This window comes from Triticum aestivum, chromosome 5D (genome assembly GCF_018294505.1).
Source record: "Triticum aestivum cultivar Chinese Spring chromosome 5D, IWGSC CS RefSeq v2.1, whole genome shotgun sequence".
NCBI classification, from domain to species: Eukaryota; Viridiplantae; Streptophyta; class Magnoliopsida; order Poales; family Poaceae; genus Triticum; species Triticum aestivum.
The window spans coordinates 559,285,750-559,357,838 of NC_057808.1; the positions used below are offsets into that span (position 1 = coordinate 559,285,750).

The 72,089-nt window shown below is 44.3% G+C and overlaps 1 protein-coding gene, 2 long non-coding RNA genes and 1 pseudogene across 6 annotated transcripts; 1 reads left to right on the forward strand and 3 right to left on the reverse strand.

Annotated features, from left to right (window-relative positions):
• Nucleotides 1-15,168: 15,168 nt before the first annotated feature.
• On the reverse strand, nucleotides 15,169-24,255 carry LOC123123876 (putative disease resistance protein RGA3; annotated as a pseudogene).
• Nucleotides 24,256-35,996: 11,741 nt separating this feature from the next.
• Nucleotides 35,997-45,811, reverse strand: LOC123123877 (disease resistance protein RGA5). Its single transcript, XM_044544516.1, has 3 exons — nucleotides 44,851-45,811; nucleotides 36,425-38,465; nucleotides 35,997-36,309 (listed from the first exon to the last, which is right to left on the reverse strand). Exons 1-2 carry the CDS (start codon nucleotides 45,672-45,674, stop codon nucleotides 36,464-36,466), a joined length of 2,826 nt encoding a protein of 941 aa, XP_044400451.1. The 5' UTR covers nucleotides 45,675-45,811; the 3' UTR covers nucleotides 35,997-36,309; nucleotides 36,425-36,463.
• Nucleotides 39,228-42,143, forward strand: LOC123123878 (uncharacterized). Its single transcript, XR_006460878.1, has 2 exons — nucleotides 39,228-39,846; nucleotides 41,353-42,143. It is a non-coding gene; the product is annotated as an uncharacterized lncRNA (long non-coding RNA).
• Nucleotides 45,812-49,528: 3,717 nt separating the features above from the next.
• LOC123123879 (uncharacterized) lies at nucleotides 49,529-54,723 on the reverse strand. Of its 4 annotated transcripts, none has more exons than XR_006460882.1 (10): nucleotides 54,347-54,723; nucleotides 53,881-54,061; nucleotides 53,635-53,788; nucleotides 53,088-53,330; nucleotides 52,660-52,794; nucleotides 52,471-52,569; nucleotides 52,109-52,268; nucleotides 51,936-52,014; nucleotides 50,737-50,868; nucleotides 49,529-50,090 (listed from the first exon to the last, which is right to left on the reverse strand). It is a non-coding gene; the product is annotated as an uncharacterized lncRNA (long non-coding RNA). The 4 variants fall into 4 exon arrangements; XR_006460880.1 differs by lacking the exon at nucleotides 49,529-50,090 and adding an exon at nucleotides 50,361-50,657 and having other exon boundaries at nucleotides 54,369-54,723; XR_006460879.1 differs by lacking the exon at nucleotides 49,529-50,090 and adding an exon at nucleotides 50,361-50,657.
• Between the last annotated feature and the right edge of the window lie 17,366 nt (nucleotides 54,724-72,089).

Genomic DNA, 72,089 nt, shown 5'->3' on the forward strand with positions numbered 1-72,089 from the left:
ATAGTTGCAGGTGGAGTCACATAGAGTCCGGGAGTAGCAACGCTGCTCATGGCGTAACTCATATCCAATCAAATGTGCATGAAGGTTCGACGCATGGATGAATCCAATGTGGTGGAGAATATTCGCCTAGGTCGAGTTTTGTTTGAGTTGTGTCGAATATTTTGTATAAAGTACTCTCTCCGTCCGGTGAAAAGTGCGCATATAGAAATTGTAGGAGAAATTATAGAGTAAAGTAAAAAATGCATTGGAAAGGTGCAAGCCACCATCTCTTTCGTCTTTAATTACCCAACCCCCAATGAGCTAAGTGCATGTAGAAATTAAGAAGACCATGTGTAAAATGTTATTGGCCTTGATTAACGTGTGATGAGAGAGAAATACTTTTTTCTACTTTAAAGTTCATTTATAGAAGTACAATCTTTTGTGGACAAAATTTAAAACCAAATGTACACTCTTCACCGGACGGAGGAAGTGGGTTACAATTAGGCTCTGAAATCTGTAGATAGGATATGGAGTCATGGCCTAACAGGACACTTCTATTTTAGGTCTCTGATATATGTGGGCATAGGCACATGATGTAATATATGACAACATAATAGCACAAACACGTAGGAGAGCCACGGCGTGTGCCAGCGCCCGGACGATCGAGGTGCGGAGGAAGGAGCGCCATAGTCAGGCTCCGGGATGTATTAACAAATCTTGATGTCGTTGTGATCGCTTGATACTAGCACGTCGGATTAGTTCACACGATTAAACCGTATTGTTTGCGAGATGGACCCCTCCCTATGGCACACCTTGTCAAGATGATGTTTAAAAATCTGCCATCAAAAAAGACGGTTCTGCATTAGTGCCGGACATGTGGAGCTAGCAGCAACATGAAGAGGACTAAGCAAAAGAAAAAAAACTTTGGCACGGCTAACAACGGAAAACGCATGAACGATCATGTGCGCATGTGCATCCGCATGGAAGGAGTCAAGCCAATGTTTTGGTGTGAGCGTACCAAGAAAGCTATGGTGTTACTCCCTCCTTTCATCTATATAGAGCGTAATGCGTTTTCTTAGACTACCTTTAACTATTGATAAGATTAATAGTATGTGAGATTTATAATTTGAAAATTGTATCATTGGAAACTTCTTTCATATACGGATTTAACGATATGCTTTGTGTAACTCGCATGTTATATATTTTTAGTCTATCATTTGGTCAAGCCTCGAAAAACGCATTTGACCATATATATGGATAGAGGGAGTATTATATTTAAAGACATGGAGAGCATTGGTATGTAGTGTAGTAAACTTGGTCAAACTTTATGAAATTTGACTTCAGTCGACTCTAATATGCAGAGTAAAAAAAACGGAGGGAGTACTAGTACTTAATTCACGTTAGATGGGCATACTAGGCTAGTAATTGTGAGGTTTTGTTGACCAACCAGGTTAGTAATCACGATAGATCCATGATGATATTTTACGAGCAAGCATGTCCATCCATGAAGCAAAGTGAGGCACGGCGGTAAGCAAATAATAATAACAACTTTGTCTCAGCCTTTGGTCCTATCTCGTACGCATGTGTTTGTTTGCACAACATCCATGTCAGTCTTTATATCTTTAACACAGAAATATATTCGTAGCTGATGTGATATGGATGGTGACAACTTTGAGTTTTGGTGATACAAAACAAACAAGAGAGGCTACTGACTCAAAATCATATCTATTCCAATAATGCACTTGTAAATAATTATTATGAATAAATTTACCCGCCTAAAATGGCCAAGGGTATAGAGATGGGAGTACAGCCGGGCAGACGATGATAGGGCGGTCATTGATCAAAGCTGAGCTGTTTACTTGTGTCCGGTTGACAGAGAGATTAACTGTGGATTTGTAAGTCTCCATCGAAGTCATGACTATTATTATTGTTGGCTGAGATGGGAATACTTGTATGCCGTTGCCATTAGTATTATTGCAGCAATATTGCGTTCACCCACGGCCCGCTGCCGCCGGAGACAAGTGCACAACTGCACAAGAAAAGTCTAGGCACTTTCCCCCGTTCCCAGTGGAGACAAAAAGCTTACCGCCCGATGTCTTTTGGGAGATTAGCGTGAAACCGGCACCCGACAGCGACGCCGGGAACCCGGAACATGGGTTCTTAAATCACCAGAAGAGCTAAGCGCGGAAGTGATGGCGACGACGACGTATGTCGTCGACCGCGAGAGGGGAGCCCGGGCGCGGGCCGTTCCACCCGTCATGAACCCGCGGCGGCAGCAAGTCGTGCTGCTCCTGGGCACCCTCACGGCAAGCTTCTCCTGCTCGGCGGTGCTGGGGCCGCCGGGCAAGCTCTGGCTCGACAACCGCCGCTGGTTCACTGGCAGCCCGTTCGACGTCACGCATCCCCGGAGATACGTGGTGTTCTTTTATTGCAGTGCCATCGCCTTTGTCGCGTCGCTGGTGGTCATTCTCCTCCATCTCCTCCCGGCGAACCTAATCAGCAGCAACCTGCAGCGAATCAAGTGGTACGCACTGCGGGTCGCCATGACCCTGAGCCTGCTTGCTCTGTATGGCAGAACCTATCTCCGCGTGTGGACCTCCATCTACATATTCTCTGCCTGCATCATCGCATTGATACTTTACATTGCTACTCAAATCCTTGTATTCTCTTCAAAGCTTGTGGAGATTGTGCTCAGCTGTATGCAAGAAACACCGCAAAAGTGCCCGAAATTGCTTCGCTCGGAGAAAAAGAAGTACTACCAGCTGAAGGTGGAGCAGATAAATCGCCAGCACCAAAACATAGTGCTCGGGCAAGGCAGTGGCGATGCCTATCAGATTCTGAAGAGATCTCAAATGCATCTCCTTCTGCTCGGGGCTCTGACGGCGAGTGTGACGTATCAAGCTGGACTGAACGGCGACTTTTGCCAGCAGTACTTCAACGGCGACCATATGCCGGACAAAAGATACCTGGTGTTCTTCTTTGGCAACACCTCCACCTTTGTTGTGTCTCTGGCTATCTTCCCCATCCTTATTTTGAGTAAGGTATTCAGCACCCAGGAAATCAAGTATTACAGCGCGTTGCAGGTCTGCGTGACCCTGGAACTGCTTGGCCTTATTGGATCTTATGTCGCTAGGGAGTGTTTGACAAAAAAACTATCAGTTTAGGGGTTCGCGTCCCACAGAACTACCACTTTTTTAAAAGTGGCCGAAAACTATCAAAAAAACATAAAAACCTGACTAAAAACTACCAGGTTGACTGAATGGTGGTTTTGACCGTTTTAACAGCGATTCTGACGTGAGTGGCCCACTTGCCAGGCGGGCGGCCCGCCTAATGGCTAACGGCGTGCGCGGGGCCGTTAGAGCCGCTCGTCGGTCGCACCTGGTCGGGACCAGGTCATAACCTGGCCGACCGGGCCGCTCGTCCCCACCAGCTCTCTCACTCTCCCCGAGCTCACTCCACTCCTCTCTGCTCTCCTCTGCTTCTGTTTCTTCTTCTCGCGCTCCGGCGACGCCGCGACCATGCCGTCGTGGCCGAACAGCAACGAGACGTCGGACGACGATGACGAGTACATGAGCGAGTTCAGCAGCATGCAGATGGAGTACTTTGTAAGTCAGCTCAGTCTATCCTCTCCCTCTCCTGTCTGTTCTGTTCTAGGGTTAGGGTTAGGGTTTGAAGATATTTGAGATTTTTCTATTTAAGTTGATATATGTGAGTTGTTCTTGATATAGATATGCTTTTGCATTTGCAGCAAACTCCTGACACTGTGATAGACCCTAGTTTCTGTGAGCTTGTGACTGAATCTGACAGAAGGTGCATCCTGCACAGGCAGAGGGCGGGCAAGTTTGTGGCATTTGAAGGCACTGACACTGGCAGGAGATTCATAGGATGTGCTACTGAGGTAATGGACCAAGTTGGTGTGGATTTGATTAGCTTGAATTTCTGCTATGTAGTGGAAACAGACTGTTTAGTTGCTGTTTTTCTGAATTTTCCTTAAGTCTGGAAACATTGGTATGTCTGAATACTGTACTTGTAGTAAAGAGCACTGGAAACATATGAAACATATTGATGTATTGTATTTTTAGTATAGAACTAACTAGCTAGTGTAGCTTATATCATTATTGTTTATGATTTGTTATTCTGAATTTGCTTGTTCACTGTAAATTTAAATTGATTTTCAGGATGGTGTGAACTGTGGTGTTCTGGAGTGGGTAGATGCCCCCTGGCCTGTAATTCTGCAAAGGTGCTTAAGCAAGCTCTGGGATATGTATCATGAGCAGAACCTTGGTAGAGCCCAGGATAATGAGGCTCATGGGATAGAGGTTGAAAAACTGCAGAAGGAGCTTGATTCTCTGGCCAATCAGTATAGCCAGCTGGTGGATGATGTGTCCAAGTTGTTTGATTTTCAGGATGGAATCAAATCTCATGACATGGATTGCACAAGCCAGGCAATCAATGAACTGAAGGAGAAGAAGAAGCAACTTGAGGAGCAGGCAAAGATTGAGCTTCAAATGGAGAAGCTTAAGATCAAGAAAGAACAAAGGTGCATCCTTCAGAGTCAAGCTGATATAATCCAAAACACAAGGAAGGCCATGAAGGAGCTACAGGTGGAGAAAGATCTCCTTAAAGAAGAGAAGAAGAAGCTGGAGTATGTCATTGCTGAGCTCCTTAAGGTTGGTCATGGGTGCAAGGAAAAGCTGGACAAGATAAAGGAAGTTGTGATGGAGGAGTGAAGTGGCAGCTCTGGATGGTAAGTATATATGAGGCCTATATATATAATTGGCCTAGGAATGATCAGTCTGATGCAAATATGCCCTGATCTACCTATGAACTACCTTTGAACTACCTAAGAACTGTAATGGGTTCAGATCATTTTGGTTGGTGTGGGGGTGGTGTTTGCCCTGATCTGTACTGCCCAAATATTATCCTGATGCTGAGAACTGGTGCTAAGTTAAGTTAAGAACTAAATTATCTAAGTCTGATGTAGTTTATTTGTGTGTGTTGTATCATAAGTTCTTGCTGAGATCTGTTTACTTCATAAATTGCTTCATCACAGGTTCAGACAAATTCAGAGAAGTTTGGAAGACATCTAGTCTCCCATAGATAGCATTTAGTCTTACATAGATAGGACATGGACACTGAAATTGTTCAAAGACACTTAAACTGACAGAACTGAATCTCACATAGATCTGGCGATAACTGTTGTAACTGAATCTGAAACTTACAGTTTCAGATTGTTAGGCCCCTGCCCTGCTATGCGACCTGACCGTCGCACCTCTTGCTTGACTTGAGTGGTAGGTGGCAGCTCTGGCACCTCCTCTTCGTCTCCATCGATGACGATGATGGGAGGAGGACGTCGGCGAGCCAGCAGTGCTGGTGGGGCGATGATCTGTAGGTCCTCGTCGTCGTTGCCCATAGTAGTTGGAGTTGTAGCTTGTGCTGGAGGGATATAGCGGTGGGCTGCCCACCGTTCCCTCTGCCCAGCATCGCCGGAGTCCGCCTCCTTCATTGCCCACAGCAAAATGTCGATGGGCATGATACCCTTACCTGGGGTTGCATAGCGCTGGTCCATGCGCTGCTTCTCCTTAGTCGTCGCCTTCTTCCTCACCTCTTCTGATGCATCCACGAGCCCTTGTGCGCTGCTGTATCTCATGGCAATCTTCATGTAGTCGAGGAAGAGGTCTTCGTCACCGCGAGCCGACCCAAAAAGCATGGCAACCCAGCCCTTGTCGGTGGGGAAGGGGTTCAGCCATGGGTCTGGCGTAGAGGAAGAACCAGCCATGGATGTAGGTGGAGTGAGGTTTTCGAGAGAGAGGTAGAGTGAGCAGAGATAGAGTGAGTTGTTGGGCTACTTAAATGTTGGAGTGGAGGAAGTGCGGTGGAGTGTGACTGTGGGGAAGTGGTAGATTGAGTGATGAGAAATGGTGGTAGTTCTGTTGCAATTAAAGTCTTTGTTGAAACCCAGCAACTTGGAACTTGTGTGCTCAAATAGTGGAGTAGTTGATGGCAAAGTATTTCAAAAATTAGAGTGACCAAAAAATCACATTTCAGCAAAGCCCAAGTATAGAAACATTCATATAAATGCAGATAGATGGATTCAGGCATAAGTTTAGGCTTAAAAATATTGTGCCATGGATACATTTCTTAGAAAATAAGCATAGTCTTTATCATAGATTTTCCAACAATCCAAACATAGATAGTTCAGAAAATAAGCATAGTCTTTAACATAGATTCAGGCAGCCACATTGCATCGTCTTCATCACGGTTGGTGCATCTCCTGAACTGCATCCTTCACTGCAATCATAAAGTTCAGAAAGTTCAGAACAAGACAAGATTCAAAGCAAGACTAAGAACAAGATTCAGGGCAATATTGAGCACAAGACAAGCAGATTCAGAAACACCACAATTTAGTCAGAAACTACCGCGTTGAACTAATCCCAATCTTGTCTTCCTTCTGCTGCAGCCAGGATCTGAGTCCATCTCTTCCTTGTTGCTTGGAATCGATGGAAAGATGCCCTGTCTCTGGCCCACCAGATGATTAGTTCATCTGTGATGTTGGTTCCTTCTGGGAACACCTCCTTGAACTGCTTCACGTCATTCTGGTTGCGTTCCGCCATAATCATGGCAGCAATCATCTGGCGTCGCTCCTGTGCCTGTGCTCGACGGTTGGCCCTCCTTTCAGCCCTAGCAACCTCGTCTTGTTCATCAACTACCTCTCCTAACTGTGGATCCATCAATGGCGGCTAGGTTTGGTCAAGGGGAATGAGGCGCAGGGATCCAGTGGTTTCTGGTGGCCTCTCTTATGTAGACAGTGTGGCAGGCTTGGTGGGTTAGTTAGGTCCAACACGGAAGCCCACCATCAGGCCCACATTACACCACAAATTTGATAGAAGTACAGTCAGGTTCGGTCAGGTTCACACAAATTCAGACATACTCATGCAGAAAAGTACAAACATGTTCAAAACAAAGTGAAACAGGTTCTAAACTAATTCAAACAGGTTCAAAGAGATAAGTTCTACCTTTTTATAGTGTCAGTTACCACTGGCATACAAATAACCCCTCAATCTGCTGCTTGCAAACCTCTTCCTTTTGTTACCAGCCAAAACATCTGAAGTTGCAGCAACAGATCTTGGTGCACTGAATCCCTTGCCTCTCCCTCCACCTGCAGGCCTACCCCTTTTAGCTGTTGTAGTAGGAGCTGGTGCAGATGCAGCAGGAGCTGGTGCTCTTGCATGTGGTGCTGATGCAGCAGGAGCTGGTGCTCTTGCACTAGGGGCTGGTGCTCTTGGATTTTGTACTGGAGCAGATGGAGCAGGTGCATAGACTGCCCTGTTTTCCTACATTAAAGGTCCAACTTAACTTAGATTAGACTATGTAAAAGGACACATTGCTCTGATGCTTGATAATTACCTGGTGTTTGTTTTTCCTCATTTGCAGTTTAGGCCTAAGAGTCTTATTGCAACTTGTATACTTGTGTCCTTCCAACCCACAATTTCCACATGTAATTGTTCCCATCCTACTGGTGTCTCTTGGGGCAGGAACTTCAAACTCTCCTTTCCTCCTTGCAGTTTGTTTTCTGCCTGCCTTTTCTTTGAACACAAGAGGTTCAATGTCTGGAGTGTTTGTGTGAGGCCAGAAATCTGGACCAGGAACAGGGTATATAATTTCTTTGTATGTCTCCAAATAAAGTGGCTTCTTGAAAAGGTCATTGACATAGTCCTCAGGATGCAGCTTTTGCTTTGTCAGTACATATATGCCATGACTGCAAGGTACACCAGTCATGTTCCATCTCTTGCAGTCACATGTATACCCTTCCATGTCCACACAATACTGTTTTTCTTTGCTAGTAACTTGCCAAATTGTTGGACCAGCTCTGTCAGCCTGACAATACTTGGCATACTGCTTGTTCTCTTCTAGAATCTCTGAGTAGGTTGGTGTGATTGTCCACCTGCTAATCTGTAACTTCTCCCTAGTTTGTTGCCTCTTGATCATTTGCTTGGTCCTAATCCCTTCAAACATTGTCCTTATTGGTTTGGCCCTAACATCCAGTATCATCTTGTTGAAGACTTCACTTAGATTGTTCACAACTAAATCTGTTTTGCAAGTATGATCCATAGCAAACCTAGCCCAAGTAGAGACCTCAATTTTTTGAGCCATTTCCAAGCATCCTCGGACTGTGCTTTCAGCTCTGCCATGCCTAGTTCATGCCCATGTTTAGTGTAGGAGTAGCTAGCCTTGTCAATACACTTCTTTAGTTCCTGGCCTCTAAATCCAGCAGATTGAAAATTTGCATATATGTGCCTAAGACAATACCTTTGAGGTGAATCAGGGAATACCTCATTTATTGCCTTAAGCAAGCCCTGCACATTCACAAATTATTAATACAATTGAAAAAAAATGAAATAATTAAAAAAAGTAATAACATAAATTGCTCAATGGAATTCTTCCCAACCTTTTGCCTGTCAGACATGATAGTGTATGTTCCAAATTTGTTGCCACTGCCAATGCAACATCTCAATTGAGTTAAAACCAATTCCAACTTTCACCATCTTCCTTGTCAACCACACCAAAAGCTATAGGATAAATATTGTTGTTTCCATCCCTTCCTGTGGCTGCAAGAATTTGCTGTCCAGTGGTTAACTTGATGAAGCATCCATCAAGACCTATAAATGGTCTGCAACCATTAAGGAAACCTTCCTTTGAAGCTGCTAAACAATAGAACATATACTTGAATCTAGGAGTAGGTGCTGGGTTCTCTGGATCTTCAAATGTTGTTACTATACACCTGCTACCTGGGTTTGTGTCAAGAACTGCTTGAAGATAATCCCTGAGCCTCAAGTACTGCTGCTTGTGGTCACCTTGAACTACATCAACAGCCTTCCTCCTTGCCCTATATGCCACACTTCTTGATACATCCACTGCAAACTTAGTCTTGTTCTTCTTAATTAATGCATCCACAGGAGATCTAATGTCTTCTCTCAATGCTGCCTCTACTGACCTTGACATCCACTTAGTAGTAACCTTTGTGGACTCTGCACATGCTCCACAAGTGTGCAACATATCACACTTCTTGATGCAGAATGTTTTTTCATGAGCTAACTTAGAGGCACATATATAAAAATCACATCCCTGGGCAGCTCTCTCTGAGCACCAAACAATAATCCTATCTGGGGCATTTCTGTGGTATTGAAAATTTCTTAAAGTCCTAATGTGAAAATCCCTCAGTGCATCTCTGAACTCATACATAGTGGTGAAGCACAAGCCCTTACAGAACTGTTCTACTGGTCCTTGAAGTTTGTGATCATACCATATCCTGTCTTTCAACTTCTTATTCCTTCTCTTCCTACCACTTGGTAGTTTATAGGATCCTTCAGGCTCATCTTCTTCATCACTGATGCCATAATCACCAGGGAAACATTTTTCATCTGCTTCAGGGAACCAATCTGCTTTCTCCATTTTCTCAACCTCATGGTGGGATCTACTAGTTGGACCAGGTTTTCTCACTACCTTCAGTTTCAATACCACTGCTGTATCTTGTTTTGCAGCTTCATCTTAAGAGGAATACTCTGACTGAAAATCCACATTGTTCCCATCTGAACCTGAATTTGCAGCTTCATCATCAGAAACAAATTCAGACACATCAGTGTCACCTTCAAAATGGTTAAGGTCAGCCTCTCTCTGCACCATGCTTTTCTTCAGCTCTTCCTTTCTGTCCATGCTTATATCCACCACCTTAGTGCAACTTTGTTGAGTGTTAATGCAATGTTCAGCAAAATAACTATCTCTGTTTCATGATTTCATCTGCATTACATTCCTCAAGAGCTCCCACTACTCTTATGTTCAGAAACTTTTCATTATGAGAGTGTGCCAACATCTGCTGCACATCATCTTCACAGCATATTTTATCTAAACCTTCTAATCCTTTCTCCTCATCAAATACATAGTACATATAATCATCAGCCACAAAGCCCTCACTCCCAATAAGAGAAAGCATTGTCAAATATGATATGTCTGACTGGTATAAATTTCGAACCACAGATTCTCTGGCATTGAAATGGAACCAAATTGACCACTTTGGGTCATCAATTCTGAAAATTATAAAATGAAATACCTTTATTAACTGAAAACAGGATAACTGAACCTCACTAGGCAAAATATTGAGTTTCTGTCAAACTGCTTTTTTCAGTTTCTTACACAACAAAGTATGCACAATACTAACAATTTCCAAGGTCACCATAACTGAATCTAACCATGCAAAAAACTAGCCTAATTTACTGAATCTCTGAATCTCACAACCATGCAAAAAACTATGCCGTACCTGCCGCCGCCCGCAGAACGAGGAAGCTTCCGCCGACCTTGAGCTCTGCTTCTTGTCGTCGACGGTGGTCGCGCTGGCGCCGACCAATCCAACCTCTGCTGCACGCCGCCAGCGGAAGGATTAGATTCGGACTGAGAAGGCTGCTACGCCGTGCTGCCGCCCGGAGGTATGCCTGAATCGCCGCCGGAGTTTGCATCCACAGCCGCCATGGCTGGCGACGGCTAGGGCTAGGGAGGAGCTCGGGGAGAGTGAGAGAGCTGGTGGGGACGAGCAGCCCGGTCGGCCACGTTATGACCTGGTCCCGACCAGGTGCGACCGACGAGCGGCTCTAACGGCCTCGCGCGCGCGCCGTTAGCCGTTAGGCAGGCCGCCCGCCTGTCAAGTGGGCCACTCACGTCAGAATCGTTGTTAAAACGGTCAAAACCACCATTCAATCAACCTGGTAGTTTTTAGTCACGTTTTTTCATTTTTTTGGTAGTTTTCGGCCACTTTTAAAAAGTGGTAGTTCTGTGGGACGCAAACCCCTAAACTGGTAGTTTTTTGTCAAACACTCATTTTTGTGACAAGTGATTCCAGTCGAAGGGAGTTGTTTTTTCTGTATTACACTTTATGAAAAATTGCTCAAATTTTCAACTGTACTTACTTCACGATAGATGGTACAGTAAGCTAGTCACTGCGAGGTTTGACGTTTTGTTGACCTACCTAATCAGTAATCATGATGGGTCCATAATGATATTCTAGTTGGCATGTCTGCTCAGAAAGCAAACTGAGACACGGTGTTAAGCGAATAAATTAAGAACAACTTACCACAGACTTTGATCTTACTCCCTCCATCCCATAATATAAAAGTATTTTTGAGAAAATACACTGGAGCTCCTGAGTGCTCCACACCCTATATGAAAATTGAACGTAAAAAATACCAAAAAAATTCAAAAAACTCTGAAATTTGGGGATATCAAATATGGGTTCTCAATCTACTCTCCTGTTAAATTTCGTGAAAAAGACTAGGAAACGTATCCGCGGCAAAGAAAATACTATCCGAACAAAAATCCATCCAAATAGATTTTTTTATACATAGAATTTTTTTATCTTTTTTGCCATGAATACGTTTCCTGGTATTTTTTCACGAAGTTTTACACGGGAGTAGATCGGGTACCCAGGTTTGATAACCCAAAATCTCAGATTTTTTTTCAAACTTGGTATTTTTTTTACTTTAATGTTCGTATACGGGTGTGGAGCACCCGCCTACCCGATCAACTCGTGTGGAATTTTCGTGAAAAATGCCAAGAAATGTATTCCTGGGAAAAAAGAAAAAAATCCTATGTGTAGAAAAAAATTGTCTGGATGGATTTTTGTTCAGATAGTATTTCCTTTGCCATAGATACGTTTCCTCGTATTTTTCACGAAATTTAACACGAAGTAGATTGAGAACCCATGTTTGATATCCCCAAATTTCAGATTTTTTTTTGAATGTTTTTGGTATTTTTTATGTTTAATATTCATATAGGGGAGTGGAGCACTCAGGAGCTCCTATGTATTTTCCCAAAAATGCTTTTATATTATGGGACGGTGGGAGTAAGATCAAAGTCTGTGGTAAGTTGTTCTTAATTTATTCACTTAACACCGTGTCTCGGTTTGCTTGCTGAGCAGGCATGCCAACTAGAATATTATTATGGACCCATGGTGATTAGGTAAGTCAACAAAACGTCAAAACCTTGCAGTGACTAGCTTACCGTGCCCATCGGAAAATACACAGGAACTCTTGGGGTGCTCCACACTCCAATACGAATATTAAATATAAAAGATACCAAAAAAATAAAAAAACTGAAATTTAGGGATATCAAATCTGGGTTCCCAATCTACAGCCGTGTGAAGATTCGTGAACAAATACCAGGAAACATATCCGTGGTGAAGGAGATATTGTCCCAACAAAAAACCATCCAAATAATTTTTTCTATACATAGGATTTTTTTGTCTTTTTTGCCATTAATACATTTCCTGGTGTTTTTTCATGAAATTTCACACGGAAGTAGATTGGGCACCCAAGTTTGATATCCTAAGATCCTTTGTTTTTCAAATTTCTCTGTATTTGTTTGAACTTAATGTTCATATAGGGGGTGTAGCGCCCATGTGCTCGGGTGCTCCACTCCCCTACACGAACATTAAATTCAAAATACTGAGAAATTTGGAAAAAAATCTGAGATTTTGGGATACCAAATTTGGATTCCCGATCTACTTCTGTGTTGAAATTTCATGAAAAAATACTAGGAAATGTATTCGTGGCAAAAAAGACAAAAACTAGTATGTATAGAAAAAAAAACTGTTTGATGGATTTTTGTTCGGACAGTATTTCCTTTGCCACGGATATGTTTCCTGTTATTTTACACGAAATTTCACGTGGAAGTAGATTGAGAATCCAGGTTTGATATCCCCAAATTTCAGATTTTTATATTTTTTTGGTATTTTTTACGATTAATATTCGTATAGGGGTGTGGAGCACCTAGGAGCTCCTGCGGATTTGTAGCACCCGGGTGCTCCACACACCAATACGAACATTAAATTCAAAAAAAATACCGAGAAATCTGGGAAAAAATCTGAGATTTTGGGATATCAAACTTGGGGTCCTGATTTACTTTTGTGTGAAATTTCGAGAAAAAATACCAGGAAACATATTCGTGGCAAAAAAGACAAAAAATTTCTATGTATAGAAAAAAAACTGTTTGGATGGCTTTTTGTTCCAACATTATTTCCTTCGCCACGGATACGTTTCCTGGTATTTTTTCATGAAATTTCACGCGGGAGTAGATTGAGAACCCAAGTTTGATATCCCCAAATTTCAGATTTGTTTGAATTTTTTATGATTAATATTCGTATAGGGGTGTGGAGCACCCAGGAGCTCATGTGTATTTTTCTTGACACTATATTACTGTAAAAAACGCTTTTATTTCCTCCATTCCTAAACGTAAGTTTTTTTTAAAGATTTCAATAAGAACTACATATGAACATATATAGACACATTTTAAAATGTCGATCACTCATTTTGTTACATATGTAGTCCGCAGTAAAATATTTAAAAAGACTTATATCTAAGAACTGAGGCAGTATATTACAGGACAAATGGAGTATCTCTTACACCTGTGTATGTTTGCTATGGAGCCGGCCGGCCGGCCGGAAAGAGACAGGAAACAACTGGGTGGAACGTGCTCAGTAGTTATTTGGAAGCATTTGTTGGGCTCACCTAAACGATCGATAGCCGGCATGTGCATGCATCAGGAGGCAACTCGTGCTACATGCGTGTCTTAAAGTGAATTAATTAAGAACAGTATCATGTCAGGAGTACCCTAGTACTCCCTCCGTCCAACAATATAAGACGTTAGCCTTTTTCTATTAACCACGATCTGAATTACTGATATAAATTTTCACAAAAAAAAATACTGATATATACATAAGACATTCTGTTGATGTTGTTTGTGTGGATTCTTGGTGGCTTTCGTAAATTCTGCATCTTATCGAGGATGTTAAACATGTGATATTAAGGGTGCTGTCAGGAGCCGAGCCAGCGAACCAGGATGCTTTATTTTTCTGCTATTCTTTAATCGATTTTAATCTTGACTATATTTATTTTTTGAAAATTCATGATGTTTTTTTCAAAAATGTTAAATTTCAAATTCACAAGCATTTGTAAATTTGTGCATTTTTTTATCCGTGAATATTTGTTCGAATTGACGAATATTTGAAAAATTGGTGATATTTTTAAAATTCAGGAACATTTTCTCAATTCATGCACATTTATTAAAATTTACGAATATTTTCTTAATTCATGAACATTTTCCGTATTCAATAGTAACATATTTCGAGTTCATGAACAATTTTTAAAGTTCATGAACATTTTTTGATTTCACCGAATGTTTTAAAATTCACAAAAAAGCCAACCTATTTTTTCCCTGGGACAAGGACCTGTAGCAGAAGAAAAAAATCAAGCACAAAAAACAACAGCCAACAGTGAGCGACGAACCAGCGAACGGGCGAGCTGCTGGGCCGTGGCCAGGCGGCGCCCCCCTGTGCGCTATAGCAGCACGTCGGCGCGGCCCATACAAAAAAAGCACGTCGGCGCTGACGAGGAGGTCCCAAGATTATTGGTGGTGGTTTGGGGATGGCCGTTGCAGTTCAGAAAAACGAGTTCCACAGCAGCACCACCAGTTACTCGCCATCTGCAGCTTTCGTCCAACCAAATGGTAATTCATCTTCAGTTCCATATACAGTATGATGCAGCAGCAATCATGCTTTCAGGACATGTAAACCTGATCATTCCCAGCATCATTTTACATACATATAAATCAGAATAAACGAAAGCAATTCAACTTGCTAAGAAACACACAGGTACCAAGCAGCAAATAAGCAAGCAAGCGAGAATCAGCATTACATTTCCATCATCAGGAAATATTCAGCAGAAATAATAATAATTCAGAATTCAAATAGACATTACAGGAATGTAAAACCGACACAAAATACAAGTTTTCCAACAAAAATACAATCCGTTGAATCCCAATGCAAACAGTTCTTAATCACCAAAGGTAAACAACAGAGACAATCAGCCGCAATGAATGTAGCAAGTAGCAATTGAGGCCACCCTCTTTCTGCTTCTAGTCTTGAAGCGCAAGAGGTAGTAGCACCAGACCTTTTTCAGTATGACAATATTTCCAGGCAAGGTAGCTAGCCAGCCACACATCATCCTGGGTCGGTAAAACTAAAATGGTACAACATGTGAATTTCACAAGCATTTGTATTTTTATTGAAGGTCAATACAAAAACTAGGCAGATATTCGAAGTTCGCACAAATTAATGGCATTCGAATTGTGTGCTGCGTACGAAGCAGTTACGAGAATGAGCACAGTGCCTCGCTTGGCCTGTCCGAGTGGAAGGTGCGCACGCGCGCAAACACAGGACAGGACAGCCCCACGCCCTGAGAAAGAAGCAAGAGCATAGCAGAGCAGACAAAACAGAGCAGTAAAGCAGAGCAGACATTCAAGTTCCATAACAGTAATTATTTTGGGGGGACACAACAGTAATTGTTGACAAGCACTAGCAGAGGAGAACAACATTAGGCAGGTACTTCAGAGCTCTTCCACCATTGAAATATACTCCTTGAAACTGCTCCTTGGACTGCTTCCTTGAGCTCTCTTCCTCATTTTATTGTGAAATTAATTCTTGTGCAGAATTCAGCAAGTGCAGAACAGTGATGTAAGCCCGCACACATGATTGACCAAGTCAGGTGAATGTCGGCTGGATGTTATGGCACAATGAAAATTGCCCGCTCGAAGAGATTTTTTTTGTTAGCAAAGGAACACTTTCAAGGTAATTGGTTGAAACAGAGAAGAGAACTAATGGGAAGTTGTATTCAGTCATTTCAAGTCTGTTGTACAACCAACCATGAAGGGCAAGCCCCTTTAATTAATTCTTCAATGCAAGTTCAATTTCTAAATGTTGACAAGGTTAGCTACAGCCAAGGATGCACCTTACAAGAAAATAACTATATATGTTTCTGCCCTTGAAAAACTGTATATAAAGACAAACATAAAAGCGCAAATGCATGTTATAATCCATCCAGGCCGCTTACCTCCTCTGCAGCTCCTGGGACCAACAGGACAACCTCCAACACAAGTATGGAGTACGGAGTAGAGCACCATGCATGTAACCACCAGGAGCACAGATGACAAATTTTGTGCAAATTTCGTTGGTGACGATGACCTCGAGCTCTGCATGAGACCAGCAATTTTGTACAACAAATCAACTGTATTCGACAGTTGGAATGTGACAAATCTTGTGGGCATCCTCCCCTTGGCAGCTCGCAATCAGACCTGGACATTCAACAATTCTGAGTAGCTTCAAAGCAGAGAGATTCCGTATGCTTTCAGGCAAACATGTCAGGTTGGGGCAAATGCTGATTAAAATTTCTTCTAGAGAAGTCAACTGTCCCAACCATCCCGGTAATGTCCCCAGGCCTTTGCACATTTTCAACCTCAGCTTTTTAAGAGCGATGAGGTTCTTCATGCTTTCAGGAAAATATGTCAGGTTGCGGCAGTCGCCAATTGAAATTTCTTCTAGAGAAGTCATTTGTCCCAAGGATCCCGGTAATGTTTCCAGGCCTTTGCACTCTGTCAACGTCAATTTTCTTAGAGCGGTGAGGTTCTTCAGGCTTTCAGGCAAAGATGACAGGTTGGGGCAATCGCTGATTTCAATTCCTTCTAGAGAAGTCAACTGTCCCAACGATCCTGGTAATATCTTCAGGCCTTTGCACCCTATCAACTTTAGTTTTTTAAGAGCGGTGAGGTTCTTCATGCTTTCAGGCAAAGATGTCAGGTTGGGGCAACCACCGATTCCAATTTCTTCTAAATAACCGAGGTGGCCCAACCATACCGGGAGTGTGTCCAGCTCATTCAACAATACCAAATTTAGTTCAGTGAGAGAGGTGAAGCATTGTATGACCTTTGGCAAAGTCTTCAAGCCAGTGATAGATTTTACCTGAAATATCTCAAGGGTAGGAAAGTGTTGAAGTCTATCCCACTTGTCTTGAGAGTAACGACAGCTCTTTAGAGCCATCTCAGAAGGATGAATGGAAGATGAGAGCTTTCCAAATCCTCGCTCTGGCAAAACTGGCTCGCTGTTGCTCAAAAACCACTTCTTACTTCTTGGGGGATATGGTAGGAACTTCAACTTTGGGCAGTCTGTTGCATTCAAATGATGCAAATTAGGTATTAGAAACTCTTCGTTTTCTTTACATGACTCCGTTGTCCACCATTCCACCAAATTCTCCATCGACGCCAATAGCAGTACTCTTAGTTTCATACAAGGTCCGCTCTCTCCATAGAATTCCTTACCAATTTTCCTAATGTTGGGAATGTTCAGCAGAAACAACCTTGTTAAATTTGGTAGTGCCCCTAATGGAGGAAGAAAATCACATGCTTCCAAACCATTCAGAGTCAGTTCACTGAGAAAAGGGATGTAGGATGAGATGTGAAGCATCCAATTAGGGAATTCCTTGCTCGTATACCCACATAGCCAAAAGTTATCAAGAGTCCGAGGAGGTACGAGACTGTCCAGCACAGATTTACCTCCTTCATTTCCAAAGTGAAGCTTCAGTACTCTAATATTTGATTTATCACGCAGTTTGACTCTGTCTGCATCTTCTGGACGCCTGACATTCTGAAGGTCTTTAATTATCAGCTCTGAACAAGTTAGTCCAACAAGATCTACTATACTGCTGCATCCTCTACTCTCTATCTCATGTACATAATGCCCTACCGTGCCCACAAAATTTAGACGCTTTCGAATGGCTTCAATCTTTTCAAGAAAATCAAAAGTTGCATAATCAATTACAAACTCGGTAAGACTAGTCATGTCACCAATGTTATAAGGGCAGTCATCCATAAGTATAAGGCCATTCATGTGCAGTATTTGAAGCTTTAGGTCGCCAAATGAGGAGGGGAGCTCCTTGAGCCTCAAACAATATGACAAATAGAGACACCTCAGCTTAAGCAACATGCATAGTGACTCTGGCAATTGTCGGAGTTTAGGACAGCTTGTTAGGTTCAAATATTCAAGCTCGATGAGGTGACCAAAACATTCAGGGAGTTGTTCGAGGTTATGGCAATCTGAAAGATCTAGGTATTTCAAATGATTAAGTTGGCAAAATGATCCTGGCAGCATTGAAACCTTGTAGCAACCAGACAGGTTCATGAACTCAAGTTTCTGAAGGTGGCTGAAATCAATTGGCAGGTTTTCTAGCTCATGGCAACTTGATAGGTTCAGATACTCTAAACACGGAAAGCTTACATTGTCAGGTAGTTTGGTGAGCTTTGAGCAACCTGACAAGTTTAACAATGAGAGTTTAGGAAGGCTACCAAATTTATCAGGCATCCTTTGAAGAGCACAACAATGTGACATGTCTAGGTGGTGTAAGCATGCAAGCTCATAGATTGATTCAGGCAACTCTTGGAGTATACAACACCCGGATAGATTGAGGAAAGAGAGTTGAGAGAGCTCCCCTAGTGATGCAGTTAGCTTACTGAGGCTACTACTACCAGATAGATCCAAATAGCAAAGTTTCCTGAGGCGACAAACATGGTCAGGCAAGGTTTCAAGCTTGGAATTGGACAGAATAAGAGTTTCCATGTTTTGAAGTGCATGAAAATATTTAGGAAGTGATGTTATTGTCAAGCCTGTTGCATCAAGATACCTAATTAGCTTCAATTGATTAATGGAAGATGGTAGCACCACGCTACTTAGAGCAGATTGGCCTTTAGCTGAATGTCCACTTAGGTCCAAGACACGTATGTACTTGGACCGAGAAAAAGCCTTTTTCGGGAGTTGCAGTCCCCCCAAATCCCTAAAGTGGAGGGATCTAAGCTTGCCTGGAATATATTTCAGAACCTCAAGATCATTCTTGATGTTGGTTAACTGTGCATGTCGGCAGTAACGAGCTGCGTTCCAAGTGGTGCTTTTGGTAGCATCTTGTCGGGTGGTTGGTGCGACATATGCCAAGGGATGGCTTATCATTGTGGGAGCCAATAAAACGTCGCCGGTGCCTGGAAACGGGATGAGGCGAAGACATGCACGCCGGCGAATCTTACCCAGGTTCGGGGCTCTCCGAGGAGATAATGCCCCTAGTCCTGCTCTGCGGGGTCTCCGCATGATCACTAGATCGACCAAGGGTAGCTACAATCGCTCCTAGAGCTGTTGGGGTCGAGGGAAAAGAAGAACAAGGCTAGCTCTTGCTTCTCTCTATCTATGTGTGTGTGTGTATGCTATGCTTGGAGGCCAAACATGCAAAGGTGCCAACCCCTTGCATGGGTGCTCCGGGGGGTTTATATAGGCCTACCCCCCAGGGGTACAATGGTAATCCGGCTGGGATCTGGTCCCAGCCGTCAGTGTCTACGCTCGCCGGCTTCTCCGCCAGCTGCTGGGTCCCGCCGGCTGCCGGCTACTTGGCCGACAGGCCGGCCCCACTGCCTGGGGTCTTGTCGGCGGCTGCTTACTGTAGCCGCGCCTCTGATGATGAGGGCTTTGTCGAGGTAAGCGTGGCTACAGTGATCCGCGTCGGGGGCTATCACTGTAGCCTCACCTCGTCTTGTCTCCTTAATGGGGCTCCTGCTTCGAGGAAGGGAGTCGCTGGCTTCTGGAGGCCGGCTATGCTCCTGGCCGACTAGAAAAAGTCGGGCCGCCTTCTCGCCTCTCTCTGGCTGAAGGGGCCCACAGTCCTTGGGCCGTACGGGAGCGGGTCGTGGATGACGTCGTAGCTGGCGTGGCTACAGTGCCGGGCCGCACGGGGGACATCCCTCCCGTACGGCCTCCTGTAGCCATGCCCGCCTCGGGCTTCGGGGGTCGTGGGCCGCACTGTGGCCATGCCCCGTCAGGTCGCCGTTATGTAGGAGTGGTTGTGGTCTTGGCCGGCTTCTAGGAGTCGGCATCCTTCTTGGCCGGCTTCTTGGAGTCGGTGAGGCTGGGTCGCCTTCCGGGAGTCGGCTTTTAGAGGTAGCCGGCCGGGGAAGGCGGCCCAAATGCTTGGAGTGCTTGAAGGCCCAAAGGCCTGATAAATTTTCTGAAGAGCCAGGGGTAGTCGGTTAGGCTACCCGTGGCCATTTACCCCGACAGTAGTCCCCGAAGCTGGTTGAGCTTTGAGGAGGAGTGGGGTTCAAGAAGCTCGATCAGCTTCCTATCGTGACGAGCCGGCAGCTGGGAGCCGGCCTCGATCAGGCGCGCCGCCTTAGTCGAATTCTCCTGGAGTCGAGGGGCGGGAACCCACAGGCTCGTGCATTGGGTCGCGGGCCGGCCTCGAGCCATTGGCGTGCCACGTGGCCGGAAAGCCTGCCAGCCCACGCGCGCGACGGGACGTTGCCGCAGGGAGGGGGGCCCGCCATGTCCGCGCCCCGGCCCAGGCGTGGATCCTTTGTATTCCGAAACCGCCCGCACGTTCCGTGCGGCAGTTTCGGCTCGCACTTATGCGTAATAAACGCGAGACGTGGGGGGAGTGGGCGCGGTTAATCCCACGTCTCCTCCCCCACGTCCGGCCTCTTCGGCCGCGTAAGGCTATAAGTAGGGGGAGGTGGAGGGCGGCAGACCCTCGCACGCTCCTCCTACTCCCTTCGTCTTCTCGCCTTGCTCGTTCTTGCGACAGCGCTTCGCCGCCGCGCTCTTCCTCCGCACGCTCCTCCGCCGCCGTGCTAGCTTCCGCTATGCCTCCCCACGTAGAGCAGCTTGGCGGGGATTGGGATGGCTCCATCGTCCACAACGACCACATCGACTTCCTCCGCGACACCCGGCGTCTGCCCAGCGCGGACAAAGTGGAGGTCCGCCTCGCGCCGGAGAAGGAGATCAGGCCGGCGCCGCGGGACGGCGAGCGGGTGGTCTTCCGCTCGCACTTCGGGGGCTATCACTGTAGCCTCACCTCGTCTTGTCTCCTTAATGGGGCTCCTGCTTCGAGGAAGGGAGTCGCCGGCTTCTGGAGGCCGGCTATGCTCCTGGCCGACTAGAAAAAGTCGGGCCGCCTTCTCGCCTCTCTCTGGCTGAAGGGGCCCACAGTCCTTGGGCCGTACGGGAGCGGGTCGTGGATGACGTCGTAGCTGGCGTGGCTACAGTGCCGGGCCGCACGGGGGACATCCCTCCCGTACGGCCTCCTGTAGCCATGCCCGCCTCGGGCTTCGGGGGTCGTGGGCCGCACTGTGGCCATGCCCCGTCAGGTCGCCGTTATGTAGGAGTGGTTGTGGTCTTGGCCGGCTTCTAGGAGTCGGCATCCTTCTTGGCCGGCTTCTTGGAGTCGGTGAGGCTGGGTCGCCTTCCGGGAGTCGGCTTTTAGAGGTAGCCGGCCGGGGAAGGCGGCCCAAATGCTTGGAGTGCTTGAAGGCCCAAAGGCCTGATAAATTTTCTGAAGAGCCAGGGGTAGTCGGTTAGGCTACCCGTGGCCATTTACCCCGACACATCTAGATCAATGAATTCATCAGTAACAATTATTGATGCAAGATCATGCACCAAATCATGCATGACGAGTTCTGAGGGAGCATTGAAATGCAACGGACTCGGAGTAACCTGCAAAGGTAACTACTATCAGTATAGTATTGCAAAGAGAGATGTAATACCCGACTATAGGAAATATTAAAATGGAGTTAAGAGAAGAAACTAAGATCAGGTAAAATTGCAGCTCCCCCAAAATATGTGGAGCCTTAGATCAATTTTGTACACATGATTTTTTCACTGTAAAACATGGATTTTATAAATTGTCTTTATGCCATAGATTGAGTCATAGATGATGAATAAATTTATTAAAATTTAGAATTTAACTTTGTGCCACATAATCTAGACAATGGAACTAGGAATGGAAGGACAAGAAAGAATCTCAAACCAAAAGGAATATATAAACCCAACATAGTCAAAACAACAGATCCAATAAAGTGCAAAACTGAACAAAATAAATTTAAATTCAGAAATAGATATATTAAACCATTAATATAAATTAAAAATGAAAGTGTAGGGCCTAATCTAGAAACATAATAGAGTAGATCCATGAAAGTGTGTTCTTAGCTATAAAGTAAAAAAATAGAATATTAAAACTAAACCAGCCATACAAGAGGAAGAGAAATGCTGTCTACAGGTACTAACCAAAGCAGACACCGGAGTCTGAAGAAAGGACATCCCCAGAAGGTAATTGATGCACCTTTGACCATCGTGCCTTGAATTAATGTATCCAAGTGCATTCCATTGCTGGATTAAGCGATTGATGTCCATGACAAAGCCCTTGGGGAAGGCTGCCAAGTACGTGAAACACATTTTGAATTCTAGTTTCATGTAGGTATAGCTCAGCAATAGCCTCTCTAATGTTTCTTTCTGATGTACTTCTTTCAAACCCAGATCGACCTTGGTGTCTCTTATATCTTCCCATGCCCCCACGGTCCTTTGCTCTGACATTACATGCCCAAGAGCATTTGCCACGAGTGGTAAGCCCCCACACTTCCCCGCAATCTGTTTTTCCAATTTCTTCCAAGACACTGTGATCATCATCAGGCCCAAATGCCCTTTGCTTCATTAATTCCCAACAGTCACCAGGTTCTAAAGCACCCAAATTTATTATGTCAGACTCATGAACTGGGACAATTTTCCTCTCATTTGCAAGGAAACCAGTGCGCAATTGTTGCACTACTCGTAGGTTTCGGGTAGTTACTATAATACGGCTACCCTTGCAGCCATGCTGTAACATCTGCTTCAACTTTTCAAGTTTATTTCCATCTTCCTCCCAGAGATCATCCAGAACAATTAAGTATCTTCTAGTAGCAAGTTCTTTTTTCAGATAAAACTGCAAATCGCAGTTGTCAAGGTTGACAGTGTTATTCATTATTCTTTTCAGGATTGCACTCCCAATTTTGTTCAAATCAAACTGCTTGGACACATTAAACCAGATTGAGACGTCAAAGATACTGACCCTCTTGTCTGCAAACACTGATTCAACCAATGTTGTCTTACCTATGCCACCAAGGCCAACAACTGGAATGATGGAGATATCCTCATTAGCTTCACTTGTCAGTAGCAGGCTGATTATCTTCTCCTTCTCAATATCCCTCCCCACCATTCCAGTTTTCGTGCCATCACCATAGTTGGCTGCAAAAGTTTCATTGTTTTTGCTTTCTTCTCCCCGTGCTTCTTGATGCACAAGGTTGAGCTTCGTTCTCCCATCCTTTTCAATTTCGTCTATTTTCTTCATCACGTTCTTCATCTTGTGGGGCATGATTATTCGCTGCAGGAGTTGATTGTTTCTGGAAAACCATAAATTGACCTGCAAAAATAAAAATTGAAGTCAATTTCAGTCTCCAAGCACATCTTTTATCAGATTAGTTATAGACTCTCATGTCTCATCCATCGCACGGATGGAGAGGAAGGCTGCACATTAGTTACAAAAGAAAGGATAAAGATGGGCTATGGCATAATCTGATACACAAAGACAATTTCTCCAAACACGATAATCAAAGAATCAATATGTTTTTAGATTAGATAAAGAAGAATAAATATCTGAATGAATACCTTGGATTGGCTCTTCTTGATGAGCTCGTTAGCATCCAACTCATCAAGCACATCCTCGACATCATAGGCAACACGCTTAAATTTTGTAAGCCACCGCTGAAATACTCTTCCACCTTCTCCTACTTGACGCGACTTGTCGTCGGCATCAAGCAACACGGCCTCCAGATCTTTCATCTTCTCCTGCAAGTCTAACACGTCCTCCCTGTACCTCCACTGCAGAGTGATCTCCGACGCAGCATATTCACCAAGCTTGCTGACGATTTGTTTCCCCACGGCACCAGCAATCACACCCCCCAGACCGCTCATAGCTGCTCCCCAGCGAAGCTATTGCTCTCTCTGAGGACAATATTGCCGTGTTTGTAAATTGCAAGAGTGCTGACCAGACACATATAGAGAGGATTGATGTTATAGGATTGGATTGAAGAGGGAAGGAAGCTTCGTGGCAGCTTCTTCCTGCCCACATCCCTGTCCTTATTTTGCTTTGCTTGGCCTGGTCCATTTTGGAAAGGAGGTGGTGTGTTTCTGACTATCTTTCAAGTTTGCCCCCATGGAGAAAAGCCAATGGAACCAAAGTTGCAAGACTCACCGGCCTCACTTTTCAAAAGCATAACATCATGGACTGGGCATCATTCCTTTTTCAGTCCAGAGACACTGCATGTGTGTCGATCAGATCAACATAACACTGGCTGGTGTGAAGTGTAAACTAACTGCCACTTGCCGTGCTTGACGAATATATCGTGACAGTGTGATGTGCCACCTTCACTATCATGCTTAAAGCAGAAACATAATTGTGAATTCTGGCTAATTCCCGAACCAATTGATTTCTTTTTCGATGCACAACATGAAGCAGTCCGTTGAAATTCTAGAAAGCTCTCTGCAAACACCGGTAGCAGAATGCGACGAAAAATAGTTCGATCTCTTCCCTCATGAGCTGAAAGCCTGAAACTGTAATAATCAAAAACAAACCCAATATTTGTATTAATAACGAACATAAACACCGAAAGACATCACTGCTTAAAGACTGACTGAATTTTATCCCCGATAAATATGCTAGCTCTCAGATCATTTTTTTTCCTAGGGCAAGATATAAGAAGCAGGAAAGCCCCAAAGCTGAAAGCACTCAAATTGCTGCTACCACTGACGAATTAATCCCTCACTGATCTGATTGAGTTAAAACCACATGAGAGAGAAAGAGAGAGCGCGTTGAGAGAGAGAAAGCTGGGGTGGCGCGCGTCGGCCTGGGCACCTCCGCAACCTCCTTCCGCATCCGCACCCATTCCGCTGCCGCCCCGAGTCGACAACCCAGACCGGAGGCCGCCCAGTTCACCGCCAGCCTCCGCTGTCGCCCACCTCTCTGCTTAGCCCAGGTCCGCCGCCGCGGCCGGTTCTTCCCTAGCCCCGAGTCGACCAGATCTGTCTGCCACCCGTTTTTTCCTTTTTCTTTTCTTTTGCGGGGAATAAAAAAATGTGAGAAAACTTTTGGAATTAAACCCATTAAGCTACGCGTGAAGGGCGGCCAACCAGCTATGCCACGTGGCGCAAGCTAGTTGGCCGCAGCGAGAAATTTTTAAAAAAAATTTAGATAAAGATGTGGATTATTTTTTTAAATGTATTTTTTTCTTTTTAGACGGAGGTGAGGACTTCTAGTAGTACTTTTTAATGGAGGGTTTTGCAAAATGACACTCGTTGGTAGGCTACGATGGCAATATTTTTTTTCGTTTTTACTTATTTTTAGATGAAGCTAATGATTTTTTCTGAGATGTTTTTTAGACGGAGACGAGGACTCTGTGCTTTTTTTAAATGAAAATATGCGCACAGCTTACTCTTAAGCGGCGCCACCCTGTGGCGCCCCATTCACTAGTATTTATTATTCCCCCCTAAAACAAGTATCAATTCACCTAAATATAGAATACTTCATTGAGAATTTGACGGTTTAGTGCCTTTTTTAGAAAACTTATGATCTATTCATTTTTAATCATGGCAGTACAATGAACAACAATAATTATTAAAATGATATCCAGATCTAAAGACCACCTAGCGACGACTACAAACACTGAAGCGAGCTGAAAGCGCATCGCTGTCATCGCCCCTCCCTTGCCGGAGCCGCACAAAACTTGTTGTAGTAGACAGTCGGGAAATCGTCGTGTTAAGGCCTCATAGGACCAGCGCAGTAGAACCGCAACCACCACCGATGAAGAGTAGCATAGATAAAAAAGGATCCAATCTGAAGACACATGAACATAGACGAACTACGACCAGATTCGAGCAAATCCATCAAATACATATCTGCCGGGATACACTTCCACACGCCCATCAACAATGCTAGGAGCACCACACGAACGGGGCCTAGACGGGGAGAATCTTATTTCATCTTCAGGCAGCCATTGCCGTGTCGTCTTCCTGAGCAGGGCATAAACCCTAACAAATCTTGAAGAAATATCTAAAAACAAAGACCGTCCACCGGCAAGGGTCGGGATCCATCGCATCTTCATGGCCCTAAGGCCACCGAAGACTAGACGAACCGACGCCAACGCCGGCGGGAGCACAGGAACCCTAAGCTTCTCTTAGGAGAGACATTGGTTGTAAGGAATTAGGCGTAGCTAGCTATATACACTAGTACAAAACAGGGCTTTCGTCACAGGGCAATATTCACATTAGTCCCGGTTCAGTCACGAACCGGGACTAATGTGAGCATTGGTCCCGGTTCGTGCGGCTAAGGCATTAGTCCCGGTTCACCTGGGCCCTTTAGTCCTGGTTGGTGCCACGAACCAGGACTAAAGGGTGCGATGCCCATTAGTACCGGTTGATGGCACCAACCGGGACTAAAGGTTAGTCCTTTAGTCCCGGTTGGTGCCACCAACCGGGACCAAAGGATATGTGCTGCCCGCGTCGCGGCCAAAGTTTAGTCCCACCTCGCTAGTTGAGAGAGCTCGAGAGTGGTTTATAAGCGCTGCTGCGCCCACCCTCTCGAGCTCCTCTCAATTGCAGGCTTTCGGGCCTAACCGTACACTGTGTGCCTGTGGGCCTACTGGGCCACCTGCGGGCTTGAATCCTGGCCCATGGTTGGGTTTTTAGTCGTATTCAGGCCGTGGTGGCCCAGTAGATGGCACTTTTTTTTCTTTGTTGCTTTATTTATTTTATTTTGTTTCTACTTACAACAAAATACTTACTGTTGCTATTTTTATTTATTTTATTAAATTTTATTTTTTAATTCTTTTTGCTTTTAGGTCACAAAAATTATAAACTTTCTGTTAGTGTCATTAGTTTTCAAATTTGAATTCTTTGATTTTGTTATTACTGTGTTTTATGATTCTATTCAAAAACAGATTTTGTTATTTTAGTTTCTAAAAAAAAACTTTATGATAATGCTTTTTGCTATTAAAATGTCTAACAAAAACATTCTTTATGAAAATTCTTTTTGCTATTAAAGGGCCCATCAAACTCTACCCCCCCCCCCCGGACCGCCTTTTCAGTTTTAGAAAAAACAAAAGAAAATGATGGAAATGTCAAAAAAAAATAAAAAAATAAGTTTCCCATGTGATATGTGGTCTAGTTGTTGGGAAAATTAAAAATATGAATTTCAACTTTATTTGCAAAGTCTCTCTGGAATTTCTTAAAATGGGCATAACTTTTGCATACGAACTCGGATGAAAAAGTTTTTTATATGAAAAATCATCTACTCGAAAAGTTACATCCGAATTTAACCGGAGATACCCCGTTAAACATTTTAAAAATCCTCAAAAACCTAACAGAAAAAAAAGATACGGGGCTTTTAAAATCTGGAGAGGCAAAAAAATTCAAAAAATTTCAAATTGTGGTCAAACTGTGGTCAAACAATGGTCAAACTAATTATTCTAGAATATTAGTGTTACTAAATAATTATTTCAGTTTTTTTGAATTTTGGTCAAATCTGGTCAAACAGTGGTCAAACAATGGTCAAACTAATTATTCCAGAAATATTAGTGTTACTAAATAATTATTGTTTTTTAAAACAATAGTTTCAAACTCAAACAGTGAAATGTGTCACTTCATACTCAAGCTAAATTCCTGAGGGTTAATAGAATTGACATCTTACTATTGTCAGGAAAACAACAAGTACAGACTTGGAAACGAGGGAGAATAGAACCCGGAAGTTAAGCGTGCTCAGGCTGGAGTAGTGAGAGGATGGGTGACCGTCCGAGAAGTTAGATGATTTGGAATGATGAGGGGGGATTAGAGATTAGAGGATAAAGTGAGCAGTGATGAGGGGTGGTGATTACAGATTAGAGGTTAAAATAATTCAGAAATTTGAAAATAAAAAAAATTAAAAAAATTCGCAAAAAAAAATTTCAAAAAAAATATATCATAAAATTTCCTTTAGTCCCGGTTGGTGGACTAAAGATGGAGCTCCAGGCTGCGTCCACGTGGACGGCCTTTAGTCCCGGTTCGTGTAAGAACCGGGACTAAAGGGGGAGGCATTAGTAACGACCCTTTAGTCCCGGTTCAAAAACCGGGACTAAAGGCCCTTACCAACCGGGACAAAAGCCCCCTTTTCTACTAGTGATATATCTTGGCTGAATTAAGTTTTCACAACGTATATATGACGCAATAAGATAGAAAAATCTTACAACATGTAGGGCGTATTTGGTGGCCTGCACACAGCCCAACTAGGCCCGTTGTATGCAGTTTTATTCGGCGCTGGGTTGTTTGGTTGCATTTAAACACTGTTTTTTCGATAAAGGGCGCTTTTATTATCTTGAAATGTAGCATCAAGCGAATACAAAGCATTATGAGTAACAACCGGCCTCTGCATAACTAGGATGCACACAGCCCAACACGGAAAGTCTGACAAAATGAATGGAAAAAAATGACAAATCGGCGACAGTAGAGTCCTATAGACCGACACTATGCCTATGTCGCAAGGGATGGTGGACCGATCCGGAGATTATGCTGCCACCCATATTGGGTAAAAACCACCGTAGCCACCTGCTCCAACCGCGTACACACCGCCTTGAACAGCGATTGGTACTCCACTCGTTGTAGCGTAGACCACGTACGAAGCGAATGCGTACAACGGAAAATAACCTGCAAAGGAGAAGCATTTTTATCATTGAAAACCAAATCATTTCTACATAGCCAAAGCGACCATAGTAAGGCGTATGCTCCCACCCGTATTAGCGTTTTGAATCTATTTGGAATACCGTCCAACCAGTGACCAAAAATATTGGCGACACTTGTGGGCGGATACAAATTTGACGCTATTTGGATGATTAACCACGTAGTACGTGCAAACTTGCATTGGAAAAAGAGGTGTTTGATTGTCTCTTCATGAGTACAAAAACAACACTTCTTACTCCCTCGCCAGTTGCGTCGTGCGAGGTTGTCTTTGGTTAGAACAACTCCCCTACGAAGATACCACATGAAGATTTTAACTTTTAGTAGAATCTTCGACTTCCAGATTTTCTTGTTGTTACTCACCGGTACCTCAGAATGCATAAGTGCACGGTACATAGAGTCTACTGTGAATGACCCTGATGTAGTAAGGTTCCAGCGAAACACATCCCGGCCTTGTCTAATATTAATTGAATCCAGACGGGATAAAAGATTGTGCCATGACATAAGTCGGGGGCCAATCAAATCCCGCCTAAACGAAATATTGGGTGGGGATGAACTGAGCACTTGCGCAATAGTATTATTCTTTTCGCGAGCAATGTTGTACAGGGCTGGATATTGTTCTCGAAGACTAGCATTGCCTAGCCAGATGTCCTCCCAGAAACGAACCTCTGACCCGTCCCTTATCGCGAAAGACCCAAAGCGAAAGAGATGTTTCTTTGCCGCCATTAGGCCAGCCCAAAAGTGCGAGTCGCCAGGTGTCCAATATGCCTGAGACACTGCCTTTTGGCCTAGATACTTGTTGCGCAGCATGGTTTGCCAAACACCATCCTCAGTAAGAAGTTTGAACAACCATTTACTAAGTAGGGCCTCATTCTTGATTTGCAAGTCATGAATTCCAAGGCCACCTTGGTCTTTCGGCCTACAAACCACACTCCATTTGGCCAGTCTATTTTTTTTTCACCATCTCCTTGCCAAAAGAATCTGGATCTAAAATAGTCCAGTCTTTGCAAGACCCCTTTTGGGAGTTGGAAGAAAGAAAGTATATAGAGAACCATATTTGTGAGGACAGAGTTAATCAAAACCAGTCGTCCTCCAACTGAGAGCAATTTGCCTTTCCAACTACTCAATCGTTTCTCTAACCGCTCCTCTACATGCTTCCACTCCGCAATGGTGAGACGCCGATAATGAATCGGTATTCCCAAATATTTAATCGGGAATTGGCCATGTGCGCAACCAAACAGGTCAGCATATTCAGCCGCCGCCTGAGTGGCTTCTCCAAAGCAGAAAAGTTCACTTTTATGGAAGTTTATTTTAAGACCCGACATTTGCTCAAACACTGACAACAAGAGTTTAAGGTTTCGAGCCTTGTCCAGGTCATGTTCCATAAAGAGAATCGTGTCATCGGCATATTGCAGAATAGAGAAACCACCATCCACAAGGTGCGGCACTACTCCTGCAATCTGGTCGTCCTGCTTGGCGCGCTCAATCAGAATAGCCAACATGTCAGCGACAATGTTAAATAACATTGGAGACATGGAGTCACCCTGTCGTAATCCTTTTTTTGTTTGAAAGTAATGGCCTACATCATCATTGACTTTGATGGCCACACTACCTCCAGTTACAAAATTATGGATCCACTCGCGCCATTTATCGGAGAAACCTTTCATCCTTAGGGCCTGTTGGAGGAAAGACCATTTGACCTTGTCATAGGCTTTTTCAAAGTCGATCTTGAATACTACTCCACTCATGTTTTTTCGGTGCATCTCATGGACGGTCTCATGCAGGATTACTACGCCATCAAGTATATTTCTTCCTTGCATGAAAGCCGTTTGAGATGGCCGGACAACATGGTCAGCTACCGAGTTTAACCTATTCGTAGCCACTTTGGTGAAAATTTTGAAGCTGACATTAAGGAGGCATATGGGTCTGAACTGTTGGATCCGTTCAGCCTCCTTAATCTTCGGCAACAAGACAATCTCACCAAAATTAAGTCTGAATAGGTCAAGTTTGTCGGCATGAAGGCAATTAAACAACTCCATTAGGTCAGACTTGATTATATCCCAGAAATTCTGATAGAATTCTGCGGGAAAACCATCTGGACCTGGAGCTTTGTTATGTTCCATTTGGAACACCGCAGCTCTCACCTCCTCTTCAGAGAATGGTGATGTAAGGATATCGTTTTCTTCAGTCGTGACTTGTGGGATATCATCTGTTCGGGTCTCATCAAGGGTGAAGTTCCCTTCGGCGGTCGCCCCGAATAGAGATTTGTAGTAGTTGGTGATATACTTTTTGAGCTCCTCCTGACCTTCGATCCGCCCCTCATCTTGTTGGAGACTGTAAATACATTTCTTCCTATGCCGCCCATTGGCGACCAATTGGAAGTATCTTGTATTACTATCACCCATCAGAATGAAATCAGCTTTGGATCTTTGGTAGTATTTGATCTCTTCTTCTCGCAAAAGACGTGCAACCTTCTCATTAGATTGATTTTTCAATTCAATCTCTTGTTGAGATAAGGTGCGCGTCTCAGCAATTTTGTCGAGGTCATCAATGATGGTACAGAGTCGTTGTTTTTCTTTTTTATATATCCCGTTGGTATGTTTCGCCCATCCAGTGAGATGTTGCCTCATGGCCCTCATTTTAAAGTTCCATCTGTGAATAGGTGTACGACCAACAACAGGCCTCTCCCAAACATTCTTGATTATGTCTACAAATCCTTCCCGATGCATCCATCCCAATTCAAATTTGAAAGGACGACGTGCAGCTAGGTTCGTAGATTTAGAATCTAGAATGATGGGTGCATGATCCGATAACGCGTCGATACGCTCTAGGGCTCGTACGGTTACCAGTGGAAATTTTAGATCCCATTCGGTATCCATGAGTACCCTATCAAGCTTCTCATATGTTGGCACAGATCGGTTATTAGCCCATGTGAACTGACGCCCCGACATACTCGCCTCCCGAAGATCCAAACTGTCTGTCACAGCGTTGAATAGGAAGGGCCAATGAGTGTCGAAACGGTCATTATTTTTCTCTTCTTGGTATTTAAGGATATTGAAGTCCCCTCCAATAAGCATTGGGTACGGGTTATCCTTCGCCAGGTTTACCAATTACCGAAGGAAAGCCGGTTTATGCTCATCTTGGGCAGCCCCATAGACTGCGACTAGCGTCCATGTAAAATTGTCAGCTATGTTTCTTAGGTGATATTTTATATGAAATTCACTGATTGAAAAGGCCAACAAGTCCATGACTGTTGTCAGAATACCAAGAAGAATTCCTCCAGACCTTCCACGAGCTGGTAGACTATGCCATGCATAGTCGAAACCACCTGATAGGTGATCGAGGACATGCGGGCGAAAATCACACTTACCAGCCTCAGAAATTGCCACAAAATCCAATCCATGTTCCCTTACACAATCACCGACGTGTTTATGTTTAGCCAAGTCCGAGAGACCTCTGCTATTCCAAAACATGCCTTTCATGGGGAAACTCGGATTGGTGTGGAACTCCTCGCCTTCTTGGGCGGTTTTTGTTTCTTTTTAGAGGAGTGTGATTTAGATTTCCGCGAGGACGCTGTGAAGTCACAAAACATGGACCCAGGCCTTGCGTCATCCAATCCAACCTCGGTAACCTCACCAACCAAGTGGGATATAAGCGGACCATCATATTTGGCATATGCATCATCCTCCTCCTCAGTTTCGGGGTTAGGTATGGAGGCATTACACTTCGGAGAAACCTTTAATCGGTCAATCTCTATACGTTTAAGCACCCCAACCGATAAATTAATTTCATTATCATTCTTTCCAATAGAGCATCCAACATTCTTTAAGCTAGAAGAAATACGTGAATCTGAAAAGGAAAGAAAAGATTTTGCGGATAAGTTACCTGGAACGGTGTCCAAATTACGTGCAGCCTGACGTTGCATTGCCTTGTCCATAGCATGTTCGTCGGTCGGTGACGGTTACTACGCCGAAGGGGAGAGCTTCCCTCAGACGTAAGAGCCACCGGTGTCATCGGGCGATCCGTCGACAATGATGAAGCAGTAGCGAACATGGTAGGTGTTGAAGACGAAGTCGGTGCAGAGAGACGAACACATGGCGCCATCTGTGTAGCATCGTGAGACGGCTTGGAAGAATGCAGACCAGCCTGCGTGGGTGGGCTGACCACAGCAACAGCCGGCTGCTGAACCGGCACGTCCATTCGCTGGCGAAGATCTGTAGCCTCATGCATATCAGCTGGACGTGTAGATGAGTCGATGATCTCCGCTAGGCCAGCAGCTGGTGGACCAAACTCCCCATTAATCTGATGCATGGCAGCAACTCGGCTGGGAAGGTCCAGGCCTGCGTGTGCATTGCCATGGTCAGCAATGCTTGCGTCCAATTTATCTGCATGCATCGCATCAATGGATGGAATGGTACCTGTACGTGACTCTTCAATGGTGCTCATGGGTGTGTGCGAGCAAACTCTCTGTGCATCCGAAAAACGAACATCTGTGTTCATTGGGACGGTCACACTCCCATCACATTAAGATTCAGACGAAGCTGCACCAGAGACTCCAGAATTTTTTGCCTTTTTATTCGCATCACGATCAGGCAAGTCATCCTCGCGGTTAGCCCCATGGTCGGGACCATCATCATGGTGTTCCCAAATACGAGGGATAAAATCATCATCAGGCTTGAAATCATCGTCCTCCAGAACAAACCGGAAGTCATAGCCATTTAATTTGATATACACCCCAGCCGACACTGAGGCACTCCCTCCATTATCCTCTTTCTTGAATATATTTAGATTCAGGACAGCCACCTGAGAATAAGCACAATGCCACGATGTCGTAAGCAAATCAAGTCAACATCTTGTGTTGCACCGATGACGGATCCCACTGCCCACAAACCAAGAAAGTGGCGAAGTGGCGGTGGAACTCCAGTGACATGTACCCAAACTGGCTTTAGCGGATTATATGCAGGCTTGACATCATTTACTGATTTCCATTCACTAATAGCAATCATGACATTGTGAGACTTGACTTTGAACTCGAAAGCAGACACTCGACGCAAAACCTCCATAGATGGAAAGGCAACCAAGAAGGCATCATCACCATGAGGAACGGCCTCCCACTTCCATGAAGTTTGAACCGAGGCGATTTTAGCAATCTCAGCCTCCACAACAGCTGCCGTCACCGAACCTCCCGATATCATAACCAGACCAGTTGGTGAACATGATGGTGCAAGGTGCTCCTTAAAAACCGAGTCGGGCAGATGCACGAACATGGCCTCGTTTAGACCCACACCACCTAAGGCTGCCATAGGTCTCAGCTGCTTCAGCACAGAACAACGATGAAGAGGATGCTTATGATTATTGCAAATGTAACAGAAGTGAGTCAGGTTGCAATCCTTAGAAAGATGATCATCTGTCCTACACTTGTAGCACCAAAGACTAGTCTTCTTCCCTCCAATCTGCGTGTCAGCCGAAACTGCGGAAGGCCCGGTCGGCACGGGCCCAGGCAACACCGAAGCAGCAGGAGTGGCCTGAGGAACTGGAACAAAGAGCAGAGGTCCCGAGGCAGTCGACGCAGGAACCCGGGCACCCTTCCGCTTCTTTTTCTTGTTGTTGTTGCTGGGACGGCTAGACGTGGGAGCACCAGCCAGCGCCGTGGGAACCCCGAAAACCATAGGTTGTTGGAGAGGAGCAACAGCCGGCGCTGCCTGGCCGGCCAGTGGGATCCTTGGCGGTCCGGCCGTGGGGCCAAACCCGGCGAAGCGGGACTGGGATGGCACGGCAGGGCCGTCCTGAACTGAAGATGCCGCGGTTCCCTGCGTTGCCAGCGATCCGCCTTTGGACGAGGAAGGTAGACGCCCTGACATGTCAGCGGAGGCTCGTACACGAACGGCGGCGGCGTAGGAGAACTTCAGCGGCGGCGGCGGCGGCGAACGAGATGGTGATGGGAGCGATTCGCACGTACGGGTTAGGGCCCCGGCACGTACGACTCCTCCCCCATGAGCGAAGTCAACGCAACGGGGCCACCCTGACGTGTGCAACACGCTGGCAGAGGACCCACCACCACTCGAACCCATCGTCCCGGTCTTGATTGGCAGCGTAGAATTAGGCAGGATTTGAACCGGGGGCGAAACTGACGCACTGCATGGCACGATTGCAGCAGAATGTGGATCGTGCAACGACCGTTGAGGATTATCTGTCGCGGGCCCGTCGGAGGACGCATGCGGCATTTAAACACTGTTGAACCTGCATAGCATGATTCTTAAAGCACCTCTGGGCCTGACTCGTTAGGAATAGCCGAATCGGCAGTTTCTAGTGAACCAGACCCGAACGATGCTTTGGAGCGCATATGGGTGGCTGGCTGGGAACGTGTTTGCACGTAATCACCTATCCTTAATCGTGACGTTACAGATGGAGCCACCGCCGTAGTCGTTTCTTCTGCGCCGTTGAAGCACGTGTGCGTTCCACTGTAATTGTGAACTCTAATCACCATGCATGCAGGCAACCAAACACAGGGTTAAAAATTGCTTTCATGATGCAAAGACCTCATATGCAGGCAATCAAACTTCCTGACAACGTCGTTTTTTGGCTTGTTTTTTTAGGCAGGTCCTGCTCAGAAGTTAACCAAACGCACCCATAGTTGTCTCAAAGCGTCCATCTATTCCAAGGTACGTACAAATTCTTTTTGATTAGTTTATCTATATTTAATGACAGTTTTCCTCACCGCAAAAAAAAAAGACTGTTTTCCTCTGTTCCTAAATATGGACTATATAGGAGTAAAATAAATGAATCTATATTTTAAAATACGTCTATATACATTTGTATGTAGTCCTTAAAAAGGCTTCATATTTAGAAACGGATGGACTAGTAGTATAGATGGGCCTGAAAATCAAGTGGGATGCCCCCACTGGGCCTGTACTGGATTGGCAATTAATCTCGAGTGTGTATATACGCGCGCACCAAGCGGATGCCTGCTTCTTCTTCCACCGCCCACCTGCCAGACAGCGAGCAGGTCCGTACGCCCGTGCCTCTCTCGACCTTCGGCCTGGCCAAAGGGTACTTGGCGCGAGCTGGGCCTACCGGCCATGGAGTTGTAGTGAAGGAGAGTCGAGAGAGACCAGGCCTGTGTCGGATAACTGAACCAACGTTACCTGTGTCTTGTTCAGGTATTCAGATATAGACTTGCCTAAAAAAAGGTATTCAGATATAGACAGTTTAGAGTGCTGACAGGAGAAGGGGCGCGGATCAGCAGGAGGTGCCGCCGAGCAGACGCAGTATCACTGCCGGTCAGGTCATCCGGCAGCACCACCAGTTACTCGCCATCTGCAGCTTTCGTCCAACCAAATGGTAATTCATCTTCAGTTCCATATACAGTATGATGCAGCAGCAATCATGCTTTCAGGACATGTAAACCTGATCATTCCCAGCATCATTTTACATACATATAAATCAGAATAAACGAAAGCAATTCAACTTGCTCAGGCACAAAGGTACCAAGCAAGCAAGCGAGAATCAACATTACATGTCCATCACCAGGAAGTATTCAGCAGAAATGATTCAGAATTCAATTAGAGATTACCAGAGTGAACAAACAAAACGAAATACAAGTTTTTCAACGAAAATACAATCCATTGTATCCTAATGCAAACAATTCTTGAGTCTTAATCACCAAGATAAATAACATAGACAATCAAACGCAACGAATGTAGCAAGTAGCAACTGAGGCCACCCACTTTCTGCCGGTGACCTGTTTCAGCGTCCGTTTCCATCTTCTATTCTTGATGCACAAGAGATGGTAGCACCTGATCTTTTTCAGTATGACAATAATTCCAGGCAAGGTAGCTAGCCAGCCACACATCATCCTGGATCGCAATACGAAAATGGTAGAACATGTGAATTTGAGAAGCATCTAGCAGGCATTGACAAAAGACGTGTAGTTAATTTGAAGGAGAAAACAATGAGCGAGATTTTTAGTACCTCTTTCAGTTGAGGAGCATTTCATCCCAAAGCGCCATTTTAGTTATCCTCCTCCTTGCTCTTTTCCTCGTCACTATCAGTATCATTGATTCTCTGATACCTACTCGATATGTAATTAAATTTTGGACGGTTGGGATGGGCACGTGCTTCTTTCTTGATCACGGCTGCTGCTGCATCGCATTCCTGATGTGTGACACTGGAACCACGCTTCCAATTCCTTATTTCTATTTCTTTGAGACATGATAGATGCTCGATGCCCAAATAAAATCCCTGGGTATTCATCACTGACGCATCGCCTGACAAAATATGCTTCTCAAGCTTCGGCATAGCCCCTTTTGTGAATGTTACATATGCCCCATCCGAGCTAAAGATGAGAAACCTCTTCAGACATGGGAATCCAATTACGGTCAGCTTTCCTTTTACTCCTGTCTCCAAGCACAAGCTTAGAATAACTAAGGATGGGAGCTCACCAAGTGTGTGCAGATCCTCCCCCCTTAATTCATTTAAAGACAAGCACATATGAGCAAGACTTTTGAGTCCTGGAGTAATCCACCTTGGAATGTTTGACAATAAGAGTTGACCAGACATATAAAATATTTGAAGGAAAGATGGCGGAGGGGACCAAAAATCAATGAAGTTGATGAAGCCTTTTGTTCCATTTATATGAAGGAACTGGAGTTTGCAGCTGCTAAACTTGCATAGTAAGGATAGAAGCACCTCATAATGCCTCTTATACCCGTCTCCAAAATCCAACCATAAACGAAGTTCGTTCAGTCTGGTAAGGTTCCCAAGCTCCTCCACTGCATCCACTGAACTCCTGGTAATATCAAAAGTTGAGATAACCCGTAAGCTGCTCATATTTCCAATCCCATTAGGTACCTTGCAATGGTACCCCCTAGTGATTAGATATTGCAGTTTAGTAAGACGCTCAATTCCAGTTGGCAACACTTCCGTCTGTGTTTCCCTAGGATCTAGGCAATTTACACCATCTATCACCATAGTCCTCCGCGGTTGCTTTGATTTGTCTGCACTACCGAGGCTGAGATACTTTAGTTGCAATAATTTGTCCATATTGTTCATGTCATACTCTTCCAAATCCCAGCAATCTTCAAAGTCCAATACACGCAAAGCTTCAAATTCAACAAGACGAGGGAAGTGTTTCAGGCAACTTGATGATGTTACCGTTAGAGATCGAACATGGCTGAGATCTTCATTTGCCAATGCAGATACAGCCTCCTGGTCAATGTGCTGAACTGATAGTCGCCGGATAAAACCATGGTGGTTTGTCAAACTTGTTTGGCTTCCACCCACTATGGTGACGAAATTATCTTCAACTGATTTTGAAATAATAATTTCAAGCATCATGTCGTGGACTCTGCAGGCATTAACCTTACCATCATCCCCAATGTCCACTGCTTGGACCATGCTTTTATTGATAAGCTCATAAAAGTATTTCTCGGCAACCTCTTGTTGGCTTTGTCCACGCTCTTCTGAGATAAAGCCTTCTGATACCCATCGCCTCACTAACCTATTTCTGTCAATCACATAATCCTCAGGGAATACACTTAAATATAACAAACATGTCTTCAGATGTGGTTGAAGATCATTATAGCTAAGAGATAGGATGCTACTCATTCCCTCCAGACTCTGATTATTTTCCAGTGCAGAACCAATTGACCTTTTAACCTTTTCCCACTCCTCTTTCATAGCTGGTCTGTTTGCCAACAAAGCAGATATACTGATAATTGCTAATGGCAGGCCTCCACACCTTTTCAGAATTTCATTTGAAACTTCATTTAGCATATTGGGACAACAGTCATCAGAGCCAAATATTCTTTTGAAAAACAATCTTCTAGAGTTAACATCACTTAGGGGTTTCATTTCAAACATGCGGTCATCAGTGGTTGGACAACATGCCTTTGCTACATCAATGATGCGTGTAGTAGCTATAATTCTACTAGAACAATTATTCTCTGGAAAAGCACATTTAATAATGTTCCATGCTTGTGTCGACCATACATCATCAATGAAGATGAGATACCTACAAAATTAATAGATGACATTAACTAAATATTTTAAGAAAATTATACTTGAAAACTCAAGCATGCCATGAGACTCCTACTCGTTGCATATGCTCAGTGTACTAAATTGGAGTAATTAACAAGTGTATCATGGCTATTTGTTATTACTTCATATATATATCATTGTATGTATGTATGTAGTACGCCTAGTTCACTAAATTTTTAGCTATGACATGAACATGACTCTAGTTCAGCGCATACATATTAATTCACCTGTACATGTATTCTTTTTACAAGCTGAATAGAATATTTCGAGTAGTTTGAGTACTTGTCTAAGCGGGAAGCAACGAAGTGAACAAAAGAGGCCAAAGGAATTACAATAAATTTCATCCATTAGCAGTGTGCATTTTTGGCTCCCGGGCTCAATGGAGCCCAAAATTTTGAACAGTGGAAAAACAATATTTTGAAGTTCCAATAAATTCTGAGAAAAATACACATGTACTTCAGAATGTTTCTAGAAGTAGTCTAAATTTTCATGATGAAATACGTTGTCATGTGCGAGCACACAAAAAAATCATGAGCTGGTATAGTGAATATTACATGTGCTACAAACACATGATTTTGTGTGTATAGCTCATATCATAATGTATTTCGCCATGAAATGTTGCACACTTATAGACAAAATCATACTCCCTCTATTCCGAAATAATTGTCGTTGGTGAAATCCAGTACAAGTTCAGCCACGTTACGAAATTAACGCACTTTCCCATTTTACCCTCGCGTCGCTCGTCGCTCTCGTCGCCCTCTCTCCTCCCCTTCGCCTCTCTTCTGCCACCACCTCGCCGGTCACCACCTCGCCCACCTCGCCGGCCACCACCACGACGGCCAGGAGGCCACCATCTCTCCCCATCGCCGCCATCTTTCTTCAGCCTCCACTCACACCCGTCGTCCACTCGCACCCCGCTCCACTCACACCCCGCATTCGAGGTCAAAGTTTAGATTTTTCTCCGGCGGCGAGCTTCTTGGCGACGGAGGCGCTGGATCCGCGTGCGCCTGCTCTGGATCTGGCGAGGGAGGCGATGGATGCGACGTCTGGAGTACACATGGGCGGCGGCCTGCTCCCCGCCGTGGCATGGAGGGCGAGGGGCGGCGTGGCGCCGAGGGCGAGCCTGGTGGCAGCGCGGACGTCGACCGAGGAGGCGGTGTACGAGCTGCGGCAGGCAGCGCTGGTGGAGGACCTGTAGGGGTGGCGGGCTCGAGAGGCCGAGGCGGGCAGGCGCCGCGAGTGGCGGGACGAGCAGCTGGAGCAGGAGGGCAACGCCGAGCTCGGCTGGGGCCTCCTGTGCGATGCCTACGACAGCTGCGGCGAGGTCTGCGCCGAGTACGCCACCTTCTACCTCGGTGAGCCAATCACACCCCGTTCGTCAATCACTACTCTGCAACTCTGCTGACAGTAGCTAAACATCTCAACATATTCAGTCTAAAATTGAAAGAGTAATTTAGCGTAGGATCAACTGCTCTCACTTATTCGCAAAAAATAAATAAATAATCAACTACTCCCACTACCTAAGCAGCAGCTCTTCTGCTCCAGAATCCTCACGAGAGGATGACTATTTAGTCAGGCAACCAGCCTGAAGCTACTGTAGATATCTGAATATTTGGCTACTGCAAATGGAGTACTCTAACCATGAAATGTTTGCTGTTGTAGTACTCCAACCAGCCTTAAGCTATATGAAGTCTAACCAACAACTGTAGTGCTCCAGCTAGAAGCTATTCTGTAGGCCTGAAGCTATAAAATTTTGTTTCCTTGGCAAAAAATTCAGTTTACAAAATTTTGCAAATTCTATAATTTTGCAGTACTGTTTTGATTGCAGTAGTTTTTCAGTAGCTTGTTAACTTGCTGATGCTTTCTTAATTCTGTTAATTCCGTGCAGCTGCTCCACTGAAAATTCTTAGTGTATCTTATGCTTAGTGTTAATTCTTTGCAGCTACTCCACTGAAGTACTGCTTGAACTACTGCAGTATTGCTTCCAATTACTGGAGTAGCAAGTGCAGCAGTAGTGTACTGCTCTTGTTTAGTAGTGTAGGAATTTAGTGTTCTTCTCTTCTCTTCTCCTCTTGTTCAGTAGTGTACATGATCATGATCAACACTGAAACATTTCTTACTGATTTACTCCCTGCAGTTGTCAGCATTGATGCTTTCTTCAAATTTATGAGAAATTAAGATGCATCACTAGATTAACTGAAACATTTTCTGTTAATTAAGATGCATCATTAAGCAACAGGAGTACTCATTTGTACTGTATGTGTGTACTCATTTAGCTGGAGCACATCAGCAGTGTACTCAGAAGTAATCTTGCATTTTGTTGATCTGTTTTGTAGCCAACTTTGTAAGAAGATGTTCAGAGACCCATGTAGAATGATGTTCATATTACTCCTATAGACAAAGACTGATGTAGACATGAAGTAGTAATAGAGACCCATGTACTCCTTGTATTCATGTGTGTAGTAAGAAGCATATAGCGCACCTTGCCCGCTGCTCTTTTCTTTGCTTTACCTCAGGATAACACACTAAGATTTTCACATTGTGAATAATACAACAACCATTGTGAAATTGGAAGCACATTTTCTTTTCTTGGCTATGACTGTAAATTGAAAGTGCCATTGCTAACTAACCAAAGCCAACCATGTTTAAAGAATAAATGTAGGCTTAACACACAACCAAAGCAAGCCATGTTTAATTAGCCATATTTGGATGCCAGATGTAAAATGTGGGCTGCAGGCTGCACACTGGACCTGTTGCAGCACATACACTTGCCTCCTTTATTTTCATTGAACTCCTAAATTTCAAATTCTAGCGATTCCTCAAATTTTGTTGTACTGTTTAACTGAATCAATCTTGTGCAGTTAGTTTCTGTAATTTGAGGCGAGGAGTACCTGCCTGGAGTGCTGTGTGTGGCGAGGACCAGGCGGGGGCGCAACAAGGATCAGGCTGGGCAGCGGGGCAAGGACCAAGTTAGGGCGGCGGCGATCAGACTGGGGCGAAGGAGGAGGTTGGGCCTGCTGCTGGCGACAGGGATGAGCAGCTGGACGACAGGGGGAGCCTGGCGGAGGGTCTTGGCTGGTGGAGGGTGGTGGAGGAGGAGGAGGGGCCTGCTGCTGGCGACGGGGACTGCTGCTGGAGGGCGGCGAAGGAGGAGGGGCCTGCTGCTGGCGACAGGGAGGAGCCTGGCAGAGGCTCCTACTGGTGGAGGGCGGAGGATGAGGAGGAGGAAGGGCCTGTTGCTGGAGGAGGTGGAGGGCGGAGGAAGAGGAGGCGAGTGCTGGTCTGGAGGAAGACAACGAGGAAGACGATCTGTTTTCAAGTTGGAAGTAGTTTGGTATTTTCCCTCGTTTTCACCTGGTCGGAAAAACCTCCCCAACGACAATTATTTCGGAACGGAGGGAGTAGTGTACATGTCTTGTTTTTTCAGATTTTTTTTGAAATTCTAAATTTTGATTTTTTTTTAAAATTTGGGGCTACATGGAGTTCAAGCTCCATTAACTAGCTCCCACCACTAGATTTCTATGCACAAGTGTGCTTGTACATCGCCTCAATTATGATAGCCATCTGATTAAAGTTGTGTGACATGATCAAGTCATGAATGTAGACATAACTGTTACTTTTCTTCATTAACTTATCCACGAAAACCATGCCACATCATCAAGTCATGCATGTTCTTTTTTTCCCAGAGGAATCAATTCATGCATGTTAGGCCTTGTACAATGGGAGGTGCTTAGGAGAGGTGCTTAGAGAAATAAATCAGGATTTCCTTAAGCACTGGTGCTTATTTGTACAGGGTAGACGCTTAACTAAGTGTCTCTTCTATAGAAATAGGCACCGGTGCTTCAGAAAAACCCGGTTTATTTTTCTAAGCACCTCCCTAAGCATCTCTCATTGTACAAGGCCTTAGTTACAAGTTAATTTTTTTGCATTCATTTTTGTGTGAGCATGGACAGTATATGTGTTGAATGCTTCGATAAAAAAGTTTGCGTTTCATATTAAAAGATGACACCACATTAAGGTCAATTCGAAGTTTTTCTCTTTGTATACATCTTTTGTAACATATTCGTAAACTGTGTTAAAAAATGGTAAACCAAGGACATCTTAAATTTTGTTTTTTCATTATTTTAATTGCTTTTAAAGCATCTATTTATGAATTTGGTTTTAAATGGTTCCCGCAGTAACGCGCGAGGCAACATGTAGTATATCTAAATAATTGAACCTTGAACGTTGGAGCTCGAAGGTGCCTCCAACCACTGGCGGAGCCACGGCAAGGCCGAATGGGTCGTGGCCCGCCCAGCACTGGAGCACAAAAGAAACATCATACTAGTCAAGCCCATAACGCAACGCATTGCAATACGAGGGAGCAAGAGTAATTTATTGTTATAACTAGTAAAAAAGTCTGTCTATCCTAAGAAAAGGTAAAAAGCCTGTCACTCCATATCTGATGTCTCCGAGCTCCTATAATGGCCAGCAAAAATAGTAATGAATTTGTATTTTGGTATAGCTTTTTTTATACATATATCTGGTCATTTGATCTTGCAAAAATGGAACATAAGGTACTGATTAGTGCCGATGTTTCAAATTTTGAATTTCTTTTTTGTGTCTTCCGTTAGCTTGGCCCGCCCAACAATTTTTTTCTAGCTCCGCCACTGCCTCCAACTAGTATATATATATATATATATATATATATATATATATATATATATATATATATATATATATATATATATATATATATATATATATATATATATATAGAAAGTGTGATATATTTAATTTGTTTCCTAATTATTCTTCATGCAAGACTTTCCATGCTTACATTTTATTTTTGTTTTCTAAATATTAGGCATGCAAGACTTACCATACAATAAATCATATTAATGTTGATTTGTTTTGTTTAGAATTGTTGTGGTTATCTAATACACATATTTTTGTTTCCTAATACGGCTATCTAATATCTACCAAAAAATTATATCTATACGCAGATACGTATATATATTCAATAATTTATTTTTTGAACTATTACATTTTGTTCGTATGTATGTTTCTAATATATATTCAGGATATCATATGACTAATGTATGATACCCATGCTATAAAATACCCTACGATGATAAGAGTACAACATACCTCCGATATTGTATACCCAATTTATCGTATATCCTAATGTCCAAATTGTAAGTATATACCTATTAGGTATATATTGGATATACCTATGGTATCGTATACCTAATGGATGTTCCTATGTATGTTTCTAATGAATTAATTTTCAAGGTATATGGCATTTAGATAAAAATTAAGACCGGGCCGTACCCAACGACGATAAGAGTACATCATATGTCCTATTAGGTATACATTGGGTATACCCATGATATCATATACCCAATATATCATATACCTAATGTAAAAAAAGATCATGTTCCACGGATGAGTAGAACATACCTCTTACTAATACACGTATGAAAAATGTCTTCATACACATTAATTTCTGATTTCTGTCTCTCCTATTTGTATTAATAGCTCTCCAATATGCAACGTTGCCATGCGTGACATTCTCTTTCCTATTTGCTACTACTACATAATTATTGCCTTGCATGCTACTAATGGCCATATTTATGGTAGATATTCTGCCATAATTATTTCCAAATCAGTCAATTATGATGTAATACATGAACACGCATCTAAATGCAATCGAGCGCTCGAAAGGCAAGGAGTCTGGGCACCTAGGTGTCCCAAACTGTCGTTTAAAATACAAACAGTTACATTCATATTGATTCACTACATAAAATTTTGCATAAGAAAACAAAAATATAGGTCATAAGATCAGAAAAAATGCATTTATGTATATTTTACACTATGTTTTACGTTTGTTATTTTACGTAACATAAAATATTTTTTACGACAACTATATATTTTCTTACGATCTATTTTTACGTATAAAATAAGACAAAATTTACGGAATGTAAAATTACGGTGCATTGCTATTAAAACAGAGGGGGGGTGAAGAATAACTATTCTTCACTCAGGGTGACGAATAGTCAATCCCTATATATATAACATAAGATACCTCTTCTCTTATAATCATTCAGTATGACTGATTAAATGCTTCCAATACAAAATAATTTAATAAAAATGATTATAAGTAAAATGTTAATATTTAATAATACTTTGAATCCCTATAAGTTCCGCGTGTGATAAATATTTAAATATTAATAATAATTTTTGTGTTCAAGTATTACAAAAAAATAGCTAACTTATGCAGGTGCATGACTTGATGACTAGTATTCAATAAAAATGACTGAAATATGGGAACCAAACATTACACATGCTTTAAGGAAAACAATAAGGGTAAACATTACCTTTTATCTTGTAGTAGTTCCCTTAGCTTTGCAATGAACTTGCTTGCATCCCAATCACTGGTATCTTTTGTGGCTCCATCTCCGCATGACACTTGAGAGATCACATCCTTGATAATTTTCTTTATATCTGGCTTTTGTGAGACAGATATAAAAGCCCTACACTGAAAATCTCTTTGAATCTTGCGATAAACCTCATTTGCGAGTGTTGTCTTTCCCAATCCACCAAACCCAACAATAGACAACACCTTGCAATGTCTGGAATTGTTTCCTTCTTCCACCATCCACTTGGCAAGATCATTTCTTGGACCTTCCAGGCCCACAATGTGTGCCTCCTCAGCAAAGATCGCTTGAAGCCGGGGATCCATAGCTATATGGTCCATGGTGCTAGAAGGAGCATCATTGAGCTTGTAGCTATCCTTGAGCTCTTGCACTTTCTTGATGCGAGTCTTCAGGTCGTCAATTTGGTTGGCGATTCCGCGGCGAGACCCAAGTGTTTTCAGACGGCGAGCGGTCTTGCGGAAGAACTCCTTGAAACCGCCATGGTATCGGCTGTCACCAAGCTGGTGGATGAACTTGTCGAAGACATCCTCGGTATCATAGGCCAACTCCCTCACCAATGACATCCATGCCTTCACTTGGACATCAGGATCTTCTATCATTGCATATTTAGTAAGCGCGGCATGCATACAGGTAAGCTCAGATTTAAGGGACCGGATCTCACGGCGGACCCCTTTCAGACGGCCACACTCATTGGCGAGCAAGGTGCCGAGCTTCACCAGCAAAGGACCCGACGCTCCAAGTGAAGCGCTCACCACAGGCGTCATGGGTGCTATCTAGCTATCCCTAGTATCTGCACTGCATCTCTCGTAGGTGTTGTTTGGGTGTTTGGAGTGGAGAGAAGAACTCGAACAAGTGCAGCAGGAAAGCGAAGAAGCAACTAATTTTCTTAGCTAGGAATAAGGATCACGATGGCTATGCAATGGCCTGGAGGAAATGAACCTCCTCCTCTTAAGGACAGCTGATGATGCCGGCATGTGCACCGCGTGAGGTAAAGTAGGATTAGGTGCAACCGTATTAAAACAAGTCATGTCAGGTTTCCGACAGGGAGTAGTATTCTAGTTCCCGTTTGTAAGCACCAAAGGAACCTTTAGCCCAAGAGCACCAGAGAACGAGGACGACCATGCGACAATTGTTCTTTGGTTCACATGCCAATAGATGACACATGAATGCTCACGCGCAAGCATGTGCACGGCACAAAGCTTTCAAGAGCAGCTCATGTCTGAGTCCGACTGGAAGATCCTTGGATTCTTAATTGACGTCAGTAAAACGAAACCAGAAAGGCATCCTATGACAGCCAATTCTACTTCGTCTTAGGTGCTGGTCGCCAATATCAAACTCATTTCATATGGAGTACTGATAAGTGATTAGATTTGAACGTCAGATTCGCCAAAGAGACGGTTGTGTTGTGTACACTAAGTCAGTCTCTCTTACTTTGTGTTGCAAGTTATCCGGAAATAACTGGAGAGAATAACTTGAACGGAGAAGTACAGCTAGCCGGAGCCGGAAAAATGAAGAGGAGCAAGCAGCAGATTTTCTTAGGGCTCAGCTAACGGTGGCAGGCACGTGAATAGTCACCAAACGCACTAGGTAGCACGTGCATCCACATCGAAGGACCCAAGCTAGTGCTTGGTGCCAGACAGCCCCGGTACGTAATCTACTTGTTAATTCACGTTTGTTGGGCACATTTGCTAGCTAGTTGTGAGCTTTTGTTGACTCACCTAGTCATTCATGTGGATCCATTTAGCAAAGTGAGACATGCACGCGGTGTATGGTATGTGTGCTTTCGAGCCGGCTGGAAAGAACCAGGAAACCGGTTGGTGCGCACTGAGTAGTTGCAAGACGAATAAGTAATTGTTTTACCGGAGCCGGGATGTACCGGTGTTGGATCCACTGTCCATCGGTTTAATCAAGATCTGTGCAGTCTGACCCGATATAACACAATAATTCATTCCATCAACTATACTTCGTAATACGGTCTGACACAAAACAATGACTAGCAGCTTTTTACAGGAGAGAGAGAGAGTTAGAATTGAGAGACGGACACTGCATGCATTCTCTCTCCATACAAATGACATGTATTTAATTTCATCCTTAATTTTTGAATGATTGATATCTGTTAAATAGAATGTCCATTTTTGAAACTTTTTATATATTTGGAATCGTGGTGACAAGAACTTTAGAACAAGATCAATCTTGGATATATTTGAAATACTTTTATTTATATATTTCAGTTATCTTTGAAATGACTTTCACGAAACATAAAATTGCTTCGCTTTGAAAAGATATTTCATATATTTGAAACAATCAGTTTCGCACACACAACAATCTATTTCACATAGCCGAAATAACCAGTTTCACATATTTAAAAAATGGACCTAAATTGTTGCATAAAACTCACTTCACTCATTTCAGAATATAATTTCACTCATTTCAAAAAACTTATTTCAATCCTTAAGAGACGGATTCCACAGGTTTTACCAAAAAAATCTTGATTTCAGCCATTTTGATTTACTGATTTCAATTATTTCAAAAACCGTATTTCAATTATTTTCGAAAACAATTTCACTCGCTTCATAAAACATATTTTGCTCATTTGAAAAAAGTTTTGAAATAATCAGTTTCACATGTTTGAAATTATTTAAAAGGATTTCACTCATCTTAAAATTTTGGTTTCATTTATTTCAGAAAACTAATTTCACTTACATAATTAGATTTCACTCAATTTAGAGAAACACATTACGCTCACTCAATTGTAATACTATGTTTCACTCGTTTCAAAAACCTAATTTCACTCATTCAAAAAAGATAGATTTCACACATTTCACTAGTTTTGGAAAACACACTGCACTCATTTGAAAATTGTAATTTGAAATGAGTGAAATTAATATTTTGATATGATTGAAATAGTTAAAATTAAACTAGTTTAAATATTCTCAAGATTGGTCTCATTCTAAAGATCTTATGTTCAAGAATTTGAATATATGAAAAATTTAAATAATAGAACAATGATGTAAAAAATATTGGCCATCTAAAAATGTAAACAAAAATAAAATGCATGGGTTTGTTTGAGAGAGAGGAGAGAGATGTTGCATGCATGCGTACGTTCCACTGCACAAAAGGACAACACCCGTTGCAGCTGATGAACTGCTCAGCAGGGATTGCACGTGGTGGGCCCTAGCCCTGAGAAATACGAGCCATGCAAGCATGAGAATACTTGGCCTGTATGTGCATGTGGTCCCACAACTTTAGAGGTGGCAGCATTCTATTGGTTTGGAATCCTCCGGTACCTCCCGCCACCGGTAAAAAGGAGTTTGCGAGTTGCAAGACCAAACGATCGATGGCCGGCATGTCATATACAGAACAGCTTGCAAGTTATTCAGTACGTACATATTAAACCAAGAGCTGAACTGCTGACATATACAGAAGACATGCTGTTGAGACAGTTCGTGTGGATTCTTTGAGGTTTTGGTAAAATCTTCAGATATATTATCGATCATCGATAGACATAGAGCATCAGTGCATCAAACTGGATCATCAGCACCGGCTCTGAAGTGATGATGGCTATGACTGCTAGCTACAGGCGGGTTTGGTACCTGGGCCGGCCAGATTTGTAGCACCGGTTCTCAATTGATGGTTTTGACTGGCCTTCCACACCCCTCATCACGGTCTGATGGTCGCTAATTCTGAGTGGATGATAAGCTTTCAAATGGATAAAGGAATTGTTCAATGATGGAAGTGTTCGTGTAATAAAGGTTTTGATATTTCAATTGGGTATATATCTACACCACGCATGCCATATCCCATTGTTGTTGACAACTATGCACATTGCTCTCCTCCAAGTAGAATGAAACTCCGTGCCCTGGTTTACTATGTGTTTTTAGGGAAAAACAGGAATTAATTCTTACTGCGTATTTTTTCAAAAAAAAAAATTGGGTTTGTAGCTGTAGAAAGGAGAGACAGACAAGAAAAAACTGGGATATTGGATAAAGTTCTATATGGATGATCAGAAACCAGAATAAACGCCTTAGCCGTAGGGTGGTGTTAACCATGACAAAGCTCGTCTCTGAACGTATTTCCTTCATCTGAAAACGTTTGGTTGGGCTCCATCAATTTTTGGGTTTGCAGTGTCACTAAATTTTATGTTTTTGTGTTGCTAAATGGTTCCTAGTTTGTATAATGAACTATGGGAAGAGATGGTAGTACATAACCAGGAATAGCGCAAGTTGGGTCGAATGTGAATTGCATTCTGACCCATCAATTAATCCAAGAAAGTTCCTTAATTTACATACCTTAGGGTAGGGTATGTTGGATAGCTGCTGACATTCAGCAAGCACGGAGTTCAGAAAGCAAAAAACAGAGATGTCCTAGAGCTGGCAGAAAAGGGGATTACTTCTTACCTAGCTAGCCGCGCCGTGGAGGTCATAGACAGGCACAGGGATCCGGGCAGGGCCAAGCGGACGCGTCTGCGGTGGCGATTCGTGGGCTATGGTGGCAAGGACAGCGGAGTACTGGCGGAATATGCCACTGTGTAGCCGGAGTTTCATCGCCGGTGTGGCCGGCAGCTGCAATTTTCTCACCGCAGGCGCACGAGGCACTTCGCCGGGGAGCACATGTGATTGTTGTTGTTTATTTTATTTTCTTTTTTGAGAAAAAGAGATACGATGGTGTGGGCTTTCTCAGACTAGCCACAATGTGTCTATGTTATTACCTCTATAGTGGTGTAACATATATATGGTATCATGCAACACTTTATTTATGAGGTTATAGACTCATCTTGTTTTGATATATGTGATGTTACCCATACTACTAATAATTAGCTATGTTACCACGTGTCTATCTTTCTCCATTAATTGCTTGTCATATCATCTATTTTATGAAGATATGTGTGATGTTACCATCTATGTTACTCTCATTGTGACTAGTCTGAAAAAGAGTTTACTGACTAGAGTTTTTCTTGTTTGAGGCAAGTATACTGACTGGAGTGCGCTTTCTCACGTGTGCTATGGGCCTCGGAAAAATACTAGCCCAGTGGTGTTTGTTGATTGATGCTCGTTGAAAGCACGTTCTACTCTTGCAGTAAACTAGTGGATGGGGCGTGCCCAGGGCGCGCCTCTTGTGCGGTCCTTTGCGCACCTGGCTTGTTGGTGCGGTTGTGAACGTGCATATGCGGGCTAGAGGAGCTGAGAAATATGAATACAGTTAACACGAGTTCAGAAAAAAGAAGTGTTCAATCATCAGATATAGCAAAGTAATAGATCCATATTATCAGACAGGTGACAGTCTTACAAGGTGGAAGGTAGGGCACAACCATGGATTGAAATCAAAGCCTAACATGCTCCAAAAGGCAGCACTATTTGGGCATCGCATTAAATGCGCACTAATCAAGTTGTTGTAATTTTTAACGTGTTGACAGTGCAGGTAAGTCACATTTTTCATGCTTTGCATCTCTCTTTCAGGTTTCTTCTAAGGCTTATACATAACAATTTTACAAAGAATAGCAGATCCTAGAAGAACTTTGGCATGGCTGTTCTACATCACATTCATACACCTCTTATGAAGATACCCAACAAATTAATATCCAAACCACATGTATAAAACTTACTCCCTGCGTCCCAAAATAAGTGTCTTTGATTTAGTATAACTTCGGTACAACAAAGTTATACTAACTCAAAGACACTTATATTGGGACAACTGCGCAGTACTATCTTGTAGATCAATATCCAACCACATGTATACAATTTACTAACCTGTAAATGAATAGGAAATAAAAATCCATGTAGAATCACATGAAGCATCAAGACAAAAGTATTTGTGGGGAACACACACCTTATGAAACCAAGCTGAGCCGTGGACAAATTAGAAAATGCAGGGAGCACAATCCATATATGTCCTGGACAATGAATCCACGATGTCTTCTTTGCCTTGTCGTTGTTGTCGTCCCGGGCACCCGTGCTCCTCCTGTCGACCACCAAAGAGGAAGAGCTTCATCAGTGATGGCTAGTCTAGATTCTTCGAATCTTCAGCAAAATGCCAAATCGAAACAAATATAATTTTTTTTTTCAAATATACAATTAAATACTTCTCTGGTATACAGCTAGTATCATCAATCTGACAATGATTCATGTGATTCTACAAAAAGCAAAGCTATAATATCTTCACTAAAAGGTTCAATATTTCTTATTATTCTGTGAACTTCCCGTACTGATTATAGTTTCAACTTTGGTCACAACTGCAATGTTCTTCCTTATCTATTGAGATTAAATTCTATTGCATGTGCTCCTCTAGATTGCTATTTCTGATCCTTTGTATTATCAAAATTCAGAAAGGCGAGGTTGTTATATAGGCACTCCACGATTTATCGATTTTCTTGTAATAAGAATTTCCACAAGAACATTTCTGAATCCTGAACAAGTCTTTTTGTGTGTGTGCCGATGAATTCAAAACCAACCTTCGTTAATAAAATTTGATTTCTGTGAAGATCAGTAGCTCATAACTACCTACTGAAACCATCATTCAGATTGATTATACAAGAGACGATAATCCTAAGACTCAACTAAATGGCACTGTTGTTGTTTTTTTAGCATCAGACACATGGAATTTAGTTCCAGTAATATCATGTCCTTGGTCTTTATTCCTATATAAACTAAACGGTGCAGAAAATAGTAGCAGGACCGAAGTTGTGTGCCTACCAAGTATCAACCATGTTTCTTTGTTCCTGGATATTATTTTATAGTGATCACTTCTTGTTTAACTTGTTTCACTTGATAAAACATCATAAATAAGGAGTAGCATCCTACCTATACGTCAACTCAACATTATATAAAAAACAGTTATGTGCCATTTGTTTCAGGCCACCAAAAAGAGGATGAACATATCACAAGGATTCAAATTACAGATAACCATTGTTACTGTCATGTTCCCAGATAGTGAAAAATGTGCATTCTAATCATTAGACCTTCATGCTTGTATAATTTATTTTCATAGATGTAATATATATGTAGAATCAGTTTAGGTGCACATACTACCTCAACAGCTTCGCTTGTCTGAAGCAAATCATGAGTCGACGATTGAAAATCAATAGGCTCCAGTTGTCCTTGATTAAAACTGAGAAGTTGCAAAAATAGGTACTCAGTTCAACATTTTCAAGGAGTTAATATATCTCATAGCCATGGATGAAATCATGTCGATAGCAAATTACTCTTATTGACTACTGATAATGTTGTGCTATGGGTATTTAATGGTATCATTGCAATTTGACTGTAGCTTCCATGTCTTCCCCAGTCTCCTCTGAAGGTATCTTCTTCGGAAGAGGAGCAAAGCCACCAAAAAAGACCAACGTTTGCCAGGTTCGGCATCACCTTTAAGTAAAACAATGCAACTTTTCATACTTGTATAAAAATGCAGCAATTTTTCAATTAATCGGCACAACAAATTATAATAAAGTTCAGATACATGGTCAAGGATAAGAAATCAAATTGCAAAATTCTGAGATGATGTTTCATGCCGCTAAAGAAAAGTTGCTTGTTGATCACACAAATAAGTTAGTAAAGTAGTCAGTACCTTGGAAGCACTCGGATTACCCTATGAACATATAGCTTCCATGAAACCGAGCTCATACACATGAGAGATCAGGTGTCGTTCCATGGTAGCGAAGCCCACCTGCACAAATGGCTTTGCATCAGTGAACAGAACGGCAAGTCAATTAACGAGAACACACAAGGAGTGTTCAGAAGTTGCAGTGACCAACACCTGCATGGATGGGATCGGGTACAAAGTCATGGCTGAGGGTGTGCATCTTCATCAGCGGCGTCAACCCGACCCTGTCACGTAGTTGTAGGCATAGACGACCAAGCCCTGCCGGCCCTGACCCTGGATCTAGGCCTCCTAATTGGTTGGCAGAGAAAATAATAAGGCACTCCTAATTAGTTAATTAGGCAATACGACATGCATGCTTGCATGCTTTGGATATAGGGTTGATTAAAGTTGCCCCTGCCCTAGTTCACAAGGCAGATCTAGCTGATCTAACACCTCGGGCAAGCACTCACACACACAAACAGTCACAGTATTCTCATCTTGATTGAAGCGAAAATGTATTATATAGCACGCACACACACGAACAGTCATATTATCCTCATCTTGCTGAAAGCAAAAATGTATCATGTACTGTAAATACATACCTTGACCTGGAAAAGGTATGGTCCAGTCTCAGTTGGCAGTGTTGATGATTCATGTTGGCCTTTAGATAAGCTTTTGAACAAAAAATTTGCTTGCTGCTTGTAGAAGACAACATCCTTCTTTTCTAAAAAAGAAGACAACATCCTTCAGATCTCGACGATCATCTAAGCACTCCGCCAATGGAAGGCCATCATTGTCAGCTTCACCATTTTGAAAAGATAACAAGACACAAGCAAAAGTGCCACCTGCACAAAAATGCAGATGAAAGCTAGTAAATACTTCTAACATGTTCACTTCGGTATAGTGGACCCTACTTATCCAATGACCCATATATCTCAAATAGAACAGCTTAATATCTCAAGCAACAGTGAACGTCCAACATGTTCTCCAAAGTTACAGAATATAACAGGTTCAGAGACTGTCAAGATCTAAAAATAGCGAGGGGATTTTGTAATCATATGGCAAAGGTACTAAAATTTCTTCTAATTTAAATCTCAGACATCTCGATGAAATAAATAATTTGATACATAATTCAAACTGAAGTCTAACCTTTTTTTAGTTGACTTCTTGTGACTATCAACACTTTCACATTCAGCATATGAGGTATTTCTCTGCGTCCTCCTCCTCCCCAGAAGTTCGGTATTCATAATGAGAATTGACATTTGAGAAAACATCATTAGGGCCGACAGTTTTCAGATGCAACCTGGTAGGTTTTTTTCGATCAATGACTCAAATCAGAACTGGGCACATCCAAGTCTTTTCCCGAAAAATATTATTTGTCTGTGAAAGATATACCTTGTTTCGATGGAGCCTGCATAGGAAGCTTTTGCCGCTCAGGAGTTTCAGTTTCTGCGACCTTAAGACATTTCGGTCGCCTCCTACTATCAATAAAATCACCATCATCATCCAAGGGCTCAAGCTCTTTTTCTTCTTCTTCGCCCGAGTTCTCACTGTCCACAAGCTTATTCTAAAATTCCTGAAATTTGAGTTTCACAAAGTGAGCTTAAATAATAACGAACAAAAAGCTCGCATTACAGAAGAAGAAAATGTACACAACTGTTGAATGAGTGCAAAATTTCTAAAAAAAGAACCTAGAGACGAAACTGACTAAGAAAAGCATTGAGACACCTTCAAAACATGAAGATACCATTACCTTCGGAATCAATTGATGCAGCAACTGATATAATTCGAAAAACTAGAAATAAAAACCTAGAGGAGAAGACCTCGGGATGGGGAAGTGGGAGGAGGGGTTGGCTCGGACCAGTTGACCACCATTACAAGACCTGATCGACGCAACTCTCCCCGGCCGTGCCGCTACGGCCGCCGTTCGGCCGCACGAGCGGCACCGGCATGCCCTGGACCGCCCAGAGCAGATCCCGCTGTCCCGCTCCCGCAGCATGTCGCCGACGATCTCTTCGCACTCCGCGCGGCACCGGCTGGCCAAACCAGCACTGCTCCAACACGCCACCGCTTGTCCGATCGAGCTCCAACTCCACCGTGACCAGATCCATCCCGCCACCCGTCTTCCTCCGCCTCGATGACTCACAACGTCGCCGCCGCCGTGCTTATTGACGAGAGCCAGGGAAGGAGGCGAGAGAGGAAGGGGCAGTGCGCGTGGTAAATCTGGGGATATTTTTCTCCTTCGTAGGGAAGGAAACGGCTGTACGTTTAACTCGGGGAGGTGTTACCTGAGGTTATTCACTGGGTCAACTCGGGTGTGCACTGTTGAGATTAATTCTGTAGCAGCCTGTTTGGTAAACACTTAGGCAGGGGAATGGGAGTTTGCACAAGGGTGTTTATGAAGAGATTAGTCATGGGAAGTAGATTTTTACTCCCATTCCCTTGTTTGGTATATGATGGGAATTAGCGTGGGATAAAACTCTGCTCACGAATTAACAGGGTACCCCTGGGAAGAAATAGGTGGGAATTGGCTTCCTCAACTCTCATTCCCCTTCCTACTTAAACTCTCATTCCCTCTAATCAAACAGTGGACTTTTAATCTCCTCACCCCTCAACTCCCATTCCCCATCTCGAATTCCCCCGAACCAAACACGCTGTAGGGGAATTTGAGGATTTGCCACGCCTTTAATTACACTTTGAGGATTTGCCCCTGTTTATCCTGTAACTGAGGATTTGCCACGCATTTGCTGTAATCTTGAGGATTTGCCCCCGACGAGACGGGCCACAGCAAAATGACCAACAAGCCCTCGTGTTGATCTACGTGAGAGGCAGCCAACCCCGATCGTTCTGTCCCAGATATCACGCTCGTCTGATACGATTTGGGTGGCAGCGGCGAAGGTGACCTCGATCTCCACGACGGCGGCGACGACGACGGCGGCGGCAGCGACAACGGCAGCGGCGGCTGCAACCTGGTATGTGCCACTATATGCCATTCCTTCGACCGTCACCTGCTCCCCCAAGGTCGTTGTTCCTCTAGTGCAACATGTCAATACGTCCACCTTTTGCCTTGGTATGAGTCTGAACCAACTCCCAAATTTGCCCCTAAAACATAGTTAATCAACAAACTCCAAAGAAATCATCTCCAGATTTTCTGCAAATTCAGAGTCCTGCTATTAGCTCCCACTTGATTGTTAATGTCAAGAAACCTGAAGATAAAATAAAAGCCATTTGGCACCTGTTGAATAAACATGTAAAGAGAATAACAAGTTTGATGCAGAGCATGTACGGTTGATCTGTGGAGGATGGATGCTATGGATGATGGCCCTAATATGGGTACTGAGGGTGTTGCTCTCAAGACACAAAGGTGAGAATGATACTCTATCCGCATTTCCGTCAATGAACAATCTAACCGTAAACTTCGAATATTTCACTGTAGGGTGAAGTAGCATGTTCATGTTAACATCAAAGTTAGAGTTCTTCCATATTGGGCCATGCTTGCTGATGGCGCTGAGGAACAAATGGAGCGGCAGGATATTGAAATGCAGATTAGATGGAAGGGGCTCACTTTAAACAAATTTGCATACGACTTGAGCCAATACATACCATGGGGCCCATGGCAGGAGGTGCATCTGTTTGGCTATGATAAGGATTCAGATGAGGGCAGACTGGTTAGCACTAAGCAATTGAGAAGCCATTTGATTGACCATATGTGGGGAGAGGAAGAAAAAGTGAAGATGCTAGTTGAGGTGCATACAAAACCTTCTAAGAAATCTGTCGCGAAGAGAGCTAACAAGCCTACTAAGGAACCAGCTGCTAAGAAACCTAAGAAGGCACCTGTTGAGAAGGCACCTAAAATCCTAAAATCGGCTATGGATGATGTACTATGCAGTGCTACATCATCTGTGGTTGTGGACAATGCGAATGAGGAAGCACTTGAGGTTGTTCAATCAATGGCGAGTCAAACAAGTGCTTTTGTTGACAATGATATTAACTTCACAACATGTGATGTTGTTCAACCCAATATGCCATCAATTTTTGACATTGCTGAAAGCAATGAGCAATGCGGGTCTTCAGTGGTGTTGGATATCGAACCACCAATTGATTGGAGCCTAGTTGAGATTGCTCCTCCAAATGAAGATGAAGTGGATGTTCCAGTTACAGAGGAGAATATGTGTGATTTTCTAGGTATCGAGGAGGATGAGACACATGAAGCACCTTCTTCGCCACCTAGTGAAGATGTGTATCTCACTGATGAGGAGGACCAACAACTATTAACTGAGGCTGCTATTCCTGTTGATGACAAGATAGCTCAAGAGGAGGAGATTGCATATGACAAAGAGAACCCTCATATGTATGTAGGTGCCTTGTTTCCTTCAATGGAAGAGTTCAGGATGGCAATAAAACAATATGGCATTAACAATGAAATTGACATATGGGGATATAAAACAGACAAAAAAGATATCTCGGACAATGCAGAGGCATCAAGTGTCCATGGAGAATAACTGCTCGTTTAAGGGCTGATGAGAAAACAATAAGGGTACTAACAACTTTCTTGCTAACAATAACTTCTGTTTCTAGTACTCCAATTCATATTACTTGGCTTTAATATGAGTAATATGGATCGGAGGGAGTGATTAATTTTCTTTTATTGAATGCAGTACTATTTCTCATAGGCCATTTGTTTTGTATGGATGCAGGTCACTAAGATGAGTAAGAAACACAAATGTTCTTCAAGTAGCAGAGTAAAAACCACCATGGCAACACAAGGTTGGGTTGAAGCCAAGGCAATGAGTATACTCCAGAATGATCCTACCATAGGATGTAAAGAACTACAAGAGAAACTCGAAGAAACTTATGACATCACCATTGGTTATGATACAGTTTGGGCCGGTAAATCTAGAGCCGAAAAACAGATTTATGGCACTTTGAAGCAGAGTTTTCAGAATTTGCATAACTTCAAAGCAGAAGTTGAGAAGAGATCTCCAGGGAGCATCGTAGAGGTTGATACCAAGGTAGTAGATGGTAAAGTCCACTTTCACAGATTCTTTATGGCTCTTAAACCTTCCATAGATGGTTTTCTAGCTGGTTGTAGACCATATCTCAGCATAGACTCCACGGCATTGAATGGTAGATGGAGAGGACACTTGGCAGCTTGTACAGCATTAGATGGTCATAACTGGATGTTTCCTGTTGCAATTGGGTTCATTGATGGAGAGACTGAGGAAAACTGGACTTGGTTCATGTCACAACTCAATAGAGCTTTAGGTTCAGTCCCTAACTTAGCTATATGTACAGATGCATGCAAAGGTTTAGAAAATGCTGTCAAAAAGGTTTTTCCTCATGTGGAGCAGAGAGAGTGTTTTAGGCACTTGATGGCAAACTTCACAAAAAAATTCAAAGGTGATGTGTTTGGTAGGATGTGGCCTGCTGCTAGGGCATATAGGCCTGAAGTTTTCTCCCATCATATGCAGAAAGTCTTGGCAGCTAGTAGCCGTGTGCATGAATATTTGTCAACCTATCACAGTTTGAAGTGGATGAGATGCAGTTTCAATGCAGACATCAAGTGTGATTATATAAACAACAATCTGGCCGAGTCTTTTAATAACTGGATAAAAGATTATAAAGACTTGCCTGTTGATGAGCTTGCTGACACATATAGAGAGTTGTTGATGAAACTAGTATACAAAAGAAGGAGAATTGGGGAGAAATTGAGGGGAAAGATCATTCCTGCTGTTATTCAACAGATTTTCAATAGGACTAGAGGGCTTGGTCATCTAAAAGTTGGAAAATCAGGTAATGGTAGTTGTGAAGTCAGGGACACAAGCAAAAACAGTCTTAGGCATGTTGTGAAGGTTGACAAACATGAATGCACCTGTTTGGAATGGCAGCACACCGGAAAGCCTTGTGAGCATGCTCTAGTATTTTTTATGGGGAGGAGAAACCCCAAATGGGTTGACTATGTTCATAATTATTTCTCCTTGGACAAGTTTAGGGCAGCTTATGCAGGTGAGATTGAGCCTATGACAGATAGGAGTCAATGGCCTCATGTGGATGTTGGTTTCGACATGGACGCACCAATTGACAAAGGAAGACCGCCTGGAAGGCCTAGAAAGCAGAGGTACAAGAGTGCCCTCGAAGGTGGAAAAGGTGGTCCAAAAAAGAAAGAACCTAAACAATTGGGCAGCCAAAACAGATGCAAAAGATGCAATGAACTAGGTCACAGACAAGCTGGTTGCCCTTTAAATGGTCCCAAAAAAGGTAATTATATAACCAAATATATTTTGCATTACTTTTGTCATGTTATGAATTGTTTCCAGTTATATGCATTTTGTATCATGTTGCAGGAAGAGAAAACAGAGAGCAAGAACATATCCTGCTGAAGATGATGAGCCAGGACCTCAAATTGGTGGTGCTCCTGTTGGCACACCCAACAGGCAAATTGGTGGCGCTCCTGTTGGCACACCCAATAGGCAAATGCTTACTATTCCTGCCAGTCTCCATGATAGTCCTAGGCCAGTGACAAGAAGGTAATATACAGTAAAATGATTATTTCATTGCAGTCCAAAGTTGATCTCTCATGTTTACTATTCCACTCTTTATAGGATGCTGGCTATGGCCTTGGCTGATGAATCATCAGAGCCAACAGAGGTGCCTTCGACCTCGCGTGCGAGAAAGCTGACCCCTAAGAGAAAAAGAACGTAGATTGTGGCGTGCTTATGTGGTGAACTAGATGCTATGTCATGTCATTTTTTTGAGCTAAACATGCTATGTCGTGTCCTTTTGTGCCGAACTATGTTTGTTGATTCTTATGTATGGATGTCAGAGTCAGACTATCTATTATTGTAACCAAATGTTTGCAGTTGCCATGATTTGTGAAGAAATGTTGTCCAAGCGGTAGCCTGATGATGCACAATTTTTTTGGCCAAAAAATCAAACTACCCAGATAAAGTTGAAACAATTCCACAAAATAAAGAGTTTTAAATTGAGCATTCTGGGAAAATTTGAGCTCACTTGGCCGAACAGAAATTGAGAAACTTAAAAACAGATCATTTCCAGCCTATTTTTGGGTCAAATTTGGCCTAAAATTGAAATTATGCAGGAAACATTGAAACAATTACTGAAAACCGTGAATTTCTGGGAGAATTTGAGATCATTTGGCGGAGCAGAAATTAGAATATTAAGAAGTACCCAAAATGACAAATCTGAAGTTCACAACTTCAGAAAGTACACATAACCACAAATCTGAAGTTCCTTAGATTTGGGAGAGCACGGACCTGTGCAGCAGCTCGGGGAAGGCAGAGCCCATTGCGGCAGCAGCAAGCTCGGCGAGGGTCAGCAGGAAGAAGCAGCAGCTCGGGGAAGGTTCCACACAGTGAGACCTCGCAGCAGCTCACGGACGCACAGCAGCATGCAGCGGCAGCTCGTGGAAGGTTGCAGACAGGGCGTCGCAAGCTCAAGGAGGCACAACACCACACAGCAGCAGCTCAGGGGAGGACGCCCTTGCCGGTATAGCTGCTGCAAGGTCGCACGACGTACGGCGAGGTTGCAGGGCGGCCATCCACCATGGACGAACAGAGTACAAGCAAAAGGAAGAAGAGATAAGGTACATGTCCGATTGGGGATTACTCATCCTGATTTGGACCAGGGGCATTTTGGTCACATAATTTATACTATAATCTGCCAAATGATCCAAACCGTGTACGGAGGGCAAATCCTCAACATTACAACAAATGCGTGGTAAATCCTCAGTTACAGGGTAAACAGGGGCAAATCCTCAAAGTGTAATTAAAGGCGTGGCAAATCCTCAAATTCCCCAATTCTGTAAAAGGGAAATCTCCCTTGCCCAACGGCCAAGCGGTTGCATCGCGCGGACGCCTGTGTCCCGGCAACCGACGCATCTCTCTAAAACCGACGCCTCTGCTGGATCGTCGTGTCTCTCCAGGAGATATATAAGCGTCCTGTAAATCATCGTGAAGGGATTCGATCATTCTGATTCAAAACACGTTATCACGCACGTAGAACAGCCAGCGAGAGCAAAAGAAACATCAGAGAAAGGAGAAGAGAGGGAGCACTCGCCGCCGGTGAGATGCCTAACCTCGTTTCCTTCTTCCTCCGCCTGATCCGCGAGGATGGTCGTCGATACCGTCGTCGCTACCATGGAGTGGGTGGACTCCGGCGTTTCCGTCGCCGGATGCAAACCATCCGTCGATTCGGCCGCCGCGCCGCTGGACGTGGCGCTCCTGGCCGCCACCGCGCCGCTGGACGTGGTGCTCCTGGCCGCCACCGCGCTGCTGGACGCGCCCCCCGCAGTGCTCCCCTCGCCCCTGGACGCGCCCACGATGGTGCTCCCTGCGCCCATGGCCAGGCGCCCATGGAGTTCGACCCCTGGCTAGTGGCCGGCCCGAGCGCCTCCATGGTGCACAGGGCTGCAGCCGCGCCTGCACCGCCCCCTGGATCTCCGCCTCCACCACCTCCTCCGCCGGCCGCGTGGCTCGCGCCGTCGACGCCAAAGCCCGCCGCCGAGGCCGATAGCCCACCCGGATACTGCCCCGTGCCGATGCGCGCCGTCGTGACGAGGAGGAGGCGCTCGCCTTCGTCTCCGCACCGTCCGGTGCCTCCGGAGTCGTCCGCCTTGGAGCAGGCATGGAGGACGCTGACGCCACCGCCACGCCTCAACAGGAGACGACCGCGGGGTCGAGCAGCCGCGCTGAGCAGCGCTTCGGCCGCCTATTCGGGCGCGCTGTAGCAGCCCTCGACCGCCGTCCCGGCCGCCGCGCCGGCTCGTGGGCTCCGGCGAGCCTCGGCCTCGCCAGCGCCGCGCCTCCAGGAGTCCGCCTGGACCCCGTCGTCGTTGCCTCATCTTCGTACAAGGAGAGCTCGGCGGGGCTGCGCCGGTAACCACTGGAGAAGAAGGGATGCGGCGGCGGCCACTCCTCCCCGCGGCGGCGCTGTGACCAGAGGGTGGGGATCGAGCAGTGGTGGGGGGGTCGGAGTATCCGACCCGTATCCGTTATCGCTCTCTCCCCTCTGCTTTATGCGGTGCGGCGGCGGATGGGCTGGCCAAAGGCCGTGCAAGCCTAGGCCGAGGCGCATTCGGGTCCTCGTGGTGGCTATGAATTTTTTTTCTCTGTTTCATTGATCATTAGTACTAATTATTGTACTAGTGCAGTTTTAGACTATGTTTAGTACTGTTTAGTACCTAGTTTGACTGCTACTTACATTCTAGTCCTGTTCTAGATTACATCTGACTAGGACTTGTGTAATTATTAATGTGTTTATATTATGTAATGGATTGATAATATAAATAAAGTACCGGATTTCATCTGGGAAGTATGACATGTTCCATGTGTTTACCACATATCAAGTTCTCTTGAACATGTTTTAGCGATCGAGATCATCTTCTCTCGCACACCAAACTTGCAAAATTTTGAATATTTCTCCCTCATTATATTTGGAATCACAAGGTAATGAGTTGGGATCTACTGCTCATTTGCAGATTATCCCCTCTTACTGTGAGGTCTACGTTTTGTCATTCTCGACAAGCGATTACCTCCAACGCGTATTCCTTATATCTGAATTGTAGCATACACAAGGTAATGGCGATATAGCCTATTACTGTGAGATCTAAATGATTTTCAAAGTGTTATGTTCACACAATTGAGGTTGAGAATTTTTCAAGTTTACACTTGAGTATCAAATTTTTGCATTCTTATTATAGAACCATGATGGTTTTTAATTTACCACCTGTAAATTAATTATTTCTGGTTTTCCCATGTAGGCAAAGATGACTGCCAAAGAGTTTGAGGAGCTTGCCCTCAATGGCCACAATTACCCTACATGGGCTATGGACATCAAGATCAGTCTTGCGTCCCGTGGGATAGCGCGTGCAATACAACCCCCGGAGACTCCTCTCCCGGCTGGGGCCACGCCGCTGACAGAACAGCAGAACTATGCTGCCTTATTCATCATTATGCACCATATTCATCCAGATCTCAAGTCTGAGTATTTACAGGAGGAATCTCCTAGTACTCTGTTTTTGGCCCTCAAAACGAGGTATGAACAGCAGAAGGCAGTAGTCCTGCTAGAAGCACTCCATGATTGGACTCATCTCCGTCTTCAGGATTTCAAGTCCATCGGTGAGTACAATCATGCTGTTCATAAGATATGTTCCAAACTGCGCTTTTGTGAGAAGGAACCTACTGAGGGGGAGAAGATAGAGAAAACTTTGTCTACTATGCTCCCTTCAGATAGGATCCTCCAACAATAATACCGTGCTCGTAACTACACTGTCTATTCCGAGCTTATTCACATGTTACTTCAGGCTGAAAAGCATGATGAGCTACTTGCTAAGAATGGCTCTCAGCGCCCAGTTGGGGCACAACCTTTACCTGAAGTCCATATGAATGTTGCAAATAGACAAAAGTTTAATGGTACCCCTCGGGGTAAACAATTCCAATTTCGAGCATAAGCGAAAGCGCAATGGGAACAGGAGATCTAGATACCCAGGCAAGGGAAAAGGCACTTCAAAGCCCAGGCTTGATAAATCTAAGCTTTGCAACAAGTGTGGATGCTCCACGCATTCTACTGAAAAGTGCACAATGCCCAAGCATCTGGTTATGCTGTACCAGCAATCTCAGGGACGCAAAGCACCTCAAGGGAAAAGGTTTGAAGCCAACTTCAACCTTCATCCGGATAGCGCAAAAGGAGCTGGTGGTTCGCACGATGTTCCTCCTGGACCGAGCAACGCCGTGGTTCCTTATCTGCCTGAGGCTACTGCTGAAATGGAGAACACGTTGATTGAGTACACCGCAAACAACGTGTTTGGCGACTTCGACTAGTCCCTCAATCTCCTAGTGATCTACTTAATTATGTCCATTTGTGATGATTGTAATAAGAACATAAGTTTGTTGTTGTCTTTATATTGTATTGTATCAGCACATTTGATATAATAAAGATTGTATTCTATATATTACTATGAGGTTTTCTTATTGAAAATTCTTTGTTTTATATAGTTTTCTACGGGGACAATCCGATGGAAGAGGAATTATGCCTTGTGGACAGTGGTGCCACAAACTCCATACTGAGGGAGATGAAATATTTCCAAACTCTGAAAAAGACGAATGGAGATATTCTAACTATCGCTGGACGCGATACAGTGATTGTTGGTACTGGACGTGCCATATTCACCCTCCCAAGTGGTACATATGTGACAATTGAGGATGCTTTACTGTATCCCGATTCTGCACGTACCCTGATCAGTTATCGAGATATCCGTAAAAATGGTTTTCATATTGAAACCCATGAAGACAACAAAGAGGAGTATCTACTCTTTACTAAAGATGACGGATATGGCAAAAAGGTACATGAGAAAATTCCTTCTCTATCGTCTGGTTTGTACTATACGTACATCAAACCCGTGGAACATGTTGCATACAAAGTAATTTTTCAGAATGTTAACGCATTCCAAACCTGGCATGATCGCCTAGGCCATCCTGGAATAGGGATGATGAGAAAAATTACTAGCAATTCCATTGGTCATAATTTGCTTGAGTCAAAATTTCCTCAATCTTCTGATTTTGTGTGCACATCTTGTGCCACGGGAAAGCTAATTTTGAGGCCCTCACACCTCAAAATACAAGCTGAACCACTTCAGTTCCTTGAACGTATTCAAGGAGACATTTGTGGTCCCATTCAGCCATTATCTGGACCTTTCCGGTATTTCATGGTTCTGATTGACGCATCTACACGATGGTCACATGTGTGTCTTCTATCCACACGAAACCATGCATTTGCCAAGATAATGAGGCAAGTCATTAAGTTGCAAGCCCATTATCCTGAAAGTCGAATTAAATCAATTCGAATGGACAATGCTGCAGAATTCTCCTCACGTGCTTTCAATGATTATTGCATGGCTTTGGGGATTGAAGTTCAGCACTCTGTTCCATATGTCCATACACAAAATGGTTTGGCTGAAGCATTGATTAAGAGGATCAAACTCATTGCAAGACCTTTGTTGACGAATTGCAACTTGCCAACCTCTTGTTGGGGTCACGCTGTTTTACACGCTGCTGACTTGATACAATTGAGGCCAACTGCATATCACAGTTCTTCCCCTCTGGAATTGGTACGTGGAAATCCTCCAAGCATTTCCCATCTGCGTAAGTTCGGATGTGCTGCATACATCCCGATCTCACCACCACAGCGGACATCTATGGGCCCACACAGGAAGTTGGGGATCTATGTGGGGTACAAATCGCCGTCGATTATCAAGTACCTGGAACCCCTGACTGGGGATCTGTTCACAGCCCGTCACGCTGATTGCATATTTAATGAGGAACATTTTCCGGCATTAGGGGGAGATTTCAAGTACCAGAAAGAATGCCCGGAAATTGATTGGAATGCTCATGCCATTTCATCCTCTGATCCACGTACCCAAGAGACCGAACTTCAAGTTCGGAAGATCATTAATTTGCAACATCTTGCAAATAATCTGCCAGATTCATTTACTGATTTGAAAGGTGTTACAAAATCCTTAAACCCGGCCAGAAACGCGCCAGAAAGAGTGGAGGTACCAATAAAAACCACTCAACTCCCTATTCCTAAAAAGAGGGGGAGTAGTACGGCCTCTGACCCGGAGCATGCTTCTAGCAAGCAGCAAAGGAAATCGAGGAGAAAAACCTCGGAGTCAGTAAATGCAGGTCAACTCAACGTTGACAAACACCTGATGGGTAGTATACACCCAGTGGAAGGGCAACCTCCACAACCCAGTTCCAGTATGCACAAACTGACTGGGACATCGGAACACCCAGACTCGATCGTATTGGGAAATCACGAAGAGTCACTAGGGGTGCAGGAAATTTCCATCAACTATGTTGATTCTGGAGAATCATTTGACCGTAAGACTACGACTGTCGACATATATTTTGCTGAAAAGATTGCAGATACCCTTCTCACTGATCATGATCCAAGGTCTATCGTTGAGTGCCAAAAGCGCTCCGACTGGCCTAAATGGAAGGATGCAATCCAAGCAGAAATTGCCTCGCTTAACAAAAGAAAGGTATTCACTGAAGCAATACCTACACCTCCCAGTGTTTTCCCTGTGGGATTCAAATGGGTTTTTCTCCGGAAACGGAATGAGAACAATGAGGTGGTGAGATATAAAGCAAGGCTCGTAGCACAAGGTTTCACGCAAAAACCCGGCATTGATTTCACTGAAACATATTCTCCAGTAATGAGTGCAACCACTTTCCGATATCTTATATCCTTGGCAGTGCAAAATCGTCTATCTATGCAGTTGATGGACGTCGTGACCGCATACCTTTACGGGTCACTAGATTCGGACATATATATGAAGGTTCCTGATGGAATCTCTGTCCCGAATAAAAATGCAAAACGCAACATGTATTGTGTAAAGCTGAATAAGTCATTATATGGCTTAAGGCAGTCGGGACGGATGTGGTACAACCGACTCAGTGAGTTCCTTCTTCAGAAAGGTTACTCCAATAGTGCTGATTGCCCATGTGTTTTCATCAAGAAGTCCTCTACAGGATTTTGCATCATTTCTGTGTATGTTGATGATCTCAACATCATCGGCAGCACACCAGACATTGATGAAGCACGCAATCACCTAAAGATGGAATTTGAGATGAAGGATTTGGGTAAAACCAAATTTTGCTTAGGTATTCAACTTGAGCATCTTCCCTCAGGAATCATGGTACACCAATCTGCCTATATCCAGAAAATATTGGAGAAATTCAATATGGACAAATCCTATCCATCTAAAACTCCCATGGTGGTTCGATCTCTAGACGTAGAGAAAGATCCGTTCAGACCAAGGGATGATGGAGAAGAGGTGTTGGGACCTGAAGTTCCATACCTTAGTGCTGTTGGAGCGCTTATGTATCTTGCAAATTGCACAAGACCTGATATTGCATTTGCAGTGAATCTACTTGCTAGACATAGCGCAGCTCCCACCAAACGTCATTGGTCTGGAGTGAAGAATATCTTTCGATATCTCCAAGGCACAAAGGATCTTGGCCTATTTTTCCAGTTCCAGAGAAATCAGGACTCTGATATGATTGGATATGCAGATGCCGGTTATTTGTCTGATCCCCATAATGCCAGATCTCAGACCGGCTTCGTGTTCCTACATGGTGGCACTGCTATATCATGGAAGTCTTCGAAACAGACTCTGGTGGCAACATCTACCAATCATTCTGAAATAATTTCATTATTTGAAGCAACATGCGAATGTGTATGGCTTCGCAGAATGATAAACCACATACAACAGTCATGTGAAATGGGTTCGATAAAATCACTTACCATTATCTATGAAGATAATGCGGCCTGTGTTGCGCAGATGCAAACAGGATACATCAAGAGTAATATCACCAAGCATATTTCTCCTAAATGGTTTTTCCCCATAATCTTCAGAAAAGCGGGGAAATAAGCATTCTGCAAGTCAAATCATGCGACAACCTTACTGATTTATTTACCAAGTCTCTACCAAATTCTACATTCCAGAAATGTGTTCATGGAATTGGTATGCAAAGACTTAGGGACTTGCAGGTGTCAGGGGGAGTCTCTTCTTGAGATATCCTCATTTTAATGACATCACATTATGCTATCTTTCTTGTGAGTATATGTTTCAGGATCTCATTACAGATTTTATGAAGAACTTTTGAAGGAGAATCTTTTGAGATGATAGAGCTTCCCGGACAATCGTGAAGATGATTCTACATGGTCAAGCGTAGATTAGGGGGAGTGTTGAGATTAATTCTGTAAAAGGGAAATCTCCCCTTGCCCAACGGCCAAGCGGTTGCATCGCGCGGACGCCTGTGTCTCGGCAACCGACGCATCTCTCTAAAACCGACGCCTCCTCTGGATCGTCGTGTCTCTCCAGAAGATATATAAGTGTCATGTAAACCATTGTGAAGGGATTTGATCATTCTGATTCAAAACATGCGCAACGCCTCCCCCACGCCCCGTGCGCCCAAAGCCGCGAGAGTGCGCACATTGCGCGACTCTTATTGGGTTTAATGTACTAGGATTGTCTCAAAAGAAAAAAGTAAATGTACTAGGAAAGTGAAACAGTTACTCTCATGGCTCCGCCCACGCTCCTGCGACGCACCGCGCCCGTGCCCGCAGCCACCGCCGCCGCCGCCGCTGGGCTGCTCCGCTTCCAGCCGTGCCACTCCCCTGCATCTCCGCTGTGCCCCCTGGTTTCTCCAGCCCAAGGTTTGCTCACGAGGGCCTCGTGCTCTTGCTTTTCCCGCAGCTGGCTGGATCCACGCCAGATCCAGTGCTGCCGCCGGTGTGCTCTACCTCTTCAGGCTCGCACTTCGATCCGGATCCCCTCCCAGAAGATCCACCTGCGGCTCCTGCTTCCGTCGCGCCAGGTCCAGCTCGGAAGGTCTGCTTTGCTGCTGCTGAAGACCTACTGAATCCAGCTCCAGCTAAGCGCATCCATGGCGCCCCCAGGTCATGCCTCAAGACAGCGCCGTCTGCTACCTTCTCTGCCGGCCGGGGCGCGGCGCGGACGCCCGCACCTTCGACTCCTGCAACACCTCGTGCGACTTCTTTCGAGCCGTTGGGTGTGGATGCAAGCTTGGAGGGGGGTTGGATGCTGGTTAAACCGCCGTATTGGTGGAGAGCTCAGTCTCCCAATCTGCATCAGTCAAGACGGAGGTCCTTGCCTTCCTATTCCCCTCCATCAGGCAGTATTTTTGTGAAGCATCATCGTCGAACCTGCCATCGCTGCCTGGAGCGGGGACATCACAAGATTGATTGTCGTGACCCCTACAAATGTCTGATTTGTCGAAAGAGTGGGCATCGTGCACGCCAGTGCGCAAAAAAATCACCGCCGCCAGTGCAAGACCGCCTCCCACCGCCGCCAATGATTCCGCCGTCCACACTGGCAGAAGCTGAGGGGAGGATTCTGTGCCGCCCACATAGTGGCCATGACGATCCGGTCTGCTGGGTTGATGTCTGTGGCAGGGACGACGGGCGCGATGGCCACCAACACTCCAGCGCTCCCGCTAGGCGTGACAACGATCGAGGCCAAGGCTCTCGCTACGGTCGGTGCCGAGATGACTACGACGACAAGGGTGACATGCGTCGTGGCCTGGAGCTCCCAATCCTCGATGCCCGGCGAATCGACAGAGGCTGTGTTCAACGACTTCCCGATGGTGCTTTTATCCCGGCTATGGGCAGGAGGTCCCGAAACCGCCCAGCAGACAGGCCGGCGAGGTGCGTGCGCCGAAGAAACAGGACTACCAGCCCGCACAACTTTGAGAATCGTGGTCGATCGCCGCTGCCTTCTCCCCGCACTACTCACCAAGACATCATCGAGCTGAGACCTTCCCCGACTGGCTGAAAGATCACCGCCTTCTCCTCGCACTACATACCAAGACATCATCGAGTTGCGCCCTTCCTCAACTGCTCCTGATTGGCTGCATCGCGTGAACCCGGGTCGGGGACTGCTGGCGTCGCCGGTGAACACACCACCGGGCTGGCCTTCTTGCTCGCCGCCTCGTCTCATGCGCTGTGAAACCTCGTCGACTACAGGATCCTCTCTGGGGGCGACTCCATCCACCGACAGCCCGACTTCCACCCCGGTCTTTGTACCGCGGACGCCCACCTCCTCCCCGCCAAGGACGCCTTCTATCAAAAGATTGAGGTCGCTGACGCGCAATGGGCCGACTCAACTGCTGCAGCCATCGCCGCCTCTTCTGGATGGCTGCACCTCGACGCGCCCTTCTGGCTTGCCTCGCCTGGCCAGAACTCCTCCAGTCCCAAGCTCGCCAGCGGGGGACGCCTCTGCTCCTCAAAGCTCCCAGCAGGACTGCTCCGACCAACCAAAGCAGAGCACCCCCATCTTCGTGCCTTGTCAGCAGGCCCTACTTCCATCGCCAACGCGAAGATCCACCCCGCCCAGGCCACCGACAAGAAGAAGGAAGACATTGGCTGGTATCTCCAGTTTCACAGTGGGACGCAGCAGCCCGCGGCTCCAAGCCAAGAACCGATCGATGCCTATTGCAAAGCTAGCGGAGATGCTACTCTGCCAAAGGCTGGGTATCATAGAGGAAGGTGAGATGATCACTGAGGAAGCCATCAACAAGTATGTCGCGTTGTTCAATGGTAAACTGCCAGACATTGCGGTGGCGGCTTTACGTGCTCTGTTCAAGCTTGACTGTGACCTGGCCACTGCTGTCGAAGACGCCCTAGTTGAGCATGGTGGCGACACGGCCCCAAATCTGCAGGCCATGGAAGTGAGGAGGCCACGGCGACGGCATGATGATGTTTTTGCACTGATGATAGATGTAATTGTTGGGGAACGTAGTAAGTTCAAAAAAATTCCTACGCACATGCAAGATCATGGTGATGCATAGCAACGAGAGGGGAGAGTATGTCTACGTACCCTCGTAGACCGAAAGCGGAAGCGTTTATCAATGCGATTGATGTAGTCGTACACCTTCACGATCCGTCCCGATCAAGTACCGAACATACGGCACCTCCGCGTTCAGCACACGTTCAGCTCGATGACGTCCTCGCCTTCTTGATCCAGCAAGAGGGGTGAAGTAGTAGATGAGTTCCGGCAGCACGACGGCGTGGTGACGGTGTTGGTGAAGAACAATCTCCGCATGGCTTCGCCTAAGCACTGCGAAAACTATGACGGAGGATAAACTAGAGGGGACGGGGTTGCCGGCACACGGCTTGGTGTTTCTTTATGTGTCTTTGGTGCTAGCCCTGCCCCTCTATTTATATGTTGAGCCCTGGGGTCGAAACTTGGAGCAAAAGCCTCCTCAAAGTCGGTTTTGTCCGAAAGGCAAGAGTCCCACTCGGACTCCAGGACCAAACGCCACAATCCTTGGCGTCTGGCTCAGGGCCAGACGCCAGGGTCTCCGGCGTTTGGCCCCCTGGCCTCCGCAAAACTTCTTTTGCACCGACCTAAAGCCTCGTGGGCTTCACCCCTTGGCCAAACCATATCATCCTATATATCAATCTTTACCTCTGGACCATTCCGGAGCTCCTCGTCATGTCCGTGATCTCATCCGGGACTCCGAACAACATTCGGTCACCAACATACATAACTCATATAATACTATATCGTCAACGAACATTAAGCGTGCGGACCCTACGGGTTCGAGAACTATGTAGACATGACCGAGACACCTCTCTGGTCAATAACCAATAGCGGAACCTGGATGCCCATATTGGCTCCTACATATTCTATGAAGATCTTTATCGGTCGAACCGCATAACAACATACGTTGTTCCCTTTGTCATCGGTATGTTACTTGCCTGAGATTCGATCGTCGGTATCCTCATACCTAGTTCAATCTCGTTACCGGCAAGTTTCTTTACTCGTTCCGTAATGCATCATCCTGCAACTAACTCATTAGTCACATTGCTTGCAAGGCTTATAGTGATGTGCATTACCGAGAGGGCCCAGAGATACCTCTCCGATACACGGAGTGACAAATCCTAATCTCGATCTATGCCAACCCAACAAACACCTTCGGAGACACCTGTAGAGCATCTTTATAATCACCCAGTTACGTTGTGACGTTTGATAGCACACAAGGTGTTCCTCCGGTATTCGGGAGTTGCATAATCTCATAGTCTGAGGAACATGTATAAGTCATGAAGAAAGCAGTAGCAATAAAACTTTAACGATCACAATGCTAAGCTAATGAATGGGTCTTGTCCATCACATCATTCTCCTAATGATGTGATCTCATTCATCAAATGACAACACATGTCTATGGCTAGGAAACATAACCATCTTTGATGAATGAGCTAGTCAAGTAGAGGCATACTAGGGACACTCTGTTTTGTCTATGTATTCACACATGTACTAAGTTTCCGGTTAATACAATTCTAGCGTGAATAATAAACATTTATCATGATATAAGGAAATAAATAATAACTTTATTATTGCCTCTAGGGCATATTTCCTTCAGTAATGTTAGTCTCTAATGGAAGATAACAACTTATGTATTTTGAATTGGAATGTTCGTGGATTGAACTGCCCACACCGTCGTACAACTGTTCATGAAACCATCGCCTCCACTCCTTGCATCATTGTATGTCTTCAAGAAACCAAGCTTGCTGTCATGGATCCTTTTATTGCTGCTTTCCTCGGCGGCCATCGCCTGAACAGCTTCGCTGAGCGGCCCGCGAATGGCACCCGTGGGGGAATTCTTCTATTATGGAATGAAGATCTTGTCAAGATTGATAATGTGAGCTTTGGGGACTTCTTCCTCTCGGCCATGGTGACTATCATTGGCTCAAACACCTCTTTCCAAATCACAACCGTGTACGGCCCTACTAGAGGCAATTTGAAGGATTCCTTTTTCCTTGAAATGGTTGGACAAAAACCTCCTGTTGGCACGAGATGGCTTCTCACCGGCGACTTCAACCAAGTCTATCGCGCCAGAGATAAGAACCGTACCAATGTCGATCGCAGCCGTATTGTTCGCTTCCGCAATGCCCTCAATGCTTGTGAGCTCAAGGAGATGCACTTGCAAAATAGGAAATTCAAATGGAGCAATGAACAAGCCAACCCAACCATGAGCAAACTTGATAGCTTCTTTTGCAAT

What these genes read in the sequence shown, in the direction of transcription:
- LOC123123877 (XM_044544516.1), bottom strand. Translation starts at nt 45,674, where the DNA reads ATGACGCCTGTGGTGAGCGCTTCACTTGGAGCGTCGGGTCCTTTGCTG. An exon ending in GAACTACTACAAGATAAAAG is followed by an intron (nt 38,466 to 44,850) that starts GTAATGTTTACC and finishes TTAATTTTGTAG; the next exon opens with GTATCTCATCTTCATTGATG.